Genomic DNA, 70,049 nt, shown 5'->3' on the forward strand with positions numbered 1-70,049 from the left:
CGTCCAATCATTTCTAAAGCAGTATGCATGGTCTTTTATGTATGATCAATTAGTTTATGTAAACAAGATGTATCAATCGCAGAAAAGTGTTCTGACTTTCTGACTTTTTTCGTGAAAAGACTATGTCGTCAGCTATGGCAAGCCCAGACAGAGGATGATGACAGGCAGACCAGCGGAGATGTCTCATCTGAAATTGGGCAAAGTGGATAGATGGCTTCTACATCTGACGTAGCAACGTTACTTACAACTAAACCACCATTTATATCCTGACATCGTTTCCTCTGACATGAAAGAAGACAGGATAAAAACGTGAATTTGTAATAGAGTGTGATCATTCATGGGCTTATATATACCCGTTACCATCTAGATACAAATAATAATTTTTCAATAAAAGAAGAGCCAATTCCCCCCATATTGCAATTTTTTTTTATCTATCCAAGAAGCAATTAAGGCCAATAACTAAAAATAATATCTAAAGAGAAATAAAAGCTTCAGAGCAAATGCAATGGGATTTCCATTATAATTTTTATTTCAAAGGGGCATAACCGGTTATAAATATTTGATCAGGACTTATTTTTGATAGTGTCAAAAACATTGCTGATGATATAAGTTTTTTAATAAAAATCTGGCAAGAACTATACACATGTATGAGAGTGCCAACAAGACCGAACAGACGGAGGGACGGACGTGTGATATTTCCATGTCCCCTGCAACGTGTTAAGCGAAAGAATAATTACTTCGGTTCCTATATTCCGAAGTTCCGACATATACAGAAGTGCCGCTGTAATGGGTCCGTTTTTAAGATGTCAAATATAAGATTTGGTGGAAACTTTTACATCAAATATTTATCATGTTTATGAATTGAATGATGGTAGTTTTGAGAAAACAATAAAATTATGTTGGAAATATATGAATGGGTGGGTATTTTGAAATTACATAAAAAATCTAACAAGCTTTGGATTCTGGGGGAGTACACGTGCAAATAGGAAATGTTCGAAAAAAATATATAATTTTCTGCATAAAAAGATCTCTAAAAGTTTTTCGCCTCGCTACGCTCGGCGACAGTTCAGCATCCACTTCGTTTCAACCCTGGCTACGCCGGTGTCCATGGTGTATGCCTGCATTCAAATTTTGCATAGGACTGATGCTATAACCTTAATTTCTTTTCTTTTTTTATTATTCACTCAGAATCAATCATAATAGCTTTTGATTTCTTAACATTTTCAATTATAACATCTGAATCGTCCCCTGATTCTGCTTCATTAGATTCACAAAGGTTCCCATTAAGAGATTCTGAATTTGAACAATTGTTACTGTGACTGCCACTAATACGTTCAGATTTTGAAGAACTTGTATCCCGAGAGGATTTCTTTTTCATAGCAGGTTTTCTTTTAAATTCTTCTCCAAAGTCCAAATCATCACTATCAGAGTCATCTATCACTGGCTTCTTCCTTTTTAATTTGCCTGACTTTTTTGTCTTTGTAAAGTCATTTTCATCTTGACTACTCTGATTAGTGGAAGTTCCAGTAAAGTTTGAGAACTTTGAATTTTCTGAGTTTATAACAACAAGTTTTGGTTTTGTATCATTCTGTTTGGCTAGAGGTTTATGATCACTCTGTGATGAGGGTGAATTGTCTGTGTTGGAATTCTGAGTTGGTAGTGATTTTCTTTTATTGAGAAACTCAACTGCTAATTTTGCTGATTCACTTTTTAACAAGTTCGCCTTTGCCCCTAAAAATATTCATAAAAGAATCAATTGTTATTATGCTTTAAACAGTAAACTGATCAATATTGCCTCTTTAAAACATATTGAACTTTGTGTTCATTTTTTGGCTTAGTATTGTTTTTGAGATATCAGTGTATGGCAAGTTTTATTTAAATATTATATTTAATAATTGTACAATCTAGTTATTTAAAAATATTAAATGTACAGTAATCACAGTTATCAATCTTTATGCACTGCCACAAGTCTAAGCTTAATAATAATGCATTTAAGGATGTACTTAGGTGAGGTTTTGGAATTTGTGTCAAATGTTCGGACTCCTTGGTGTTTTTCCATACAATACAATGTAAAATATTTTGCCCCATAACACCCATTTATTTTTTCATATAAGACTTAATAGCTCAAGAAAGGTCATTTACCAAAATTTTAAAAGATTCTTAATTTTCTTTCTTTTGTTTTGAGACATAATAAAACCAATGCAAATATAAAGTAAAAGTCCGAGTCAGCCTTTTCCCGCCATATTTTAAATCTCAAATATCTCGAAAAGGAGGTCCATGACCTATCAATATTTTTAGCTTATTTTATTCCTTAATTGATGCTCTACCAGCTTATAGTATCAATTTTAACTTCTTAATTTATTAATTTTCACCTAACCTCACCTAAGTACATCCTTAAAGAATCTATGATATAGTTCTGTAAATTTTTCGTGTTAGTGACAGAAATTGTAAAACCTATGCTTACTGACATGAAATATGTATAAATATTATAAAATTTACAACATATTTGCATACAAAGTTGATTTTTTATGGAAGGAATTTAGAATTGAAAGCATTGTTAGAAAAAGCATCAGTCAATATCATTTTTAATTAACTAATAAGTAAACAACCAAAATCTGAAAGTGAAAGGCATGTTGGAGTCTAAAGGAAAACATGTATGTCATCCAACTAGAGAAAATCAATATCCTTCCAAGAACTAGCTCTGTACACATTAAACTCATTTCAGGAAGGTGACTTTTAAAAGGGACATCTTTATTATAGCTGTCAAAATATATCTGACAAGATAAAAATTAACAAAGTTTTAAAATTTAAACTATTTTTCCAGTTGAAAACGAAATAGTTTGCTTGAGGTATTTTTTCTAAAATTTCGCAAAAAAACCCAACTTTCTTCATAATTTTTAAATAATTGTGCTTGTTTATATTTACCTGCAACAAGATAACTTATTGTGCTGTATGGTGTGAAATGAAAATCTTCTCTTATAAAACCTTGTAATAACATGTGACCAATAATTCTCTCAAGCTTGTCTCTGGACACCTTAGGAGGGTCCAATCCTCTGACTTTTAGTGAGCCTGCCCCTTTACCCTCCCAGGCATCTAACAGTTTCAATGCAGTTATCCTTTGATCTGTTGCAGATGCTTGGTCTAATATTGTTAAAACATTTAATCCTAATTTTGTAACATCTCTCTTTTCCCCTGTAAGAAAAGATAAGTTTTTTAGCTGTATTTGGCAAAATTTTAGTTGATGTTCAATGGACCGTGAAAATGGGTAAAAAATTGAATTTGGCATTAAAATTAGAAAGATCATATCATAGGGAACATGTGTACTAAGTATCAAGTTGATTGGACTTCAGCTTCATCAAAAACTACCTTGACCAAAATCTTATTGTATGTTGGGCATAAGTAGGTGGGGCATAAAAATGAATGTACTAATTTTCTTTGAGTTTCCCTTGAATGAAACATAAACAGATTGAAGATATAGGGAAGGGGAAGAAGCTTATTTATTCAACAACAATAGGTCAAGGTCACTATGACTAAAATATCTGCTGAAGCATTATAAGAAATTTATTTACCAATTAGGGATTACACTATCATGACTATTTATACCTTTCAAATCTAAAGTACATGAGAGAAATTATTTCTAATAACATTTGTAACTATTTCTTATTACATTTCAACTATGTTCCCTCAAATATCACAATTCTCCTTCCTAACCTATCTTTACCATTCTCACCTTCTGTGTCTTTATTACAATGGTCACACATCTTATTACACTGTGATTTATCCCACAACTCTCCGAAATGTCTAGCTATTGATGCTCTTCTACATCTAAAACAAAAAGTTATATTTTAATTGTCATTTCAATTTTTAATTAAAGAACCCTAGTGAGCGCGCTCACACACCCCACGTCCCAAAATTGGAGAAATAAAATAAGTGTTAGGGAAAAAAATGTATAAGAAAAAAAAATTGAATGATAATTTCTGTCAATATGCACATCTACATAGTATGTCCTTATTATCTACAAAGTTTCTTGAAATTCTGTTGTGTGGTTTAAGAGGAGTTGTGATGACAAACTGTTGCAGTAGTACATTAAAGAAAATAAGTTCAAAGGGCAGAACTCCTAGAAAAAAAAATTGAATTGTAATTTCCTGTCGATATGCACATCTAAATAGTATATCCTTATTATCTAAAAAGTTTTTTTTAAATTCTGTTGTGTGGTTTCAAAGGAGTTACGATGACAAACTGTTGCAGTAGTACATTGAAGCAAATAAGTTCAAAGGGGCGTAACTCCTAGAAAAAAATAAAATCGTCATTTCCTGTTGATATGCACATCTACATAGTATGTCCTTATTATCTTAAAAGGTTTCATGAAATTCTGTTGTGTGGTTTGAGAGGAGTTGCGATGACCAGAAACAGGATTGACGGACTGATGAATGGAACAGATGGGTCAAAAACATTATACCCTTCGCAACTTCATTGCGTGGGGTATAATAAATCTTTAAAAACAAAATCAATCTCTCTTCACATTTTTTCAACCATCTTCTTCATATAACAAACATTTGGCAGACTATGATGAAATAATAATAGACAATAAAGGCACTGATCCTGTATTAAAGTCTTTAATTATGACAAAGTTATTTTTTTAAATTCATAGGAACTGTCTGAGTGCATTTTAAAAAAATCAGTTCTTCTATTTTAAAAACAAAGTTATTCAAGAATGTAATCATTTCAGCTTAAATTTATCCTTTTTGTTCCATAACAATACAGAAAAGATTAATCAGAAAATACAATATATAGTGTATACAAGCATGTTTATGTACTTACTTAGATATGTCTAAACAGTATGACATAACACCATAGACATTGTCTAAACCAGTCTGTTCTGTGAATACCATAGTACTTTGTTTAAACACATCAGCAAATCTGTAGTATACGATACAATCTGATCTCTGTTCGTCTCGCCCTGCTCGTCCACTTTCTTGGTATAAATTCTCCATAGATTTACTGATAGAATGATGAATAACAAATCTGACATTTGGTTTGTCTATTCCCATGCCAAAGGCAACAGTTGCCACAATAACCTAAAATACAAGATGCAATTCTCATATATTCTTACTGACAATATACTGCTCCTAAGGTTTTACAATTAGTAACTTTAAGTATTAACCTCAATACTTTATTTTCTTTTTTTTAAATTGTCAGACTTATGCATTATGTAAGGATTTTTATAATGAAAATCATTAACACATTGGTTTCTGTTGCAAAGACAGTGATTAAAATCAAAACAAAAATGTATTGTATAATGTTGATAATGAAAATTATATATATCATGTATTTTCTGCATCAACTTTTTTAATTATAGATCAACATATGGTACATTGTACCAATAGAGAATTAATTGTTATATTAGTAAAATGCCATATACCACTAGAAATCTTAATTCATTACACACTATTAATACCACTATATTTAAATACCAGATTTTAATTTGTTTTGACAATCAGTTGTACCAGAGCAGAAGGCATGATGAGACCAATTATTAATATATATTATCCCCGGCTTAGTATATATCTAGGATTTTGATTGGTTAACGCACGTCGTTACAAAACCCATAGCCCCTGGGTGTTGCTAACCCATATCCCCGGACGTTGTTAACCATTATCCCGGGGAACTTCACGCAAATTTTCCTTAGTAAGTTCTATGATTGCTCCTTGTGAAATATTGAATTCTGTAGATTATCCATGATGTTTGTAATTAAATATTTAATTCATTAACGATTTTGTCCTATTATACCGACCATTTACACTCATTTCATTAAATGCATCACTTGACTGCCACATTTTCAAGGAATGGGACTACTGACCTAGCTATGCAAATTACCCACGTTGACGTCACACCATCTATGGCGTAACGCTCACAACATTGAGCGCCAAATTTGACTCAATCCAGTTTCTCCGTCTCCGTATTAAAAACGTCTTATATTTGACTACCTGTAGGGTTCTACCAAAGGTAATACCCTACACCCCGTAAAAAATATGTAAAATTTCCAAATTTCAATAAAACTTTTTTAGATAATGAAAAAAACCTTGTTTTCGCATTACACTTTGTACCCGATTTTCCATAAAACTCGCCCGATTCGGACTAAGACCGGGGATAAATTCATTATCTACGTTCATATCCGTAGATATGGATATTTTAACACCCTTCAGTACCCTGTACACCCTTCGGCTACACCTCATGGTGTACTGGGGTACTTCAGGGTGTTAAAATATCCATATCTACGGATATGAACGTAGATAACTTATAATATTACAATTAGATTTAATGAGTAAAAGAAGGTCAGAAAAAAATGTTCAAAATTTATGTACAGAAATATGTTGTAAAAATACAAAAGATAAACTAATAGCATAGAACTCATTGATACCAATGTATGGGCAATTTATCTGCTAGTTAGATCACTGATAAAAAGCAAAATAAATTATCTGTCAGATTGCCTATCATATGAAAATGCAAATTTAACAAGCCAATCTGATCAAATTATGAAGTAGGAGGTGTATAATTGTTGTTGTTTTATCAAGCATAGAGGTATATATTTAACTTTCAATTATTAGGTTATGAGGAATGGTGGATCTTTGTTAAATAACCAATTATCTTTTTACAAATGGAAAATGTTCAAATTTCCTTTTTCTGATTTTTACAAAAATAAGTCGTTGCCTAACACTGATCTACATTTTTACGGGTGGAACATAGTTGTGATAAGTACCTGGACAGAGGAACATTGTAAGCTCAAGAAGTTGGTTATGAGGTGTTATTAAAATGAAAATAAAACTCAACTCACCAAAATTTTATCTGCCAACCACATCTCATGAATCTGACTTTTTTGTTTAGCTGGTATGCTGGCATGGTAACACCCTGTCTTTATTCCTTGTTGTCTCAGCTCTCTTGTAACCTCTTCTGATTCTTTTTGTGTAAAACAGTACACAATACCTGGAAATTGATAGCAATGAAATACAATGATTTCCCATTAAAAAAAAGTAATTTCGCATGTGAGATAAAAGCTGATGATTTTACTCATGGGATGTAATAGAACAATGGGTGCTGTTAATAAACTAGATGTTGCATCAAAACAAATGTGCAGGCATAGATATATTTACTTACATTTTCTACTTTGTTTCCATTAAAAAGTCCATGAAAAATGTAATAAAAAGAGTACAGTAAATTCAGAAATTATTGTGTGCATTCATTATTAGAATTTTGAGCTGTTCCATTAAAACATACATGGAACCCAGGGAAGGCACTTTAAAAATACAGTGACCACCCATAGAAGCAAGTCCTGCATACATTTTAGACCCATTAAACACAATATTTCACACCCACCCATAGAGGCAAATTTAAGTTGCCTTCCCTTGGTCTCATGTATGTTTTTATGGAACAGCCCTTTGTAAGAAAGAAAAATGTGAAATTAATAATTTCGAGTTTAGGAAAATTTGCATTTAGATATATGAATTAAATATGAGATTGCAAGTACTAACTTATGGGATACTCATCCATTAGCGTTATTTATATTAAGAAAAACATCGCAAATTTCTGAATTTACAGAAACTAATAATAAAAAATCAAATTTCGAAAACTATTCAACATGTTACTGAACAACACTGATAATCAATACAATAGCTACACACAGTTGTGTTTAAATGTGTTGGTGTGTGTCACTTGTGAATGATTTTCTATATTAAGATTCTTGGATTAGTTTTTATTCTATAAATATCATCACTGACCTGATTGGTTTCTAAATCTTTTATCAATTAATTCAACCATCTCTGATATTGTTTCTTTAAATGCTGATGGTTTAGCTTTTACCTACAATACATGTTTAACAAAATATAATGATTAAATTATTTTGAATTGTGTGACAAAACGGTATATCCAATAACACATAAAATTTTACTTTCACAACAGTCATAAAATGCAGTGTTTAGCAATATTCACATAGCAATTTCACCCTATGACTATGTCAAAATAGAGTTTACATAAACAAAAGAAGAGTAAAATATTTGTAAGGGTTCCTCAGAACCCAGTGTCTCACCTACTTTATGAATCTCATAAATGTTTTACGAACTTTAACTGCAGACTGTATGTAATCATAATGTCAACTGGAAAAAACTAAGTTCATATATAAGTAATGGAAGGAACAGCAGGAAATATATTTTTACAAATTTTCCTTCTAGATACTAGCTTTTGGTCATAAACAAGCTTCTGTCCAAGTCTGGTACAAATCCAGGATAGTTTAAGAAAGTTAATAAAATTTCAAAAACTTTAACCACAGAATGATTGTAATGTAAACTGGCAGAAAAACTAAGTCCATTTATATTTATTTATCTATTTTTGGTGTTTTAATGCCACTTTTAAGCACCGCATTTAGGCTATTTCGTGGCAGCCAGTTTTTATTGGTGGAGGTAGCAGGAGTGCCCTGAGAAAACCACGACCTTGGATAGGAAAACTGACAAGTCCATTTATAAGAAAAGTACAGGGGAAAAAAGAATTTTTTTTCTGGATACCATCTTCTGTAAATAAACAAGCTTCTGTTCAAGTTTGGTAGAAATCCAGGATAGTTTAAGAAAGTTATTAAAATTTCAAAAACTTTAACCACAGAGTGAATATTTGTGGATGCCACCGCTGCCACCAACGACGACAGAGAATGGAATGTAGGATCGCTATGTCTAGTTTTTGCAACAAACGTTGCAGGCTTCACAAAAATGATTAAATACCAAACAATATTGCTTTATAGAGTAATATATCACCTTATCACTAAAAGTATGCAGTTTTTATTTTAGTCACATGAACCATGAAAATGAGGTCGTGAACCATAAATATACTCGAAATAGTAACTTTTAAAAATCTATATGCAATGTGTGGATTATTCAACAACATCAATCTATATTAATAACAAGAGGCTGTCACAACGACAGCAAACCGGATTTATTAACATTTATTTGTGTCCTGGTGAACCATAAATATACTCGAAATAGTAACTTTTAAAAATCTATATGCAATGTGTGGATTATTCAACAACATCAATCTATATTAATAACAAGAGGCTGTCACAACGACAGCAAACCGGATTTATTAACATTTATTTGTGTCCTGGTAATATCACAAAGAACCATAAGTGATGAACAGTGAAAGTGAAAATCATCAATATCAAATTTGACCTCCATTTTGCCATAAGTATCAACATATTAAAATTTGAAAAGCTTGGGTTAAATAGTTCATGAGTAAATGCAACAGCATGAATGGAAACACCATTTTTCAATCTTTCAAGGACCATAACTCCTGAACGGTAAAAGTCAAAATCGTCATTATTGAACTTGACCTCCATTTTGTCATCAGTAACAACATATTAAAATTTGGGAAGCTTTGGTTGAACAGTTCATGTGTAAATGCATGGACACGACTGGAAACACCATTTTTCAATCTCTCAAGAACCATAACTCTTGAGCGGTAAAAGTCAAAATCGTCATTATTGAACTTGACCTTCATTTTGTTGTCAGTAACAACATATTAAAATTTTAAAAGCTTTGGTTGAACGGTTCATGAGAAAATGCAAGGACAACATTTGATTGCTGCCCGCCCGCCCGCCCGACCGCCGTACATCCCCAAATCAATAACCGACATTTTTGTCACAAAAATTCGGTTAAAAAGCTTTAAACAACAATCATTGATTTGTACCTCATAAAATAGATTTGGTCTGTTGAATGAAGCTTTAAACAGATGACAGTTAGGAATATTTAATATTTTCTTGACATCCTCCAACACTTTAGTAGTAGCTGTTGCTGTTAAACCAAGAATGGGAACTTCTGGAAACTGTCGCTTCATTATACCTAAAAACTTGTAATCTGAAAAAAATTTAAAGCAACCTTAACAATCTTTAATTACTTGCGGTCATCTTTTGATTCAGAATTTCAAAGCATTGTTTTTCATAACTCTGTATCTTTTTTTATCCAAAATAACAATTAAGTTCTAATTTCAACCAATTTTCATTTTTCTTTTTATTCACTATACGTAATGATCAACTTAATGGGGAAGGACTGAGTACTCATATAACTAGATGAAGTTTCATTCTGACATTCAATAATGTTCCTGTCCAATTCAGCAAACCTCACCAATAAAAAAAATTTTCCCTTTATGTATTTTGTTCATTTTAAATTTGTAATTGTAACAGATATATGTTAGCTATATACTCTCTGTATGACGATAAAGTCTTGACCTAAACATGAAATTACATCTCGGTTTACCTAACATATCCTTTCATTTTCATAAATAAAACCTTATATAGACATTAGAAGATGTGGTATAAGTGCCAATGAGACAATTCTCCATCCAAGTCACAATTAGTAAAAAGTAAACCATTATACATGTTAAAGGTCAAAGTACGTCCTTATACATCTATCTGATATATTTACCTGGACGGAAATCATGTCCCCACTGTGAACAACAATGGACTTCATCGATCACTAGTCGAGAAAACCTCCCTGCCTGGTACATTTTCTCCAATTTTGCCATAAATCTTTTACTTTTTGCCAGTTTTTCTGGTGTGACATATAACAGTTTGAGACTAGCACTTTTGTCCAACATAGCCTCTTGAACAGCCTTGACCTTTTCTTTGCTAGCTGAGGCATCTAGTTTTGTAGCATCAATTCCAAATCTTTCCAATGCCATTATCTGATCCTCCATTAAAGAGACTAAAGGAGAGACAACTAAGGTAATACCTGTAATTCATCAATGAATAATATAAATTACCAATTATAATTATAAACCTACATGTAGAAAATTATCAACATCTAATGCAAGCAATAATCTTTCTGTGGCTACACCTATTACAAAGTCAAAGAAAAATTCATTCACATAGCACCTAAAAACTTCGGAATATACTACCAAATGAAATATGGTTTTCTTTGATTATAGCAGTGACCTATACACAAGGTTTGACTGTGCTTGAATCAACTGATTCAATGACCACTTTGATATCCTTTGTTTAATATTTCATTTATAATCAGGGTTCTTAACACCCAGTGGCAAATATTACAAGCATATTTGGAAAATAAAAATACATTGTTTTGTACTGGATATATAGTCAGAATTTGAATGCACAGACATAGATGGTAATAATCTTTAAGAAGAAAACACACCCTACTCATAAACAACATTATGACTCAAAGCCATTGAGTACTTGTTCATATTCTTTTAAATTTTGTGTATACATGTAATTGATGGAGAAAATAGGAATATAATGCTGTATGATGACCTATACCGGTAGTTGTTAATTTCTGTGTCATTTTGGTCTCTTGTGGAGAGTTGTGTCATTGGCAATCATACCACATCTGCTTTTTTTGTATATACTAATTCTCTTGTCTCAAGGTTGACCTAACAAGGTATAAAACAAATGACCTTTTCTTCATTACTTTGCATATACCATTTAACCGGTACTGCTACCCTAGAAATGCTGTATCAAATTAGTTTGAGTTAATTCAAGATTCAGGAAAACACTCAGTCAAAAAGCTGTTAATCTGCACACTTGGGAAAAAATTCTGTAGAGTTTTTAAGACGTAAATAGTAAATGTATGATCTCATTGATTTGAAAAGAAAGGCTATAAGGTTGTTTCTAATGATACAAACTTACAAAGGAGTAGGTTCAGTAAGACTCCTTTTTGGCCCCAAAATATAGCAGTTTTACAAAATTGTTAAAATGTAAACTTTTAGTCATTTAATGGACAGTAGAATGCTTCTGCTACATAAATGTGGGCTGTATTTGACAATACAATGCACATATATCAGGTACTAGCACCAATAAGTCATGCTAAATTACTGAAATCTTCATAATTCTAGCATTTTAGTTAAATTTTAGACGGTTTCCGTGTAAAACGAAAGTGGCCGCATTCGTGTTCATCCTAAATATTGAAATGTAAGTTGTATTTAATAATACATAACATATATACAGGTTGAGGATGAACACGGATGCGGCTACTTTCATTTTTGACGAAAACCATCTGAAAAGTGACATTTTTCGGCATATTTGGTAGATTTGTCATATTTAAGCTTGAATCGGAACGTTTTTAATGAATAAATTAGTTAAATCTTTCACATAAATCAATTGAATCAAATGAAATAGACACTTAAGTGTTTAAAAAGTGGTCAAAATCTTTTGTCAGATAAATCTGAAATTTGAGGCCAAAATCGGTCCTTACTGGACCTACTGTAACCAAGAAATCCACAGTCTAAAACTAGGAGACTGATATGAGGATTCGGTCACAACTAAATGTTAAACCTAAATAACCATGCACCATAAACTAGCAGTAATACACAGAAGATTAATTCCACTTAGTATATAATTTATTTCCAAGACTGGAACTTGTCACCAAGCCTGTGACTTCCAAACTTATATCTTTTACAAAATAGTACAATATATATATATATGAGAATTAAACAATAAGCTAAGATCAATTATTACATAATGTGTTGACAAATATAAACAAGTTATTATCCAGATAAAGAAAGATAAATAATTAATACAACTCTTTTAGCAATGTCTCTAATTTAAGAAGGATAAAGGATTAAGCCCTGAGGCATTATTGTCACTTTGATTGTAAAATGTCCATTATCAATTAGATATATATTAACTTATTGTCCAAGTAGAATATATAATATAAAACATAATTAATGATAAATTCTTTGAGTCTCAACATTAACATTAAAAACCTAAACACATTTGAAAGTCATTTTAACTCTGTCATACATTTCTCCCTGTCCAACTAAAACATTTCCACATGTTTTTGAATAACACCTTAAATCTTAAGATGTATTTTTGGAAACACGAGATTTGCGTTTTGAATTCTTTGAACTTCTTTTGGTTGAATGTTTTTTATTTTGGTTTTGAATCAATTTGTCAACAATATCCATTGGAGTCTAGTTTCTTGTTTCTCGATGGTTGAATTTGCACATTGAACTGATGTCAGATGTTCCATTTTACTTTTTAGAGTCCTATTTTCATCCTCAAGTTTTGAAACTAATTTTAGATGAGTGTCACTTTGTTCTTCCAGCATTTTGTCCACATCTTTGTTCGTAATAAAATATGTTTCCTCATCGTCAGAATCAAACATTGTATTTTCTTCTTCGAACTCTTTATATTCCTCTAGTTCCTCTGATAGTTCACTGTTCTTTTTTATAAGTTCTTCCAGTATTTGATTTGTTTCAGCTTCTGACTCTTTGTATTGGTCTACAGTTATTGAGAGTTTTTCATTTTCCTGCTTTAAATCGGATGTTTGGTCAATGAATGTGGTAATTATTCGCCGAGCTTGAATTATTTCATTTACTAATTTTTCTAATTGAGACTGTAGTTCATTCACACGATTTTGCTGGTCAATTTGATCAACCTTGAATTTCTGCTTAACATTTTTCAGTTCTGTTTTAATCACACCTGTTAAATCCAAATATTTACCAAAATTTGTATCCTTTAAGTTTGAAAATGGCAGTTCACGACATGTTTTCTTGTTCTGAATGTATGTGTCCATTCTCTTCTTGTCTCTTTGAATTTGCCTATTGCTTTTGTGCTTTGAATTCAATGCATTAAGTTCCAATTTTGGTTTATCACTAGTTTTGCACATCCTTGCATAATGTCCTCTTTTCTTACACTTATAGCAACTCCTAGCTAATGAATAACATACTTTATATAAATGTTTATTTCCACATCTTCCACATGTTGGCATTGTTGGTAGCTGGCAAGGGAAATAGTTCCATTGTCTCCACTGTGGTTGGAATGAGTACTTCATATTGTCATTAAACGAAGTTTCTCTTCTTGGGGGGTAACTCGCTGTGCTGCTGAGGTTGCCGGAAAAGGCGGTCCTCGACCATGTGTAACCAAGAAATCCACAGTCTAATATCTAGGAGACTGATATGAGGATCGGTCACAACTAAATGTTAAACCTAAATAACCATGCACCATAAACTAGCAGTAATACACAGAAGATGAATTTCACTTAGTATATAATTTATTTCCAAGACTGGAACTTGTCACCAAGCCTGTGACTTCCAAACTTATATCTTTTACAATATAGTACAATATATATATATATGAGAATTAAACAATAAGCTAAGATCAATTATTACATAATGTGTTGACAAATATAAACAAGTTATTATCCAGATAAAGAAAGATAAATAATTAATACAACTCTTTTAGCAATGTCTCTAATTTAAGAAGGATAAAGGATTAAGCCCTGAGGCATTATTGTCACTTTGATTGTAAAATGTCCATTATCAATTAGATATATATTAACTTATTGTCCAAGTAGAATATATAATATAAAACATAATTAATGATAAATTCTTTGAGTCTCAACATTAACATTAAAAACCTAAACACATTTGAAAGTCATTTTAACTCTGTCATACTACTCCTTTGAGGTGGATTCTTAATCATACTTACCCTTGGACAAGAGGGCTGGTAATTGGAAACATAAACTTTTCCCTCCCCCTGTCGGCATTATCAACATACAATCTTTACAAGACATTGTCACATTCATGGTCTGTAACTGCATGGGTCGTAAAGTCTGTATGTTAAAGACTGATCCCATCTTAGCCAATAGATTATTACTCCATTCAAAATCTAAAACAAATTTAACAAATATATTCTATGAATTTTACAGAAATTTTTACTATAAAATGTTTGTTCTGTTATCAAGTTTATCAGATTTATCTATTTATTTTTATTCATGTATTTAATGGTCATTTGCAAATAATGAATTTAAGAAGTGCCTTTGCTGAGTGCCATTAATCTTTATGGAATAGTGTACTTTAGCGGGTACAGAACATCAAAGAAAAAAGTTTTTAAAAATCAGTTAAATGTTTTAATCACGTACTACATTGTATATAAATATATCGGATTATAGCTGTTAGTAATGAGAAATCATACTTCTAAAGCATCAAAATATGTGTTTGTCAAACTGCTAGACGTCTAATTAAATCATTCCTATATAGTTTTATAAAAATTAAACAAGACAAATCTATTATAGACAAAGGGTTGGTACCCACTTAAATGGCTTCAAAGATCTCTATTCTTCATATTTTTCACTAGTTTACCTTGTTTATCCCATTTCTTATCATTATCATCTGATTTTGCACTACTTTGTCTTAGAATGGAGTCTAATTCAGTTTTACGTTGTTGTAAAGAAGCCTGACGTTGTAAAAGACTGTCGATCTCTATACTGATGGTATCTAGTTCTTGTTTTGTGTCTGCCAATTCCTTCCTGTAAACTAAAATCAAATCATAATTTAATAAATTATTATGCAATAATAAAGCGGTATAGATCTGTTTACCAAAAGAATGATGGCAATAAAAATATAAAACATAAAAAAGAGAATGTGTGCCATTAATTACCTTGTCAACTTTTTCTGTTAATATTACAAGGAATCTGAATTTTGTATTTTTGGTATGTGGATTAAGAAAAAGTTGTATTTTTGGTATGTGGATTAAGGAAAAGTTGTATTTTTGGTATGTGAAATACAAATATAAAATTTAAAATCCGGTATAATTTGACAGACCCGAATTTCTGGATAATGTAAATCGAACGTTCCAGAAATTCGGATCCATTAAAATTTATCGGATTTTAAATTTTATATTCACCAGAAGTGATGTTTCGTTGCTAATTGTCAAAATAAATATTTCCCAACTTCAAATGGAATCGTATCTTATCAAATCCTTTCTTTTGGATATTTCTGGAAATATTTTACATCAATAAGCACAGAAAAGGTAGGACTTTGTAACTACGTAAAAATTTCTTACCGGCAATCAAAATTTCTAGTCAAAATTAGGTGTCAAAGTTCCCCCCAAAATTTGCTCTCAAACTTCAGACGTAAAAAATTACTTCAGCGTTATGACGACGTAGGAAGGCTTCCCAGAAAAAAAATAGCCTTGCCAGACATCATAATTATTTAGACTAGATCCGCCCCTGCAGACACAGGGCTAACAGACTCTTCAGCTTAAAAATTCAGGGCCATCATGTTATTGAAGAAATTAGGGTGAAAGGAACCGTCATTGAATAATTTATTTGTAGAACCTGATTAAATATTGCCAATAAAATTGGCACTTCACAAATTTATCAAAGTGAGTTTTTGCATTGAATAGAAGCAGAGTTTTTTTTTTTAATGAAATCCATTGGAGGTGGTAAAAGTAAGAGAGTGTGGGAAAACATGTGCATGTCTCCAAGCACCTATTCTGTTTCAATAACTTGAGGGTTTTCGATGCATTTTCATTTCCATAAATTTATGAAAATTGTCCCCTTTTCTATGAATCCAGAGCCATGGGAACACCTGTCTCGAATAAAAAGACACTTGCGACATTATTTGACATTTCAGCTACATAAATTGACAATGAGTTATGACTACCATCCATGTATTTTGTCTTTTAGTGCCGTTATCTAAATTTTAAAATTTATCGTCTTCTAACTTCTATTTCGCCAAAGATAACTCTAAAGGAGTGCCGATACGAATGTTCCGAAAATCTGAAAAAATAGTTTTAGATAAGTACCGGAATGGTAACGAGCCCAGTCCGGCGGTCTGACTTTTACCGTATTACCTCCAAATAAACACCAAAATGCAATTCCATGGCACTAATCAAACATAATTTTCCATGTTATCTTATAAAAAGGAAAACAGAATTGAAAACAAGAAGACAAAGCTTAGTCCAAAATTCTTACACAATGTTTGATTTTTAAGATAATTCACGGCCAAATACTAAAAAGGGAAATGCAAAAAATAGCAGTTTACTATGATTGATTCTTTCAATGCAGTACAATTGAATTCAACAGCAAGTAATCTTCAGTATCCTAAAGTTTTGTTGTATAACTGAAGAAGAAGAAGACTTAACTATTTTATATTAACATGTTGTTCTTAAGATAATCTATATATGTCGACAATAACTTTGTTGTAGATAAAGGCAACAGTAGTATACCGCTGTTCGAAACTCATAAATCGATAGAAAACAACAAATCCGGGTTACAAACTAAAACTGAGGGAAACGCATTAAATATAAAAGGAGAACAACGACACAACATTAAAATGTAACACACACAGAAACGAACTAAGCATTGGACAAAATCCGACGAGAATAACAAATATAACATCAAAACTAGTAAATACATGAATTTGGGATAGAAAAGTACCTTGACCGGCACGGCACGTCTTATAGTAATGAGAATTTACACTCAAATATAAGAGAAAACAGACGACACAACAGAAACACAACGATAAAAATGTAACACACACAGAAACGAACTATAATATAACAATGGCCATATTCCTGACTTGGTACAGGACATTTTTTAAAGAAAAAATGGTGGGTTGAACCTGGTTTTGTGGCATGCCAAACTTCCCGCTTTAATGGCAATGTTAAATATAACATTAAAATGACAACATAACATTGCAGGACTACAATACAAATAAATAGGAGAACATATTGGACAAAGAATCACACAAATAATAGCTAACAAAGAGCACCTGGTTTAAGATTTAATACGCCAGAAGTACTAGTGCGTTTCATCCACACAAGACTTACTAGTGACGCCCAGATACAAACGTTCGAAAGCCAAACCAAGTACAAAGTTGAACAGCACTGAGGACCAAAAGTTCAAAAAAGTTGTGCCAAATACGGCTAGGGTTTTCTGCTTGGGATAAGAACAATTTATACGTTTGCAAACAGTAAATTTTATAAAATGACTATATAAAAGATATAAATGATAAAATTGAAGTCTTAGAGTCTGTTCTGTTTATCGTTTAATCTTATTTCAATAACTTTTTTGTCCCTTTGACAGCCACAGTAAAATGTTTTTTATCTTGCCGGCCTTGCTTTGATTTATGTTGCTTACTTGTCATGTATTTCTTTATATGTGTGATGTGTGTTCTTTCTAATGTGCTTATAATTGTTATTTGGTTTTCCGCAAACATCAAGTCGCAATAGTTCTACAGAGTTCATATTAATAAATTGAACTTGGTGTACATATACTGTCCGAAATAAATCAATAATAAAACATTATTTTCCTGTCCGATTTTTTACTGACGTCAGATGCTGGAATGTGGAGATGTCAATCATACTCCATGCACACTTACACAAACATACATATGTCAAACATACTCCATGCACACTAACACATTCATACATAAACTACCATCCAATCCACATCCACTTATAAGCAAAATATGGGTAAAATAAAATAAGTTGATAAATTAAAATGATTTATTAAAGAGGACATCGACTCTATCGCAGAAACATTTGTTTATGATTGCTTGTCATTTTCAGAAGATTTGTCCGTTATTCAGCCCACCCTACGCTAATATAAACGAGTATTTTGATCAATTTTGGTTGTACTATAGTCGTTATTATTACTTTTCTGCATTTCACTACAAATTAAAGTGTACAGGCAAAGAAATTTAAGGCGAAGTGTACATAATTAACTACTCCATAGATTTATTTTTTAATTTTACATGTGTATTCTGCTGGTTAAAAACATCAGAAAATAAAATAAAAAAGGGGGTAACCGTTTTCATTTTTCAGATACAAGCTGTTAAAATTAACAGCATGATACGCCAGAAATACAAAGGATATATATGTCTTGCCAAGTATCCAAGAAATCATAAAAAAAAATTAAAACGGCAGATATTTTTACCTTTTAAGAATTTTCTAATGCGTTGGTCCACAGATATTTTAAAAATGGAAATGCGATTCAAAAATGAACGACGAATACATCGGAACAAAGAAAGTCCTTAGCAGCCGTGCTTGTTTTCAAGCTATATCCTCTGGAAGTTGGACTTTTAGCGGAAAATTAAAAAAAAAAAAAATCGGCGACATTATTGATGTCTACAGTAACGTTTAAACACATTCTATTCTATAACGCTATTATATTGTACCAGCGAAAGATACCAGAGGGATAGTCAAACTCATATATCGAATATAAACTGACAACGCCATGGCTAAAAAAGAAAAAGACAAACAGACAAATAAAAGAACACAAACACACAACATATAAAATTAAAGACTGAGCAACACGAACCCCACCAAAACCTTGGGTTGTTCTCATTAACTCTGAAAAGGTATGCACGTGGCAGATCCGGCTCCAAATGTGGCACCCGTCGTGTTGCTTATGTTATTACAAACCCGGTAAATAGTCTAATTCGGTAGGTCAATGATATTCGTGAAAAGCTAGGGAATTGTAGTTACGACATATAGAACATATCCGTTATCATCTGTGAAACGGTTATTTCATAACGGTCAACCAACTCGTGATGGCGTCCGTAAAATTTACGAATGAATGATTGGTTTAATAGCTTCCTTGTGAGCAGCAACCCTCTATCAAGTAAATCATGATAGACCATACAAGCCCGGGAATATCGTATCAATTGGGAGATACATACTCCGTATGTAGGTGCTGCTGGAATGTTGCTAACTGGAAACGGAAAGTTCACAATTGGGAAGAATGTTACTATACATATAGACTTTAACTCCATCTTTTATATATTAGACAGGGTTCCGCATCTTTTTGAAAGGTTTGTATTGTTCTAATAATTATGAATTAAGCATACCAACTTGAATTGCCCAGATAAGCGGTGGCGGCGTTGACAGAATGATTCAGGCTATATATATTTAAAAATTCGGTTATGGTATATTGGGATCGCGTATACATTATTATTTTTTTTAATCTTGTTTTTGTGTGATTTTATTTGACTAAAAAGTAAATATAATTTTCTGCAAGGACGGACAAAAAGTGGTCAAAAGTAGGTTAGCCGGCATATTACTTGAGTGTACCTTAATGGCACCTATTTTGACATTTTTCTCCTACTTTTTTATGATCCACACAAAATTTCCCATTCTGTATATATGTTACAGGCATTTTCTAAATTAAGGCATTTTGTAAAATGGCTGAAATTTTGAAGCAAAATACTACAAATTGCCTGTTCAATTTTAGGCAATTTGTAGAAGAAGGTTATCATTGACAAAATGGACAAAATCACTACATCTTACAAAGAAAATAACTTATGGTTCATTAGAATTTTTTTTTTCTCCAAAAACCAGCTCAGAAGGGTTGTATATCATATGATGTGTACTTTTTTGTGAAACTGCATAAAGTACATACTCATTCTGTATTTCAGATACCAGTAGTGAATTTTTGATTATTTTGTCCAAATGGCAGAAGGACAAATTGTTCTGTCAATAGAACAAAATGTACAATGGAAATTTTAGAAATCTGGATTCAAAATAGTAAATTAAAATGAAACATGGGAAGCAGAGAAAAATATTTTTTTATTGACTGATTGTTTTTTGTTTGCTTTCAGTCGCAAATATGTCATGTATTTTTTTTTTAGACAAAAACAAATTGGTTATAATCCATATGGGTTGCTTCTGTATATATAGGGGATTGACCCGAATAAAGGACAGACGCTTGCAATTGAAATTAAGGTATTTTGAATAAGAACAGAAAATTCCACACACAGAACAGCCATAAAAAAAAATTAAAAAAATGTAGAGTTCTTAACGTGAAGAAAGCATTGCATTTTACTAATATATGACAATATTTAATATTCCCATTCAGAAATAATGAGAATTTTAATTTTATACACCCACATTGAAACAAATTCCCCTCTGCAATATCGGTTTTGCCATACAAGGCTGTGTTATGATGTGATGCAAAGATATGGTTTTAAATTTATTTGTGAAAAAGATTACAAAAATACAAAAAAAATGTATAATGGGCAATAACTCCATAACCTTGGGTCAATGGACAATTGCTTATTGCGAATGTTTGAAGATTCATGTTTCTCCAACTATGGTTGAAGAACATTTTCAACTTCCGCCCCTCTTTTATTTATCAAAAATCTATGTTTACTGTTCATTTTGCGATGTCCTTATTTAAGATTATTTAAATGAGTACTTTTTGTGGACGTCGTGTGGCGTGAACTATTTTATAGCACAACTAAATGTCACTATTAAGGCCCCGTGGTATTGGTGTCTTCCTCCATCTTGGATTGGAAAAAACAGAGAATCAAAGGTCCATATTTTCTATCAAGCTAGCAAAATTTGATGCAGGAATGCAGATATTTAATGTAAATTTTCATTTAAAAGAACCAATTTATAAGATAATAACTTATAAATATTAATATTTTTGCAAATGTTGATTGTTTTTGGTTGTTTTAAATTTTTTTTTAAATTGGCATTTAAAGGGGAGGTTATTCTAAAACATTGCATTTTCTGAAGGATTCTACATGAAATTTTCTTATTTTGTATTTTGACCGGAAAAAACGTACGGTGCACATATCTTTTCTTTTGATATTCTCAAAACATTGTCTGAAAGCCATCTTTTCCTTAAGTATTTAACAATTCTATCATTTTGTTTAGTTTCTAATCACAAAATGGTGTTTTTTCCTGTATAATCCATACAAAATGTGTCATTTTGTCACGTCCTGTAGCTTGAGAAAATGCGCGGTGACCTATCGTTTTTATTATATTTTTGAACATTTATCAATAGATACAACGTTTTGGCAAAATATGAACAAATTCTATCATTTTTATTTTAGACTCCCATACCCCCTTAAAATAAGCCGACTATTGTATTTTACTTCTTTGTTCTATTTAGATAAACTAGTGAGGCCTCTCGTGGGGGGTGTCAACGTAATCACATAATCACAAATTGTTTGCCAATATAATCACATAATCATCAATTATTTTTTAAGCAAGATAATCAAACAGTCACGGCCTAAATTATAAAATGATAAAATAATCATGAAATATTTTGTCTGGTAATCAAATAATCACTTTAAAAACGGCCAAGATATTACATAATATCAAACACGACTTGTCAGGAGATTCACAAGTCTATTTCCTTTAAAATTTAAGAAACTACGATCATTCAAAAGATGATGGAAGTTTTCGGAACATTATCTCTACCAACTTTTGTAAAACTGCTATAAAATTCGCTATCCAATCATATTCATCGTTATAACATGCAGAAAAATAAACCACACCCATTCAAGTCGGCCATATTGGATTTTCTAACTTTTCTTCACCTGCAAAATCTTGGTGAGTATGAGCATAGTTTACACACAACACCGTGAAATTATCCCTCTATAAAAGACAAATAAGTTTGATATAATATTATTACAGAGGTACAAAAATATTCCAAGTTTAAACGTAGCACACAAAACAAAATAAGTCTCCGGACGGTCTGTCAATCCTGACATTTTTTGGATTGTTGACATAATTTTGGATCAAATTATCATTTAATTTTACCCTTCGTTTGTTTTTCAATTGCCTGCTTTGGAAGTGTATTGGCAATATTTTTAACTTTAATTTACTTTCAAGTGTTGACACTCTGTCAGCTTGCATTGCAGACCACTTCCTTGAAGAAAAAGTTTTGACAGGTGTTTTTTATTTAGCACACCTGGCCGGGGGCAAAAATATAATCTGGCCATTGATAAAAAAAGAATTATTTTAAGTGTCTCAATCTCATGATAATTTTTTTTTCATGTTTCAAAGGCTAATTTGAGTGTGACCATATGATTTGGGCTGTCATGCCTGTAGATCAGCATGTTATAATGAAAGTTAATCATTTGTTCTAAGACAAATGTATGGTCATGAAACCTGTTGCATTACATTGAAGAGCTTAAATAATTATAGGTCAAAGAAAAATCATCTGTTTTCGTTGACTGACCAAAAGTATGAGCTCATTTCAAAATGTTATGAGGATTTATCATTTAGAAGAAAAAAAAATACCAATAATTGTGCATTAAAACATAAACATTTGTAGCTAACTTATTGCTTCAAAAAGCTGTATCTTTAGAACACGTTATTTCATAGGAGTTTGACCAAAGTTGTCCCATATATCATGTATATTTATCCTTAAAAGTTTTTTCGTTCAAAATCAACCGAAAACTATTTCATTTTGTTCATTGACAAATTGCAAATGACAATCACTGATATGAATACATGCAATACCAGAACTACATTCATATAAAACCATGATAGTCATGATTATATTGAAACGATTTTTTATTTAAAAAAATATTGTACAAACAAGTATACATTGTACATGTACCCTATAAATTTTTAACAGGGAAACCTAACAAACAAAAAAGATTTATTTCATTCATGAATGATTTTTCCTCTGTAATTGTTGAAATTTTCATTACAACTTTTATTTAAAAAATAATATGAATGAACAGCAAAAAGCTCTTTTCTGTCAATACTTCTTCTTGTATGCCTGACAGAAACAGTATTTTTGGAAATCTTTTTCCCAGGGTAAACATTATTAGTCTAATGATAACATGTCACCTATTTAAGTGGCTCATTGAATATAGAATTTAAATGACAACAAAACTTTTTCACCAAAACTATTTTGTGAATTTCTAGTTTGGGGATGGGGGTTGCAAAATTCACTGGATCAGTCTATGACAATGTATCTGTCATAAGACTTGAGATGATTCGTTAGTATTGTTAAATACTTTAGGGTGAATAATCATTGAACTCTCAGAATCATCCGCCATGACATTTATTCAAAAAGAAATAAAAATTTGTAGTACTTATTTGGCAGTAAAGTGCAGAATCTGGTATGGACAGACATGCATGTTGTCATCATTGTGTTATTCTGTTAGACATAAAATAAGAATTATAAAAGTATTAAAAGGAAACTGAAATGAATCAACAATACACACATGAAAGTGAAAAGGAAATATACTATGCTTATCACAACTCTCCATTGTGACTTGAATGTAGAGTTGTCTCATTGGCACTCATACCACATCATCTTATTTATCTATTAGGTATAAATACACAAAATGTATTTTATGATTATATGACATATTACACATGCAATGATGCAAGTAAGCCAAAATGTATTTTATGATTATATGACACATTACACATGCAAGTAAGCCAAAAATTTTCCCTAATCAGACATATTTTGATAAAATAGGCAATATCATGGATACAGGACCATAAACATGATAAATTCAAATACTAGTCAAATAAACCTTTCCCCCATTCCCCCATGGTTGGATTTAACAATTGGCATTAAAACAAACATCAATTGAGTAATCAATTTAACATGTATAAGATGCAGTTACATTTTTGTACAATTTGTATCAGCAAAATATTAAACATAAAAGGGTATGTTAATGCCTCAAAATCCTGAAGAAATGATATTGTCTAAAGGACAATAATGTAATATGATAATATGTTGGTTTTATATAACAGGTCAAATGTCATTTTGACAATGATTTACCAATTGTAAGGGTATAGTTATCCCATCTCCTTAACCATCATGACCATAGAGCAATTGATGTGTAACTATATGGAAAGGAATTTAAAGATTAGAGAAGGTCTTAAAGCTGATTAGTTATTGAAATATTTGATATTTACTATGTATCCTAAATATTGAAGTTCATTATGTCATGTATGTAATGAATTATTACATAAAATTTAAACTGAAAATATTATTTAAACCTTTGAACTTCCCTCTTTGAAAGGGAAATGAAAATAAAGCATTTTTGAATAAGAACTGTGAATAAATGTATCATCACCATTACTTTTACAAATAATTCAAAAATATGTGTTGATAAAAAAAAATGACATAGTTTTATACAGATATAATCTACCTGCATGACCTGTTTCTTGTGTTAATGATCTGACTAGAGTTGTCTTATTAAAGTGGAATCTCTATATTTTTCATCATACATGTACCATCCCACAAAAAAAAGATTAATACTAATCTGCAAATTAAGGCCATTTCCTGAGTCACAGCCTACAGTTTCCCAAAAAGTTCAGTTTAAACTTGTTAAATGGTGAATGTTTTACAGTGCAATAAATTTTATATATTGTAATGATGGAAATACAATTCATGTAAGTTTCAGAAACAAGCATTTTAATCAGGTGGCGTGCTGATTTAAGTAGGCATGTAGTCTTGCTTCATACAGACAAAAACCCTATGTATTAGCTTTAATTTGTACAAGAAAATTGATAACAAATTCAGAATGCATGTCATTGAAAAGAATACACCCCCTCCATTTCTTTTTCTGTCAGAAAAAAACCCAATAAACATGATAAAATACCAAACTGAAAATCTCATCTTCATTGTTTAGTATGTACTTAGTATGTAAAATGTAGAATGTAAATACATTGTAATTGCCAATACATTAAAAATAAAATACGTAATATAATGATCATGAAAATGTTGCACCATTGATGATCAACGATCATTATAAGTAATTAAAATAATTCATGTCACGTGTATCAATACGTTATTATACATGTATAATTACATTACATGTTTCCCCAAAACTCAAAAGTGGGTTTAAATTTATTATCGGAAATACAAATATACATATTTTGCACAGCTTGTACTTAAAACATCAAAGTTTGAGGAAATAATTTGTAAAGAATAGCAATTGTTAATTGTATCTAATAAAATTGAGAATGGACATGTGGAACGCTGTCTATTTCTGTTTCCTAGTTTTATCATATTTGTGTATTACAAATGTACTTATCCGAAGTTGTTTACCTTTTTTACAGGTGCAAACAAATATATGATTTTAATTTATATTTATACATGTAGGTGAAAGTTGCCTCTAGATAGTTATAACTATTGGTACAAGTACATGTATATCCAGACTATTTTGAAAAAAATACATGTAGTTTTGTTGACATGCGTTTTGTGCTTCCTGCTGGAATAAATTTTCATTTGATAACGTACTGGACCACTTTTTAGGTATAAGGAAATTTGATTTATAAAACGTAGTTGGATACACAAAAGAAAATCAATTTAGGACAAATTTGTTTACACTTGAAAGTTCAAATCATTGTAATTTTTATCTGGAAAGTAATTAATCTTAACAGGGAAATTAAAAAAGGCCACTAATTAGTCAAATTACATTTCATGTTCATGTAGCATTGCAGAGTTCTTGTAAGTCATCATATTTTTTTTGGATTAAATTTGTAAATACTTGAAATTTTAGAAAGGAATATATATGAATAAACCAGTTTTTGTGTAAATTATAAACCTGTACATCCAGGAGTGTCTAGGATGATGTATCACTACAAAGCCAAATATTGTAAATGTTTTCATCATACATTTTTACATGTACACAGTAGGAGATTAATTACCCTTGTTGCGATTAAACTGAAAACTGTATATTGTAGTTTCAAAATAAGTATTTTAAAATTAATTTCAGAGTCTGAGGTAAATCAGCAACATGTCGATTCATGATGAAATGACGGCCACTAGTGACAGTTTTTGGGAAATAGGAAAATATAGTCGGACTGTGAAACGCTGTGACAATGGATACAAACTTTGTGACAATTTACGTCAACTTATAGAACAGAGAGCAGAAATAGAAAAAGGATATTCAAAAAATTTACTAGGTTGGACTAAAAAATGGAATGATTTTCTTGATAAAGGTATGTATAGTCACTGGAAAATCTGTAAATAAATAAAATATGAATGTGGAATCAACAAAATACATATATTGTATCTACATGTTACCATACTTGTGTGCTCTCACCAAGTTCTGTATGTTACCTGTACAGTAAGAGTATATTTCTTACCATACACTCATGTACAATGTATCTAGTCTAAGTGAGGCTTCTTTCCAAAAGAAAATGGAGGAGACATACAATGATACATTTCTATAGTCATCATAAATGTATAAAATTGATAATGTTTTTCATTTTGATTTCTTTGTTTTATATTAATTGAAAGTAGTATTTCTGAAACAATAATCAAAATGAAATAGGTATGTTGTTTTCCCTTTATGCATGCTGTAAGTATTGTAATGTAAATGAATGAAGACTGAAAAAAAGCTTTGAATTGAAAACAAAAGGTTTATGTCATTTCTTGCGCTTTTATCCTTAAAAACTTAAACATTTGTGTGTATATAATTGAAGGTCCAGAATATGGAACAACACAAGCTATGTGGAGAGGACTACTAGAGGAGGCCAATAGTACAGCTGAATTACATACAGTTGTAGCAGAGAACCTGATGCAGAAAGTTTATCAAGGAATCAAATCATGGCAAAAAGAAAATTACCACAAATCTATGATGCACTATAAAGAAACAAAGGAATTTGATGATGGATTCAAAAAGGTGGGATTTGATTGGGCATAATTTTTTAGAACCTTAACTTAAAAACTAGTTAATCATGTTTATTAGAAGTTTTAATCTAAGAAAGTGATAGAGTTGTTACCTTTGAAGACCATTGTCATCTTTACCAGTAGCTTATTATTTAAATATTAAGCTGAGATGTTTTTTGCTTAAGCACAGTAGTATTACTTTATTCACTTTCTGTGTGGAATAGATAAACATTTCTAACAAATTGCTCATTCTTGCTCCACACAAAGTTGAATCTTTGTTCACCTCTGAATACAGTGATTACATTAACATGTCCATGTATTTTAATGTGATTTTCAGATGAATTAATTTATAAGAAGACAGTTCAAGACACTTATAAATGCTTTATTTATTTTTGGGATCAAAGCATTTCTTCAACTTAAAGTTCAACATGTTCAAGTGGACGTTATAAACATTAAGATTTATTAAGGGTGAAATTGTTCAGAGTATATATGTTAAGTGTAAATGTGAAATATCATTCCAGTTTCAAATATTTTTAGATATATATGATTAAGAATTCATTTTTTCGGCCGTTAAAACCTAATTCACAATGTAATTTAAACTAATTCAATGTACACAACTTGGACTAAGAAGGACCAATAACCTGTTTAGTTTACTAATGTAGCGACTGGGTCCTTAATTTTATCTTCAAAAGCCCACCATCATGGTCATGAGAGGTTTCAGATGAAAAAATGTTTTACTTGTGGTAGCAAAAGAACATATAGAAAACAGTTCAATGCCAATATACATACAAATAATTTTTCTTAAAAATGGATATTTATGCCGAGTTGTTAGTATACTAATGAGACTCATTCAATTCCTATTTGATCCTTTGATCCGAAGGTTAATAAGAATTTGTATGGCATCATAGCTAGTGTCAAAGGTTATCAATTTATCTTGGTTAGAAGTGGAAATGACACTTGTTTGTTCAGGTCTTCTTTTGTCACTATTCTAGTTTTTTATGTCCTTCTTTGCTATACTCCTACTAACATAGAGATTGTCTTATTGCGAACCCTATGATAGTTTTCCATAGATTCACCTCCAAGTTACCTGTCGATTTAAACTTTTGGCAGTTCTATTGTCCCATCTAACAAATACAACAGGTATTGTTCTCTGTATAGTACATTCACCAGGACCTTTAAATTTCTTCTAGGAGAAATATATCACTCATTGATTAATATACCTGAACAAAAAATTGAACTATCAATGATGATAAAATACTTATACCAATACTAAGAAAGGACTCACAAAACTGCATGTGGTGTTGTATTTATTCAATACCAAAAACTCGTTTTTAATGTGTTCAATATTAATAATGATTTAAAAATTAAAAGTTGATTTCTGATCAAATATTCAATAAATATTTTTGTGTGTTTGATAAATAAAAATTTGAATATTATTATTTTTAAATTAAGGTCTTCATAAACATAGTCTATAAATTAACAACAACAAAAAACATGCAAATTCATTGGAAAATACTAAAAAATGTGTCTAAAATAAACTTTTTATTATTAAATCAGATTTTATATTGAACAGATTGAAAATATATTAATGATATATTGAATAAATACAATATTGCATACAGTTTATGTGAGTTTATAGAAGTATTTCAATAAAAAAACAGATAATTTTTTGGTCAGGTAAATTAATCAATGAGTGATATATTTCTCCTAGAAGAAATTTAAAGGTCCTGGTGAATGAACTATACAGAGAACAATACCTGTTGTATTTGTTAGATGGGACAATAGAACTTACAAAAGTTTAAATGGACAGGTAACTTGCAGGTGAATCTATGGAAAACTATCATAGGGTTCGCAATAATAATACGTAAATAAAACAAAAAGCAATGTGGGATGAGAATTTGTACTGATCAGTTTAATATGAATAGATTGAGACAACCTTGGTCATGTAAATCATGGTCTCCGGATCTCTGTATAATGGTAGGAAATCTACAAATATAAAAAATGTTCAATCAGAAAAAGAGATAACTCTATTTAATAACAAATCATGAATGCAAAATATAAATGTCAATCTGATCAGTGAATTTTTACTCGACAAGAGAAAAGGGGTGAAATCTCGATATATATGTGTGTAAACGTTAACTGAATCACTGAGCCTTAAGTGTATGCCAATATTTATACGCCAAATTAAGAAATGAATGTCTCATCGTTATAGGAGTACACATATTCAAATGTAGCATCAATTTATTTAAGACAATTTACATGTTAAATGGCTAAGATATTTGGCTAGATCAAAATGTTTATTTTATTGAACATGTTGAACCCTTGATAAATTTGATAGACATTTTAAAATTGATGCCAAAAATGTGACCATTGGGTGGGTATTGAAAACTCACATTCTGATATCTGTAATTCTTAACAAACACAATAATTTATGACTTTACAGTAACTTTATTTAAAGTATGTACATGCCTTTCCTTTCCTTGTATGAAATAAAGATATATACAGTGTGCAATAGATATACACTGACTTAAGCTTGCTTACAGACACACGTAAGTGTTTAAAGTATCATCTACATGTGTATAATCTTGTCATACTTTAAGATCAACTGTTACAATCTGTACAAAGTACAAGATGTATGACAGATTTTCTTAATCATTTATCAATCTATTGATATTTAACAAAAGATAAACATCATAAGTACAAGAAAAATGTGATTACAAACAATGTACTAATCACTACTGAGTGGAGATAGAATTAAGGATGAATACCATGTCATCATATCATGTCCTGAGGCTGTTTATATTTATATAACTAATAGTTTATGGTGTTTTCACTACCTAGTTAGTCTGGTTATCATGTTGTGATTTATTGTTACATATTTATAGTTCAATCTAGGTCAGACTTTGAATAGACACACAAATTGAAAAATTATGTACATGTGTAAACATACTGCCCATTTCAAACCTATTTTATTATTTTTTTGAAAGGAATTTCACTTATTATACATGTACATGTATGCTATGAAATTTTGATTTACATACAGGTAATTAATATAAATAAATAGAGATGTTTGAAAGTGTTGAACATGTTCATTAATTTCAAACAAATGTAAAGAGCAGTCCAACAACACATCAAGAATATATGGTCTTGAATAACCCTTTGCAAGTAATGAATAAATTTAACGTAGGCAAACAAGGATTTCTATCATACCAAATTCCTAAATTGACAGAATGAGGACAGAAAAATAACCATAGAAAACATATAAACTTTTGATGTGCTATATATATCGTGACTTGCATGTTCATGTGGTCCTTACAAGAATTACATGGTACAAAGATGTAGAACCAGAGAGTAAAACTATACACCATGTGCTATACAGCTAGTAATGGGCTGGTAAAAACAGCACACTTTGTATGTAAACATGTCAATGTACATTTTACCTATATGTTTTATCATAGAAGGTGGGAATCAACTTGCTTGTAGTAATGATGACCCTTAGCTTTGATTTTATTTGTACAGCACATTCATTGATGATATAACTGATGCACTGATCTTTATAGCTTGTAATTTATATTCCTGAAAAAGAACATGATTTTTTTTTCTTTTGAATTTAAAATTTGCAAGAAGAAGTGTGACAAGGTTAGATGTTATGTTTTAATTGACCTGAAATTGTCAAGACCTGTCATAATAAAATTGTATCAGATTTAAGTGTCATTAAAATGCACAATGTTACAATACAACTTACAAGGCCATGAAAATCAGTTCATCAACGTAGAAAAAACATGTGAAGAATGTTGATGATTTGACTGTGAACAATGGGGGACATTGTTATCCTGTAAAAAGATAGTACCTGTATTATAAAAATATAGATTTAAATACTTGGTCCAGCCCTGCTCAGTTTTCATACATTATTGTATTACCGGAATACTACATGTATATAGTTTCAGGACTGGTCATTTCTTGGTTGTTATTGAATATACACTATTTGTATTGTTTTCGTTATTGTTAGGTTCCAGTGTTAGCATGAACTTAAATGTCACATTTGTCTTGTCCAATCATTCTCTTCTGTTCAGGCTGTAATTATATGTCTATGCAATTTGATCCTCCATTCAAAAGTCTGTTTAAACTAGTTATTAACAGTACAGAGGGTGACTTTTATATTCTGGTTCACTTTATATGCATTTTGTATTTTGACTCAGTATTTTGGAATGGTATTCAATAGTAAATGAGGAGACATGTCAAATTTACTTTTTTGAGCTCATTGAAAAAAATTGCCTTGTAAATTCTTGAGAAAACAGGATATTTCCAAATTGGCTCTGATATTATATAACAGCCCTCAGACTTTGATTATTTCTCAAAACTTTCTACATTTTCTTGATAACATATTCACATTTGTGCATTACATAATAGCTATTTGTATCTTGTGTCTCCCAGTCTCAGCATCATATACTGGGTTGGCTATACATGCTATTTATAGATTATCGTTGATCATCTCAACAAGATTGATTTTCTCGCTTGAGCCAGGAGGGCGAAAGCGAGAAAGGTGATCGAGTTGAGATGATCAATGACAATCTGTTTATCGCTATTTTACCTATGACGACGTTGTCAATATCATGTCAATTTCGTTAGCAACGCCACATGACTGCTTAGTTTCTAGCGATAATTTTCCATCTCAAGCGAGTAGCATGATATGAAAATTATCACAAAAAAAGATCAAAGGAAAAATGCACAAAATAGCGATAAAAGTACATCTAATGCGTCCTGCAATGATATTATGTCTCAGGCATATTGATTTACACTATGCCTGTCCAGATGTGGTTCCACTTTGTATTTTATTACATTTGATAGAAACCATTATTTAAACTGCTAGCTTACATGTAAATCGCTTAACTACAGTTCATGCTTTTGTGTGAGTAAATTTTTTATCAGGAAGCTAGATTTAGTATTACATTGTACAATGAACAGGTTCATAAATGATATTTAATCATAAAGATACCGGTTTCATTTTAGAAATTGCTGTTTTAGTACAGAAATTCTCTAGTTTCACTCTGTATATACATATAAAAAAATTATTCCTTTCTGTTATTTTTTGTTTTTTGCCTACCACAGTGGGGTAGTCTGTTCATAATGTGCAAGGCTAAAGTTTAAATAAGTGGTAAATTAAATCTATTTTCTTTTTCTGTCGCACTTTCATTGCTAGATTTAACAGAACATATATACTTTACAATATTATTTTGTATTTTTTCAGGCCCAGAAACCATGGGAAAAGAAATACACAAAAGTAATGTCCAATAGAAAAGATTACCACAATGCATGTAAAGCAGAGAAAAGTACAGCTAACCAAGTCAATAACATGAGAAGTGATGACTCAGTAGCTTTAGATACTGTAAGTACAAATGTAGGGGTGAATCAACTAAATCATTTCAAAGATGTTTTGGAATCTTTGGTTTTAATGGATAGGGAATTTGAAATCTCCCAGTAGAGATGCTGTTATCGAGGGACATAAACATTTTCATGATGCTAGTTATGTTAAAAAAAAAAATCCGTTTTTTATTTTTGGCTCTTTGAAAATTAAGGATTTTTTTATCAGACAACTTGAAGTATAGTAATCAACAAAAAAAAAACAAGCTACAGTACCCAAAGTTATTATCTCATAGATCAATTTAATTTGTTAAAAACAATTATATGATCATACATGTTACATAGGAAGAAAATAAATGATATGAGGCAGGTGTTATCATGAAAGATAATACAGTTCATTGTAGAAATACTGATTATTGCAAAATTGAAACTACAGTTATAATGATTTTGAATCTTATTACTAAGGCCATCAATTATTTTACATTTTAAAAATTATGATGTTTAATACATAAAAATCACTCTTTTAAAAACAATCATTTAATATAGCTAAAAATGAACTTTGTTTGTAAACAATAAATATCTCAATTAGAGAACTGCTAAGCCAAGAAATCCTTCCAAATCTAAAAAAAATAGCACTGACTTAGTTGTCTGTAGATGATTTTATGTACGGTAATGTCATAGTTAGTATGGTGTGAAAATGTTTGTGGTTTTCAAGAGTACTGGTACATACCACAAGTAGGTGAAGTGCACCATAAGTACAGGTGAGGAAGTGCAAATATTTGATGATTGGAAGTACAAAATTATAATTTATTGATATTATGTAATAAGTACCTTTGAGAATTATCAGGAAACATTTTCAGTCAAAATCTCTTCTAGTTAACAGATTCTGATATAATTTATTATGGATACCATGTGTCATATACTTTATGAATGCATTTAGAAATTGTAAATGCATATTTATATTCTTTTTTCTTTTTTTGTAAATTTTATGTCTGTTTACTGTGTATATGTATTACCTAATGGTTGCAGCAACTTGTTTGGTTCTTCAATGTTGATTGTCATGAAGTGAAGCTAATTGCGGAAAAGGGTTCCTTATATTGTTCCTAACCTTTCTTTATCATTGGCATTGTCTGAATGAATAACATCAGTCTGAGTGTTTACATTGTAAGTGTTAATCATTTGGTATATCATGTATATTGTCTACCATCTTTAAAAAGTGCTGAGTGTGAGGTTCTTCTTTTAGGAAAATAAAAGTCATAATTGCTTCGATGCTTACAAAATGTTTTAAAATATAGAAAAATCCTTTGGGTCTTGAGTGAACCAGAAATAAATATGTCCTGCATCCTTGATTTTTATACGCCCGTCTTTTAGACGGGATATAGTAGGTATACCGTTGTCCGTCCGTCTGTCCGTCCGTCGTCCACACTTCGGACAATAACTCAAAAACACTTTCACCAATTTCCATGAAACTTAAGTGAATTGTTTATATCTATTGACGTAAGCTCCCTTTCGGTTTTTTTAATTTCATATTTTAAGTTTTGGATTTATGGGGCTTTATTCATAAAAAGGGGGGATTTTCAACACTTCGGACAATAACTCAAAAAGGCTTTCACCAATGTCCATGAATCTTTGGTGAATTGTTTATATCTATTGTTGTAAGCTCCCTTTCAATTTTTATAAATTTCAGATTTTTGGTTTTGGATTAATGGGGCTTTATTCATAAAAAAGGGGGATTTTTAACACTTCGGACAATAACTCAAAAAGGCTTTCACCAATGTCCATGAAACTTTGGTGAATTGTTTATATCTATTGATGTAAGCTCCCTTTCAATTTTATAAATTTCAGATTTTCAGTTTTGGATTTATGGGGCTTTATTCATAAAAAAAAAAGGGTGATTTTTAACACTTCGGACAATAACTCAAAAAGGCTTTCACCAATGTCCATGAAACTTTGGTGAATTGTTTATATCTATTGATGTAACAAATAATACTTAATAAAATCTGATGAAAACATAAAATTTGTAAAATCTTTAGTTCAATTTAAAACATTAAATTTCTTGTAAAAAATAGGTTCCATGAATGTCATACGTTTGTACTATTATTGAATGGTTGCAAGGATGAAAGCACGTTATCAGTCCCTGAGATACTAACTGTTCCCTGAGGCATATATCATTTAATGATAACATTTTTACTATCTAAGCTATGGATAAAAATCAAATACTGTTTTTGCATATAGGATGTTTTACTCTTGTTAAAATTGGTTGCAATTGAAATCACAAATGATACCTTAGCATTGCAGCTTTTTTATAGAGTTCAGTTTCGGTGGAAGGGTTGAGCGCAATAAAAAATGTTATAAAACATAAATAGTCTACAATAGCACATAATAAGTGAACAAGTGACAACATGAAAATCCTAACATGTGACTAAATATTCCTTAAATGTTAAAGGGTGTCATTTTATGAAAAAAATAAGGAAATCAAGTCTCCTAAACATTTTTCAATTCATATGAGTAAAAAATTACAATTAAAGTAACATTTGAAACTTAAGGTTCTTGTGAGAAACTACCAACTAGATATCTAGCACTAAAAAAAAAAAATATTTTAAAAAATGTAAAGAAATTATAATATATCAAGTACATGATTACAATTACATTAAAAATTATCTTGTGTATGAAATTCAGTGTTTCTCATAAAAAAATATAAAAGTTATTAAGCTGGGCCATAATATATTGATATTAGTATAATAGTCTCAGAGTTAAGCAACTTTAATCAATAGTTTGAAACAATCCGTAAAAAATATAGGGAATTATATACACCAATCAATTAGATGTAACCAAAAGTCTCTTAATGCGTGTGGAATGCGTAATTTTCCCCTTTGGGATCAATATTCTTCTGTCAGCTGTTCCATCCGTGCGTCCGTAGTAAATATTGTAAAAGTACGGATTTCGGTCATAGCTGGTCCGGTTCAGATCCGTATTTTAGAAATCGGTCAATGGCGGACGAATGCAAGAAAATTTACAAAAATAAACGATGTTTGACAAGTTATTTGGAAAGGAACATGACGGTTTTAATGCAATAAATGGATTAAACATTTACTGGAGTCAACTTTTGTCACGTTTAAATGAAGTAACAAACTTATTTTGCCGCCGAAATTTAGGTTGATGTACGTTTTCGAGTAACAAGCACCGAAACTTGGGGGAATGCAGGAAGTGATAAAAAGTTGTATTTTTATCAAATAACCTGCTACACACTGAGAAGACAATGCTTCAACCTCTTTTCTAAAGATAATGAATCGTTTATGTCTGAATTTCTTTAATTATCAGTAAAAAATTGATGTTTCATCAACTTGGTAAATATTGAAAATGTCCGATGACGGAAGCGACTGAAAGCGACTATCGTCAAGAACAGGGCGACTTGATTTCGCTTTTGGGGGTCGGAGAAAGCGAAGTGACGGTCGGGAAGGCGACTTCTTCGCCCAAGTCGCCTGGTAGCGTGAGCCCTGTTAAACTAAATCTTTCAAACTACTATAAAATTTGGAAATCAGCCATAGAATTACTAAAACCCATAATCATATATAACTTTCCTTATATTGCATTGAAGACTTGTATGTTATATGCCAATGTTAATGATATTTTTTTTTTATGCTAAATATTGAAAAGCTGAACTAGGTTTAATCATCAGTGTCTTCTTCACTGTAATCACTGTAATCATCATCAGAAAAATCCTCATTTTCATTCTCAGAAGAGGCCTCCTCATCATCAATGAAATCTTTATCTTCATCATCAATGAAATCCTTACTTTCATCACCTACTTCCTCATTTAGATCATAACTTTCAGTAGAGTCACTTTCACCATCTTCACTTTCCCTGTCATCTTCTTGCTGCTCCTCATTGTCATTGTAGTCTTTTTTGCCATTTTTATACGCCCGTCGTCTTTCAAACAACGGGCGTATCATGCGCTAAAGCGCAGCCCTTTATTTATCATGTATTTATATGGTCTGGCCTGAAACCATCTGTACATGATGGGTATTCTCAACCAGAGATGGCCTTGATTGATGATATATACATGTAGCTTAATATTTCAGAAGGTATAGAAGCTAAGACATCCATATTTTGTATTCAGATCTGTTATATGTAGTTTTATCGTAACCTCATTTTCATGCTCTTATGACTTAATTCAATGTTTACTAGATATTCTAAATAGGTCTAGATCTGTTTCTTAAATACAAAGAGTGATACGTTATGTAGAATCTTTGTATGGTGAACATGTCCATCTAAGAGGAGTCAACTGACCTTCACCTTTCGGTTTGTAGAATTGTGCTAGGTTTTCATTGCCATTAGACAGTACTCACCTGTTCTTGACCTTATTTTCATGGTTGATTGATTCCCAGTTCTAATAGCCTTATCTTTTGGAAAAGTATCTATTTGGAATTTAGCCTGATGAAAGTTTTAGATATGTGCCGAACATTTGTTGTTAAAAAATCCTGCATGTTTTTGCACAGCTAACAAATGGTGAAGAAATTTTCGTGTTTTCACTTTCCATTCTCTTATTGATTATCTCAGAGCATGGACTCTATTTTATTTCAAGCTTAGTTATGACATCCTCAAGTAATTAGTGTGAATAATTAGGTAAATTCCTTTAGTAATTAGTTTGAATAATGAGGTAATTTGCATTTTCATTAGGGCGACAGTGAATTGTGTTGTAGCCAGCAGGTAATACATATAAACAAGTAGATGTGACAAGCCTTAACAATGTTTGGTTTTTGTTTTTGTTGGAAATTAACATTTTTTTCTGAATTTTCAGTAGACCTGGTCAAGTTTTTAAATAGGAAGGCTAACATTAGCAATTGGACCTGATACTTCTCGTCTATTTTAAATGGGAAATTATCTTCATGAATGGATGTTTAAATTTTCTCCCTTCGGCTGGTAGATAATAGATCTAACAATAGAATTGGAATTTATAGGTTTGGGATAAAGTGAAATTATACAAGATTAAAGGCTATGATTAAATGTGAAGATATATTATTAGCAGTCAGTCTTAGATAATGTAGTAAATAAGTTATTATTTTGATTCTAATTTGTGGTAGACTTCTTGCACCCATGCATACCACAAATATTCAAACAATAAAACAGCTTTCTAGAAATTTCTGTGAAAATACTCAACTAAAAATAGAAATAACACATATTTGTTACTACAAATTTAAATAAAATGTTTCAGTTATAATCTTAAGTGGAAAATGTACATCAGTGATACAAATCACATCTGAATTTATAAAAGTAACTTAATATGAAATTGCATTTTGTAGTTTCTTAATCTTTTGGGGCTTCTCATCTTGTGCTATTTTTATGGGTGTGGGTATACTATTAAAAAGAAGTAAGTTGATAGTATAACAACTAAAAGGACAGCATGATGATCTGTTGATTTATATGTCTTACCTTCAATGAAAGATTGTTGCCTGGGTGATGCTTTTTCATTGCATCTCAGTTGTTGTCCATTTGGATGTCCTGCCTCAGATTCATGGTCCAGGAACTTTGAAATAATTGGCACTTTTTCCAATGTTATAAAAAAAAATGATTATTATAAAGTTGCTGATAAAAGTTTTATGTCTTAATAAAGGGATGCAGAGTTATGAACAGAGTAAGTAAGAAAGTTTATTGTTGGTTGATTTATTGTTTACTTTCAGTTTTTGTATCACTGCAACTTTCATCTCAAAAGGTGAGTCATAGGTGTTGCTTTTCTGAAATAAACTAGCCATGTTACTGTACATTAGATTGTTTTGTTCTGAATTTTCTGCCAACAGGCAAGACATATCTCTGTGTCAACAGTTTATTTAAGTTTTGGTGAAACTTTAAAAATTATGGTCATTGGTTAATAATTGGATTACAATCAGATTCTATATTGAAGTATAATGTTTGTGCTGATGGCTTTATGTTGGTTGCTGGCATGGCACAGCATGATTTATTCTGAACGACAGTCATTGTCAAGAGAAATCTTTGATATTCACTATGGAATTTGTTGAAAGTTGAAAAAATTATTTGTTTATGAGTAGCAAGAGTTCATGAACCACTAACGGCCAATATTCTTTAAGTCATATTATATGAATATTCACAGAATGAGATAAAACCTTATTAGACATATATAAGGTGTGGTCATATCATAGACAAATGCCATAACTTGGTGGACAGATAAAGTATCTCAACTATGTGTATTATATCTATCACAATAGATATTGAACTACCTTTAAAATTTTACCTGTAGTAAATAACTTAGGCTTTATATTTTCTGCTTCACCTAGTTTAAACATCTATTGTAAAATTTTATAGCCGTTAAAAAGAAACTACAGTATAGGTCTTCAATCTTTCCTGTTGGTATTGAGATGTATCTCTTACTATTATGGTAGATACTCATTTGCATAAGACAATAAAATACAGAATAATAAGTAATATGCATATAATAAAGGAAGATAGGCACTTGTTTAAGACACACTCTTTAAAGTTTCTAATATTAAAATTTTGATTACTGTTTAAAAATTTATAGGTTTTTATGCCACTGCCATAGCAGAGGGGGGCATCAAGTTTCAACTTTGTCTGTCCAGAAATTGGTTTCAGTTCTCTAACTTTAGTTTGCCTCAACTAAATGTTATGAAACTAATACACAATGCTTATTACAACAAAACACATATCAAGATAAGTGTTTAGGTGGCATCACTTTCACCTTTGTAGACTTATGCCTCTTTACAAATGAAAAGAATTGCAGAATTTTTCGTTTCTGTTCTGTTTCTTTAGTTTGCCTTAACCAAATGTTATGAATCTTATACACAATGCTGATTACCACAAAACTCCGATCAAGTACATGTTATTTATAATGGAAAACATTATAGTTATAACACATTCTGATAAAAAAAAAACTTTCTTTTATAATTATATGTTTCTGCTGAAAATCACAGAAAATTAATGGACCAATGTTTGTGCTCTCTATTTAACGAATTTCTTTGTTAACCAGGTTTGTGTTATGTTGACCCAAATGGTACTATCTATCCACTCTTTAGTAATCTACTAGTTAGACATGGGGGTTTAACATCTTCTCAATACTTATTTGAAATGGTAATTAACTCCTGATAGAAATCCAAATATGGAAGATAAACATCTACATTGTATTACAGTGTGAATTGACCTCAGTACAGCCATTTAAGTTTGAACTGGTCTGCTTTAAAGTTTTATGTCAGGTGACTGATCACACATTCTTAAGTTATTCAGTTTGGGGGTCTACAATTGAAAATTGATATGATATCTAATTGTCTATTTTGTCAAATAAGAATTTTTATGGGTGGCTAGAGTCTAAAGTGTCCTAAGGCTTTTTTTAAATTATTTTTTTTGGTTTGAAGAATGAAAATCTAATTTAAATAGTTAATCAGGTACAGAGTGTCACCCTGCCTGACAAATATCTCATGTTACATTCATTTTACATTAGTGATGGTCAGAAAATTACTGTATATATTATATAATTACTATTTGACTAAATGACCATTAGAAAACGTGTTTGCCAGTACACACTTGAATGGACAGGTATACTATTTACCTGTAAGATAGACAGGTAGAATACTCAGGAAGATAGATATGAAATATCAACAATCCATATCATATTCCTATGTTATTGAGCATATGTATTCATTTACTGAAACTTGACACCAAAAAAAATGTTGAGCTGATCCTGCTGATAATGTCTTAAATTTTAATGGATTTTTGTTGTTGTGCCTGTATGAAAATGTTGAATTTGTACATGTCCAAATATATATATACAAACCACTACAATATACCTTTTAAGTGTAAGAGGCAGACAAAAGATGTCAACCTTATTTTACGAGGTTGACGATATTTGATTGGTGAGATTTCATAGCAGATATATAAGTTTATTAGATATGAAAATTTTATAGATATCTCTTAGTATCAAATTTTAAATTGCACTGAAATAAAAACTTCACCTTCTTAAGTTTGAGAGATAGGTATAGGTATTCTTTACAGTAACTTTTTAATGTACTTTATGTTTATGAATACAAATTGAAATTGTATCTTATGCTTTAGTTAGAATGTCTAAATAACAGTTTTTAACCTGTGAGAACAACAGATTTTCTCACATTCGTTCACATTGACTAGAGTTGAATTATAATTTGCTTGTCCTTGCTACCCTACCTTTAATTATGTATATAAAAGGATAACATTTTTCACATCATTTGGTAAACACAGTGTTACCACTTTCTAAACTTACTTGGCGATTGACAGTTTTGATCAACTTTGTGCATATGCCATGTACACAGAGTAATCCATTGACAAATTTATTTTATCCTGAAAACTAGATAGCAAGATACTTTGACACATTGATCGTCAAAAAAGGGCGTAACAGAACACACACACCCCCCCCCACCCCCACCCCCCGAGAAACCCGGGATGTGTAACTGCACATTATAGTCAAGAGTGGTGAAAGTGGTGTTAAAACACTAAAAATCAATCCCTCTTATGTTGAATTTCAGTCATAACTTTTTTTTACACTACCCATAAATAAGAGGCTGTTTGAAAACAAATTAAATGAATGAATCTCTCTTGAATCTGCTCTTCAACTTTTTACTTGTTTGGCTTTATAAATATTTTGATATGAGCGTCACTGATGTGTCTTATGTAGACGAAAAGCTTGTCTGGCGTATTAAATTATAATCCTGGTACCTTTGATAACCATTGAGTCTTGGTATTGATTTTACATAAGTAAGAATCTGGGAGTTTGTTTGGCATTATAACATAGTATTGATAAAGTATCTTTCAAGTATGTTGACAACTAAGGGTCTATCTTACAATTTATCTTGTAAATTGTTATCTGTTTGGTATGTCTATACCTAATTGATCTTTCATATAGAAAGGTGTCATCCCTGAGATTGATGAAACAATTCTCATTATCGACAGACAGTTGAATGGAGATTTTAAGGAAATACTCTATCTTATGTAAATAGGATTAAAGTTTGTTTTACGTAGGTGTATCAATGTTTGCTTTTGCTATAATTTTTTTCCAAGAGAAATTTGCCTCACAGTGATTTGATTTGAAAAAAAACTCTATTAGCCATTAATGCCAATGTGCACTGTTATCATCATTCAAACATTTTTTTTTAATATGAAAATAAGAGGATGTGGAATGAATGCCACAAAGTCAACTCTCCTAAAGAGACCAGACAACAAAGTAATTTTAAAACATCAATAGGTCACTGTACAGCCTTCAACAATGAGCAATATAGTCATAAATCCTCTCCACATCTGAACATGCTAAACCTATTGCAGCCAAACTTGAAAAGACACTATTATTTGAAAAAGTCTCATTAAGTGTTGTATCACATGTACAGTTCACAATTGTTTTACAGTTAGTTTTTTTTACAAATTCCCTTGTAACAGAAAACCTATAATCTTTCCCAAAAAGCTAGAATTTTATTTAGCATGCTTATAGTAATAAAATCTTGACTGCTTAAACTCTTTTGGCAGACCTTTTATTAGTAATGTCCATCTTTATTTTACAGAAAAAGAAAATGGAGGAAAGATTATCGAAATGTCAACAGGAAGTAGCAGGACTAAAAGACAAGTACGAGGCCTCTCTGAATGATATAAACAACTATAATGCCAAGTATATAGAAGATATGACAGAGGTAGGAAACAGGATCATTTAATTCCTAGCTGTTTTTATTGCCATCTACCCTACGATAAGACTGATAGTACTATCTACATTACATACATACAAAAAAAATTAAGATTGCTTCCTATGATCACTGGGCATTGGACAATGCTGTAAACTTTTTATACGACCGCAAAATTTGAAAAAATTTTCGTCGTATATTGCTATCACGTTGGCGTCGTCGTCGTCGTCGTCCGAATACTTTTAGTTTTCGCACTCTAACTTTAGTAAAAGTGAATAGAAATCAATGAAATTTTAACACAAGGTTTATGACCACAAAAGAAAGGTTGGGATTGATTTTGGAAGTTTTGGTCCCAACATTTTAGGAATTAGGGGCCAAAAAGGGCCCAAATATGCATTTTCTTGGTTTTCGCACTATAACTTTAGTTTAAGTGAATAGAAATCTATGAAATTTTGACACAAGGTTTATGACCACAAAAGGAAGGTTGGGATTGATTTTGGGAGTTTTGGTTCCAACAGTTTAGGAATTAAGGGCCAAAAAAGGGCCCAAATAAGAATTATTCTTGGTTTTCGCACAATAACTTTAGTATAAGTAAATAGAAATCAATGAAATTTTAACACAAGGTTTATGACCACAAAAGGAAGGTTGGGATTGATTTTTGGAGTTGAGGTCACAACAGTTTATGAATTAGGGGCCAAAAAGGGGCCCAAATAAGCATTATTTTTGGTTTTTGCACCATAACTTTAGTATAAGTAAATAGAAATCTATGAAATTTAAATACAAGGTTTATGACCATAAAAGGAAGGTTGGGTTTGATTTTGGGAGTTTTGGTCCTAACAGTTTAGGAATAAGGGGCCCAAAGGGTCCAAAATTGAACTTTGTGATTTCATCAAAAATTGAATAATTGGGGTTCTTTGATATGCCGAATCTAACTATGTATGTAGATTCTTAATTTTTGGTCCCGTTTTCAAATTGGTCTACATTAAGGTCCAAAGGGTCCAAAATTAAACTTAGTTTGATTTTAACAAAAATTGAATCCTTGGGGTTCTTTGATATGCTGAATTTAAAAATGTACTTAGATTTTTAATTATTGGCCTAGTTTTCGAGTTGGTCCAAATGGGGGTCCAAAATTAAACTTTGTTTGATTTCATCAAAAATTGAATAAATGGGTTCTTTGATATGCCAAATCTAACTGTGTATGTAGATTCTTAATTTTTGGTCCAGTTTTCAAATTGGTCTACATTAAGGTCCAAAGGGTCCAAAATTAAACTAAGTTTGATTTTAACAAAAATTAAATTCTTGGGCTTATTTGATATGCTTTATCTAAATATGTACTTTGATTTTTGATTATGGGCCCAGTTTTCAAGTTGGTCCAAATCAGGATTCCATATCAAGTATTGTGCAATAGCAAGAAATTTTCAATTGCACAGTATTGCACAATAGCAAGAAATATCTAATTGCACAATATTGTGCAATAGCAATTAATTTTCAATTGGAGTTATCTTTCTTTGTATAGAATAGTAGTTGATAATATATGTTGGAAATTTGCCAGACATGACTATGATGTCATTTTCTATTTTTATTTGCCAATAACTTTATGTAAATAACTTCATTGGAAATTTGCCAATATAAAATGTTGCTGATGAAGCTTTTTTTCCTAAAATGTTTTTAGATAATGTATGTTGGACATTTGCCAGACATGACTATGATGTCATTTTCTATTTTTATTTGCCAATAACTTTATGTAAATAACTTCATTGGAAATTTGCCAATATAAAATGTTGCTGATGAAGTTTTTTTTATTGTTTTATACAATAAACAATGTATATTCACTTTTACTACCAACCAATCTTTACCATTCAGTGATAACAAGCACTTTATTTTACATTTTAATATTTTATGATGTATTTAAAAGAGTAGTTATTGTTGCAAACTCCATTAGAAATTTGAATTGATATCAGTTTTGGAGAAAGGGAAACGGGGATGTGAAAAAAAAAGGGGGGGGGGGGTTTAAATTTTTCTCATTTCAGATTTCATAAATAAAAAGAAAATTTCTTCAAACATTTTTTTGAGAGGATTAATATTCAACAGCATAGTGAATTGCTCAAAGGCAAAAAAAAACAAAAAAAAAAAAAAAAAATTAAGTTCATTAGACCACATTCATTCTGTGTCAGAAACCTATGCTGTGTCAACTATTTAATTTTAGATTTAAAAAGTTTGAAGAAGAAATCTTTAATTGATTTGTAAAATCTTGACATTTGTTTTGTGTAAAAAAAAACCATGTAATGTCAAAAATTTGATCACAATCCAAATTCAGAGCTGTATCACGCTTGAATGTTTTGTCCATACTTGCCCCAACTGTTCAGGGTTCGACCTCTGCGGTCGTATAAAGCTGCGCCCTGCGGAGCACCTGGTTTGTTTTTATATAAGAAAAAGTCATTTCTGATATGAAAGTTGGTCAGGTGGGTTTGATAACAATTTGAAGGTTGCATATTGAATTTACTACAAACCCATTAGGAGATCAAATAAATCAATATTTTCCACCATCAAATAATAAAAAGTGATGCCTTCAACAATAATCCTTTTATCTGTATTCTAATGCAACTGAAGAAAATAAAGCTAAATTACATGTTTTAAACCATTTGCATGACTCTTGGAGTTGATTTCATGAAATTTGTCACATTATCCAACCAAATTGAATAATACAGTATTGATTCTGACAAAATAATATGCAACCCATCAACCCTTTAAAAGCACATATATATATGTCTTTAAAAAAAATTAAACTTTTGTTTATCTAATTATCAAATTTCAAACATAATATTTCATTACAAATTAAAAAATGAAGACTACCAAATCTTTTGTACAACCTACAATAGGTTTCACTCTGACAGTCCTGTGTCTTAAAGATAAAATGAAGTTTCATGAACTCTGCCACATTCTCTGTTATGCTTTCTTTACAGATTTTCCAAAAAAGTCAAGAATTTGAGAAGAAGAGAATAGAATTTTTTAAATCAACATTTTATGATCTTCATCAATGTTTGGACCTTTCTGTTGACCCACGGTAAGTAAAAAAGTAGACTAGTAAAGTACACATGTGGTGGTTATAGCTTCTTATTTGTCATTCTTCACCATACAAACACATTGTTTGAAAAGTTTAAAACATAACCTGGAATAGAATACTGTTATTATTTCCTTGGTTTTAGGAATTTTGTATAAATCTGTAAACTAGTTGATTTACACATGACCATGCATAAATTGAATTCGCAATGGTTTTACAATAGAAAAAAATGTAGAAACTGATTAAATTTTGATTTAATAAATTAAGGACAACAGTTAAATTGATGAGAATTTAGTATGGATTTGTTTATATGAAAATCTAGAACTATCATTTTAAAAGATATTTAGACAAGTGCAGTTCCACATTATAAAAGGGTAATTCTAACATGACGTCCTTCAAACGCTTTGAGTACACACCCGTGGTAAAATATGAATATATTGCCAGTGCTGTTCCGATTGTACTCCCACGTCATATGCTTTTTTATGAATGAGATACCCGACGTCATAGAACAATGACGTTAGAATGTAAGCATTTTACGGGAAAATACACGCTTGTGAATCCGAAAATCATCACAAGGAAACATACACAAATGACGCTAAAATGTGGCAAAAGCCCTTTATTGTACATCATATAAGACATATAAATAAATTATCATTCAAATTCATCCAAAACTGTCTAAATACATTATTTTAAATAGTTTAAGCATGTCACTAATGCAGTTTGCTCCGTTCTTTTACGCTAGTTTATTAGTGCGTTTATTTATGGGAACGGCAAATATTTGCCTACACCTAGAGCGCTTCGATCCAAAAGAATTGCCGTATGTGTCCTATCAGAATCGAAATAATTCATGGGGGCTTGAATATATCTAGATTTTACCACGGGTTGTCCCTTTATGCCGATATTTTACCCCTCGCTATCGCTCAGGGGTAAAATATTTGTCATAAAGGGCCAACCCGTGGTAAAATCACGATATATTCAAGCCCCCATGAATTATTTCTTAAATCACAAAAATACTGAACTCCGAGGAAAATTCAAAATGGAAAGTCCCTAATCAAATGGCACATCAAATGAATGGACAACAACTGTCATATTCCTGACTTGGTACAGGCATTTTTAAATGTAGAAAATGGTGGATTGAACCTGGTTTTAAAAGCAAGAGCCAAGAAGCAGTTTGCTAAAACCACCATTACCTTCATATTTCTAAATAAAACCACCATTACCTGCATATTTCTAAATAATTATACCCCACGCAACGAAGTTGCAGAGGGTATAATGTTTTTGACCTGTCCATCTGTCAGTCCTTCCGTCAATCCTGTTTCTTGTCATCGCAAATCATCTCAAACAACTCAACAGAATTTCACAAAACCTTTTTAGATAATAAGAACATACTATGTAGATGTGAATATCGACAGGAAATACATTTCAATTTTTTTTCTAGGAGTAACTCCCCTTTGAACTTATTTGCTTCAATATTCTCACGAACAGTTTGTCATTGCAACTCTTCTGAAACCACACAACAGAATTTCATGAAACTTTGTAGATAATAAAGACTACCTATGCAGATGTGCATATTGACAGGAAATTATGATTCAATTTTTTTTTCTTGTACAATTTTTTTTCTTAGTTATTTTATTTCTTCAGTGACAATGTAGGGACGTGGGGTATGTGAGCACGCTCACTAAGGTTCTTTAATTGTAAGAAAGTTGAAAAGCTTTGAACCTGTGTTAACTTATGCAAAATAAAACTACTTGTTTGCTGGTAAACATTTAGTTCTGTTTACAAAAATATTACAAATATTTCAAATATGCCCCTTTTGTTATATGAGTAAGAGTGTATTAAAAGCAGTGGTTTATTCATTCTTAGCTTATCTGTCTACATGTACTTGCATATGACAAAGATACAGTATTTCAAGCACATACAGTTGCATTTAAAAATGATACTGTTGTACTATCTTAGCATGTAACAGTATACAATATATATTGTACCATTATATTTTATGGAAAACAAATTAATGTAGTGTTTATTATTTGTGTTTTTTCAGGTTTCCCCAAATTTATACAGATCTCCACAATGTTATAGGTAAAACTAATTCTGATCAAGATTTACGATGGTGGTCTAACAATAATGGTTCAGATATGGCAATGAACTGGCCACAGTTTGAGGTAAAAATCATTTATATGCTAGCTTGAATTAGAAGTAAAAACTTATCACCATTAGACACACTTAAGAAGTTAATAAACAATATCATTTATGAAAAAAATGTAGTAGATATGTTTATTTTTAACATTAAACTTCATACCTTTGCCTAAGGTAAAACCTTAAAGACCTGACTTATAAATGTATACTATTGATCAGTCTTCTGAGAGAAGAGAATCAATCTAATCATATATGTATACCCCTTTTCTAAGCGGCAGTGTACAATGTATAGTGATTGGTGTTATCCATTAATCCTTCGTTCCATTTTTCATCTGCATTTACTCTTGATGTGACACAATTACTTTAAATGTTCATTTAAATCACATATCTATTGCATCTCCTGTTTCATTTCTGCATAGGAATATTTATAGGCCCCTGCAGTAGCAAAGTGGACATTAAGTGTAATTCTTGCCCGTCTGTCCATTCTGTCCATACATCCTCAAAATTGGTTTCCATTCTCTAAATTTAGTTTCCCTCAACCAAATATTATGAAACTTATACACAATGCTTATATATCGTCAAGTTATTGGAATTCCAATGGGGACTAACTGTGCACCACTTATTGCGGACCTGTTTTTGTATTGTTATGAGTTACAATTTATGACTAAAATTAGCAAAGACCCATCAAAACAACATTTGATACAAAAATTTAACAATACTTTTAGATATTTGGATGATATATTGGCTCTAAATAATGACGACTTCAGTATGTATACTAAAGAAATTTATCCTGTAGAACTTACTTTAAATAAAGCTAATGATAACAATGACCACTGCCCTTTCCTCGATCTTGATATCTATATCATAAACGGGAAGCTTAATACAAAAATTTATGATAAAAGAGATGATTTTTCATTTCCTATTGTTAATTATCCATTTTTAGATGGTGACGTTCCCTTGTCACCATCTTATGGTGTTTATATATCTCAACTTGTACGATTCGCTCGTGTATGTAACAATGTATTAGATTTTAGCGAGAGAAATTTATGTATTACTGAAAAATTATTACACCAGGGTTTTCGATATCACAAACTGGTCAAAACATTTACTAAATTTTATCACCGGTATAAGGAAATAATTCGTAAATATAACTCAACATGCAGACATCTTATACGTTCAGGTATTTCACATCCAAAATTTTATGGAAATATTCTTTATAAAGCACAAAAATGTCAGTATTCTCCTCAGAAACTAACAAAACCTTTAAATAGACTTATTAAAAGGGGATATAGTTACGATACTGTTGTCAGGTCATTAAAGATTGCATATTTTGGCTTTAACATTGATTCACTGATAGGGTCTTTGCATCGGAACTAAACACATTTATTTTTAAAAAAACAGTTGTTGGCATGACACGGGTTATGTTCTTCTCATATATTTTATGATAGTATGATACTAAACCCCTAACGGGAGGGATTGTACCTGATATTCATATGATGAAGACATAATCTTTCAATCAGTTTAATTGAGGTCTGGAGCTGGCATGTCAGTTAACTGCCAGTAGTCTGTTGTTATTTATGTATTATTGTCATTTTATTTATTTTCTTTTGTTACATCTTTTGACATCAGACTCGGACTTCTCTTGAACTGAATTTTAATGTGCGTATTGTTATTCTTTTACTTTTCTACATTGGCTAGAGGTATAGGGGGAGGGTTGAGATCTCATAAACATGTTTAACCCCGCCGCAATTTTGCGCCTGTCCCAAGTCAGGAGCCTCTGGCCTTTGTTAGTCTTGTATGATTTTAAATTTTAGTTTCTTGTGTATAATTCGGAGTTTAGTATGACGTCCATTATCACTGTACTATTATGCATATTTTAGGGGCCAGCTGAAGGACACCTACGGGTGCGGGAATTCTCGCTACATTGAAGACCCATTGGTTGCCTTCGTCTGTTGTTTGCTCTATGGTCGGGTGGTTGTCGCTTTGACATATTCACCATTTCCTTTCTCAATTTTATTATAATCTCAAAACAAATATTAAGTTTGAAATTGGGGTCACTTTTCTTGAGTGATGCCCCTATGTAAATGGAAAAAGTTGCAAAATATGTCATTTCCATTCTCTAACTTTAAACCAAATGTCAGAAAACTTATACATATGCTTGTTACCACAATAAATAGATCAAGTTCCAAATTGGGTGGAGTCACTTTTACTGTTCATGAGTTATGCCCTTTTATAAACATAAAAAAATGCTGAATTTTTCATAACTATCCTCTAACTTTGGTTTGCCATAACCAAATATTATAAAACTTCCACATTGCTTATTACATTGTATTACCACAAAACACAGATCAAGTTTGAAATTGGGTTGTTTTACTTTTACCATCTATACCCTTTTTAAACATAAAAATTGCTGAATTTTTGGTTTCCATTCTCTAACTTTAGTTCGCCTAAACCAAATGTTATGAAACTTATACACAATGCTTATAATCACAATATGTTATTAACTACATGAATTCTGCATCTGTATGTGAAAGTTCACTTATGCATATTTGCAAGCAGGGGCATCTGTGGCCCATAGACACAATCTCTTTTCAGTTTGTTTTTCATTTTTAGCACCTATGGGTATAAAAACATTAATGAATATTACTGTCTTGTATTTGCAGAATTACCTGAATCCAGCCAGTATATTATTAGATTTTTTTATTATCTAAGGGTCATCTTTGTTTATTTTTAGGAATATTCACCAGATCTGCAATCCATTTCAAAGAAAGAAAGGAAGTCCCAATTACATTCTAACGATGGTATAACGATAACAAGCATTAGACACAAGGGAGACTTTCCTGCACCAGCTTCACCACACACTGGAGATACCCTCAATCGTCAATCGTCTAACAAAACAAATGATAGTGATAATGGCAGGTCAGTTCATTTTTATGATATATGTATTTTAGGCAATTTATTGCAATCAAATGGATCTTCAATAAGAAATATTTGTCTGTACGGAATTCTCTTCTTATCATGGTCTTTTATCATGATGATGTTCCATTAGAGGAATTGGCTATGTAGCATTTCCGAAAACAACCCTGTCAGTTGTCTAAAAAAAGTAGGTAAAACTTTTAGTCTCCAATAAGAAGAGTTGTAGTGTAATACATTGATTAGAAATAATAATGTTTAATTTGTAAATTATCGTGTACTGTTTAGTATACTTAAGTATCTCTTCATAAACTAAATTTTTTATCAGGAAAAATTCCATAGGTATTATCTTACCTAGAAACCCCTCTGTGGGACCTCTTAAACCACAACGAAGTCCATCACTCCATAAACAGTCAGAAAATAGAACAATACCAGAGGGAGCACCTAGTTCATCGGTTGATAAAAACGAAACCAGACCAATACCTGAAGGACAGAACCGGTCTCCACCAACCCCTGCAAAGAGAACACTTATAAGGAATCAATCTGGCAGTAGTATACAATCTGGCAGTAGTATACAACAGAAAGTGGAATACGATGAATCGTTAAATCCATTTGGAGATGACGACGAAGATGAAAACGACAAAGTGGATGATGAAAAGTAATCCAACTGACGTATGCCTACTACTGTTCTAACAGCTTTTGAATGTTCGTTTTCCTGATTTCCATTGCCTGGCATGTTGTTATCTATGGTTTCCAGACTTGCCATGTTTCAGAGCATGAAATACTAGTTGATTTTGCCAATTGTTTATATTTTAGTACAGAATGTTGCTTGTTGATTTTCAGCAATGTTTGTACAGTGTTTATCTTTGAATATATTATGCATTTTTATGTCTGTCTAAACCATTGGCTAATATAGATATTGAACTACAAATTCAGTTTTGGTGTCTCACTATTTTAAAAATTTCACTAATAAAAATGTATTTTACAAAACAAAAGTAATATGATTAAAAATAATTTTCAAAACTCATTCATTGTCATGACTGTTATGTATGAGTTTAATACAGTGTAGTTTTTGATAACATTATTAGCTAATGGTTTAGAAGATGTACTTTTATTGACTGATAATTATATTTTCAGGAATAGATCTCAATACCAGCACATTCAATATATTCAAAATCTGTGGCAGCCTATTCCCCTAATATAAGCTTTTCTTTCAAGTCTTTCCTTGATACTAATTTGAATAGCCTTGTACACATAACTAATAAATAAAATGAATGTGTAGATTAATAACAGGTAGTTTGATACATTAATTCAGTAATACATTATAATGAGAAATACAAAAATGTCTGGATTCACCAAAAATAATTTGTTTCAGGTGATATAGTTCATGCTTCAAGTTCATAGATTCAATTGTTATTTGTTTGATACCTAATTAAACAAATATTAATTTGACAAAATTGACTGGTGATGAAGTGTTAAATGCTGTAACTAATATAAATTCATTGCATGAATCTTATAAATATCTCCTGTTCTCTTTAGAAAAATCTTTGATCTGTCAAGCATGTATCTGGTCAAGCTGTAAAGGCTATCATGTATACATATTAAAGACATATTAGTACAGTATATCTTGTACCTGAATGTTAACAAGCAACATTCAAGCAATCATAATACAGTAAAGTATTAACTTAAGAAATACAGAGGTAGATTTTGAAAATGTTATGATGTATAACAAATGATGTTTTGTTTTTACTAACTCCACGGAAAAGGATCAGCTAATATGTTTCATCATTTTCATTTTGTATGTTTGAAATTTATTTAGTTGTTGATTTATAGATAATTTCAAATTTGTAATGCAGAAGTCTTTTAATCCCATATAACAATGCAATTTGCACTTATTTGATACAAGGTTAACAGTTAATTTTATCTTATACAACCATTTATAATTATGTACTTCCAGAAACAACCAGAGATCCTCCTACCAACCAACAGGCTATGAACAAGAACTAGAAGAACCCAGTGAACAAGCATACAATGGTCGGACATACCAGGAGCAGGATTCAAATCCATTTGGCAACGAGGACACAGGTTCAGAAGATTCACCGAAGGAATCCCCTCGACTAGCTGACCCTGTCCTTGTTAGAGCAGTGTTTGATTATGAAGCGGTTGAGCAAGATGAGTTCAGTTTCAAATGTGGTAAGTATACTCAGTGTGTACAATGTATATTGAATTCTGTCATTGAGTTATTACAATTTGTGTATGCATACACCAACATAAAAACATCATGTTCACATAGATAAGGACCGCCATAGTTGTTTCAATCTTGAAACTTTCCCCACCTTTTGCTTAATCATCACTTGAGACGTCCATCTGAAATTTGCACCTAGATACTAAATGAATAGGTGTTTCACATATCAACAATTAAAAGTCCTGCATTTACAACAACTTCTTGCTTAACAATTATTGCAAAATCTGCATATCTTCATGTGACGATTTGCCATTTTGAAAACAGTGCAATACACAAATATGTATACGCCAAACAAGTACATTGTACAACAAAAAGACATTAAAAAATATACAGTTAATACTGCTTACCTTAGTATGATGGAAAAGAGTTTTGATATTATTGATAAGTTATTGCTTAACACCACATCAGCACTTTTGATATAATGATAAGTACAACTAATGGCTATATTAAAAAAGGCTATATGGCTATATTTTAATATAAAATATAAGAACACTTGTGACTAAATGCAGCTAAACTGTACTAATATTAATATTACAGGTGAAGAATTTTACAAATTAAGTGAAGAAGATGAGTTAGGATGGTGTAAAGGACGGAAGGCAGATGGTGAAGAAAAACTTTATCCGGCTAATTATGTCAAACCTGTTAGTGAACTTTGATCAAAGGGAGATAACTCCTGGGTGTTATATTCTACAATGAATATATTAGATATATAGATAAATATGTGTATTCAGAAACAAGGATTGTAATGGTTGGCAACATGGTTGTGAAAAAAATGTATGAAGCTATCTGTTGTTAAGAGATTAGAATATAATGAAATTAAGATATAAATTTTATTTGTATTTAATCTGTCGAGAATTGTGTATAGCGGTTTGCTAGTCCATTATATTGATCATTGTGCTTCCTATAGAGACAGATAGATATATTATTTGTAAAATTTATTGTTCCATATTATTATGTTTTGTAACTTTGTTAACATTTTGTTAGGGGAAAACACAGATTGCCAATTTCACTTAAGCTTTTTATATTATAGCGAAAACCAGGTTAATAGACAGTTATTTTAAATAACAACTTGTAAAATGCTTAACCACAGTTTATCATTAGATTGATATATGTATGTTATTCTAAAGATATATTATTGAAAGCTAATTTAAAGTTAATTTCATGATTAAGGGAGTTCGCTTCTCAGTTTGAAAATAATTAATTTTTCAAAACACTAGTTTATATTGGTATGGGATTCATAAAGGAATCAAAAGAGCAAAAAAATATATAAAGGTCAATGTGCTTGTTTTCGAGATATATGCCATTGAAATTGCGGCGGGAAACTTTTCTTCTTTGGCAATTCATAGCTTTACCACTTACAAGTTTGTTCTCAAAAACTATTTGAAAAATAATTATAAAATTTTATAAGACTTTTACAAATTGCCTATCATTATACATGTAAAAGCGAAATTCCTTAACATAAGATTCACATGAATTTAATGTATACAGAAAAACAGACAGGAACCAAAAAAAATGATATTTAGACCTCATCCGCAGGTTTTGCATTTTAGAAATTGTAAATTTAATCGCTGCAAAAATAAGCGCTTACAGTATATAGTTCTACTAAAATGTCCTTAATACAAAATATATTTTTTCTGAAGATGTAGCAAAGTGCAATTGATTTGATAAAACATTGTAAATTTTAGATAAAGTATCATTTATATGTATGTCATTAATACTCATATATCACTGTATTATATATCATTTAATTTAATCATTCCTTCTAAACACCTTTCAGATGTAATCGTTCAAAAAAAGATTCATATGTAAATGAATAAGTCATTTTGTCGGTTTTTCTTAATTTTTTTTATGCAAATATCCTATATTTTGCTATGCATGCTCTCTTATCTTTTATAACGGGGAAATTTTATAAAGGTGTCATTTTTTTTGAATTTTTAAGCTTTGATTTATTTCTGGCTACAAAGTACTTTTGTGCACATTAAACATGTGATAATTTTGTGTTCTTCATGACACAAGTAGAGAATGGCTTCTAGTTATTCATACCTCTGATTTTGAACAAATTTTACCAAACTTAAATCACAACAGAAATTAAAACAAAATATTTCGATTAAGACTCTTGAATGTGATTTGTTATTATGCTACTTAAAAAACACACACTGCTTCAGTTCAATGTGAAACAATATATATTTGTACTAGATGAAAATGTATATTAATGAAAATAATAAAAACTTAAAAAGCGCAGATTTTTAACATGATATTTTTGTTCAATTTTCTGGGTATTCTGTCAACAGCTCTACCTCTAAGTAGATCTTGAATATATATTTTATTTTGACCCTGCTTATATTATCAAAGGGCAGGCCCCTTAAATCGCTATACCATTTGTAAATCATGATCATTCTAACATATCATAGTTATAAAAAAAATCATTAGACAATAGAAATTATAAAGTTGATTATTATGTGTTCTTCATGACAAAAATATAGAATGGCTACCACGCTCCTAATTATTCATACCTCTACATTTTGTCAGGTGTATTTTCTTAAATAATAAATGTTTTATAAAGGATTATTGTCTGCAAGTTAATATTGTAGAAATCCATCAAGTATATTGATTGAAAATAGTAACATTCCATATATATTAACATAGATATAAAAATAATATATTTATAAACAAGCATCACTTTCGTATATATAGTTTTCTTTTATTGTATGTTTCTCTATTAAAGTGATGGTCAACAAATTTGAGTGTTTATATGGTAAATTGGGATTTTTCAACACCTCGCAGTATCAATTGATTTACATTCATTTTTTTATGGGCTTTGTTGATTTCTTCAATTTGTTTTTACAATAAAACCTTTAAGTATAGGATAATTTTTACATACAAGAAATAAGATAGAAATAAGTGTTTGAATAATTTTCTATTTTTGAATAACCAGAACTGAAGGAGATCAATGACAATAGGAAACCACTGGACAGTAGATAAATATATTACTAATAATAAGGCTTTACTAGAAATTATCTTGAGTAGATGAAGATATAGTGCAACATGTCTTTTAAACTTCTTTTTATGTCTTAAATTTCCCCAGATTGTCATTAAAACAGCCTTATTTGCATTTAATTCTTTCTTTGTAAAATATTTATGAAAAACTAATGCAAAATACTTTAAATTTTCAACAATTTCTTTAAATGTGAAAACCCTTTTGATAATTTAAAGGCATGTTATTCTAAAAAGTCTGATTACTCAAGAAATTTTAGTCAAAGCCTTTTATTGGTTAGTGAATATATGCAAATATTAGTGTTATTGTATTCATGGTTTGTTAATAGTATATTGTTGAGAGTTGACACTTACTGTCTTACATTTGATACTCTGTAGAACATAAAAAAAAAAGTTTTATAACTTGCCACTATTTGTTGTGATTATGACAAGTTGAGGCTTATGCCAAAATATTCATGTTATTGCTTTTTATTTGGCAATTTAGTGTAGAAAAGTCTTTCTAGCATTGTTAATCAAAGATGTTGTAAAATGTAGGAGAAAATATTGTTTTCTTTAATTCTTAGGGTAACACTGGTTTTACATCTGAATGAATGAGTCTGTGATAGTTAGATAACTCATTTGCTGGAAATATATACAAATTATTGTGAAAATTACAATAACAATGACTGATTTTTACATCCTGCATGCTACATTCTAATATGTAGAATTTCGATGGTTAGGTAAGCTATACATGTCTTGCTACAAGTAGATCTGTTTATAAATAAGGGGAAAATGAACTACAAAGATGAAATTCAAGTCCTGAGTTATAAAGTGCTAGTTTCTTGGCTGTGTGTTTTGATGAGTTTTACATTATTTTGACTACAAAACAATCATCTTATACCAGGAGCCATTTTGAGATAATAAATTATTGCAACAATCCTGAAAGTGCTTCAGAAGTAAATTATAAATCTGACACAGACCATTTAAATAACAAATATATATTTTTCTACATGTAGATTGACAGAATTGTACAGTTCTTTAAATTAACATATGTGATAAATAAATTCCACTTAATGCTTAGCTAATATGCTCTGTCCAATGTTAGGAAGCTTGTAAATGCTTTGTGTGCTGTAAGGAGCTTGTAAATGCTCTATGTATTCTAGGGAGCTTGTTAATGCTCTGTGTATTGTAAGAAGCTTGTATATGCTCTGTTCATTGTTAAGAGCTTGCAAACTGCTAAACAAAAGCGTTAGTAGGTGCTTCTATGTTGTAGACACCACTTGTTATGTATAAACACATTAGGCCATGTTGGCTTGTTTGCAAAATGTTTGTGTATATAGGCATAGGTAATACTTTAGATTTCTTTTTCAGTTATAATTATTGTGTATTAAGGATGTCGCAACAAATATTAAGTTTGTAAATTTTAAACTGCAAGCTATTTTGTAAGATACCATTCAAATTTTAGAGAGATTAAGCAACAAATTTTGATATATTTCTGTGGAATAGATAATGTATTGAAATTAATTGACAGAAGAGGGGAATGATTAACTTTCAAAACATTTATTAAGTTTCATATGGACTTCAAACCCATTGATAGCCTTGGGTCGTTATCTGCTCTTTGGTTGTTGTCTCTATTCTGAAATAATTTTGATTTACAGAATAGGTAGAAATAATAGAGAAAAGAGAACATTTATAAATAAAAAGACTGCAGAATCCTTCTTATGTGTTAATAATTACAACTGAAAATAGATATTGTTTTTGTTATTGAAATGTACTATAGGAATGTAGACATTATTTTGTTAATAATCTATATATATATTGTTATTTGTTATATAAATAAGAACTAATTTTGAACATGTATAATTTCATGTATTGTCTGACCACTCTATTTATTTCATACAAAATTATAATTGCAATAAACATATTAAACGTGACTGTGTATTTTGACCAATTGAAACACCCTGCAAATATTTGTGAAAAAATTCACTCACTTGATATGCTAACAGACTTCCGCCAAAATGAAATTCTTGATTGACACTTCATTATAGCTACCATACATACAAATATCATCAAAAGAGAATTTGATTCATAAACCTTAACGATCAAAATACATATTCATAAGTTTGAAGTATTTCTATCATTGTACAAAACCAAACTCCTACATTGGAAAACACTATAGGGATATAATTGCACCAACATTTACTGTCCTTAAGTAATTTTTCAATTACTATATCACAACATTATATTTCCTGGATAGGGGGAGGTAGTCAGTTCTTAGCTCACCAAATGTCAAGTGAGCTATTCTCATCATTTGGCATCTGTTTTCTGTCGTCTTGAAACTTTTACCAATCTCTTTTGTGATGAAACTGCTGGGTCATTTGGAACAAAACTATGCCACAATCATCATTGGGTTACATGTATCTGGTCTAATTGTTGATTCCATTTCCGTTACAGATTTAGAAAGTGTTGATTGTAGAAAAAGAAATCACATTAAATGAATAGATTTGTTCTTATCAACAGTTTTCAAGATTGTTTCATCGCTGACTTACTTTTATTATTAGTGAATTTTGCGTCAATTGGAAATCCAAGAAAGGCAATATGGCTTTGATTGTTGGAACATAGTTTTGTATACATGAATTCTATTTGGAAACATACTAATAGCAATTGTCCTCTGAGCTTTCATCATAGATCCTTCCATCAACTAAAAGTCAAGAAATAATGTATAAGAATATATCACTGAGTTATGCTTTGCTTTACAGTCACTATTATTCATTTGGATGGATAGTCAGCCTACCAAATGGATAGAAACCAGCACCTGTGCCATGTTCATAATTATAAATTAACTGTAAACAAAACTGAATTTTTGAAAAACTACCTCAGGAATACATTACCGTAGCTGTATTAGGAAAACTTTTAGGAATTTTTGGTCCTCAATGCTCTTCAACTTCATACTTTATTTGGCCTTTAAAAAAAATGATTCAAGCGTCACTGATGAGTCTTGTGTAGACAAAACGAACGTCTGGCGCAAATTTAAAATTTTAATCCTGGTATCTATGATGTGTTTATTGGCGACCACTGGGTATATGCCACTGCTGGTAGAGATTTATTTCCCCGAGGGTATCACCAGGCCAGTAGTCCGCACTTCTGTGTTGACTTGAGTTATCATTGATATGTTCATAATTATAAATTAACTGTAAACAAAACTTTGAATTTTTGAAAAACTAAGGCTTTTCTACTTCAGGAATAGATTACATTAGCTGTATTAGGCAAAACTTTTAGGAATTTTTGGTCCTCAATGCTCTTCAACTTCAAACTTTATTTGGCCTTTACAAACATTTTTGATTCGAGCGTCACTGATGAGTCTTTTGTAGACAAAACGAACGTCTGGCGTTAATATAAAATTTTAATCTTGGTATCTATGATAAGTTTATGTGTATATAAATTGAAATAGCATGCATGGATATACCTTTGACTTGGGACAGGAATAAAGGTGCTAAATTGGATTTGTTATTCCCCCCGCAACTGAAAGTTTGGGGTCATATTGTTTTTCCCCTGTCTGTCCGTCTATCCCATTATCGGTAAATAGCTATTAGGAAGTTTTCACTTTGCTGGCTGTTAGTACATATATTGAAGGTTTGCATGTCCTCAGGGTTTTGATTTTTGCTGAGCCTCCGAAATTTGTGGCAGAAAGCTTTAGGGACAGTGATCTGGCGGCTGCGGTGTTGGCTAACTTCTTAAAAGCTTTATAATTTAGAAGGTGGTGGAAGACCTGGATACTTCACAGTTTGTTTATAGATTCCTTTATGTATGAAGTTTCCATCTATCATATGTCCATTGTCCTTGTTCTCATTTTCATGGTTTAGTGACTACTTGGAAAAAAAGTTAATATTCTTTGTATTGTTAAATCTCTTTTTTTATTATGAGTTAAAGAATAACTAATTAGTATGTGCCTACCTTGCAAAGTCCTCATGCCTGTCAGACAATTTTCATTGACCTCGACCTCATTTCATGGATCTGTGTAAAAGGTTAAGGTTTTCGTGGTTAATTCCATATATCACACACTATAAAGAATATGTCTACTATATTTGGTGTATGGAATGACTGTTAGGTGTACATTCCAACTGGCAGGTGTCAACTGACCTTTACCTCAATTTCATGGTTCAGTGGTCAAAGTTAAGTTTTTGTGTTTTGGTCTTTTTTTAAACTACTTGTAATAGGTCAACTACATTAGAATTATCTTATGATGTACATGTAAGTCTGGCAGATTTTATTTGACCTTGACCTCATTTATTGTTCATTGCTCAGTGTTAGGTTTTTGTCGAGCCTGCAACTTTTGTTGTAGAAAGCTCGACATAGGGATAGTGATCCGGCAGTGGCGGCGGCTACGGCGGTGGTGTTAGCTCACTTCTTAATAGCTATATATTTTAGAAGGTGGAAGACCTGGATGCTTCATATTTTGTATATAGATGCCTCATGTTACGAAGTTTCCGTCAGTCACATGTCCAATGTCCTTGACCTCATTTTCATGGTTCAGTGACCACTTGAAAAAAAAGTTCAGAATTTTTGTAACGTTGAATTCTCTCTTATTATAAGTAATAGGATAACTATATTTGGTATGTGCGTACCTTGCAAGGTCCTCATGCCCGTCAGACAGTTTTCACTTGACCTCGACCTCATTTCATGGATCAGTGAACAAGGTTAAGTTTTGGTGGTCAAGTCCATATCTCAGATACTATAAGCAATAGGGCTAGTATATTTGGTGTATGGAAGGTGTACATGTCCAACTGGCAGGTGTCATCTGACCTTGACCTCATTTTCATGGTTCAGCGGTTATAGTTAAGTTTTTGTGTTTTGGTCTGTTTTTCTCATACTTTATGCAATAGGTCTACTATATTTGTTGTATGGAATGATTGTAAGGTGTACATATCTAGCGGGCAGATGTCATCTGACCTTGACCTCATTTTCATGGTTCAGTGGTCAAAGTTAAGTTTTTAAGTTTTGATCTTTTTATCTAATATTATATGCCAAAGGTCAACTATATTTGGTGTATGGAAATATATTATGATCTATATGTCAGTCCCGCAGGTTTTATTTGACCATGACCTCAATTGCACGGTTCATTGGACAGTGTTAAGTTTTTGTGTTTTGGTCTATTTTTCTTAAACTATAAGTAATAGGTCAACTATATTTGTTGTATGAAAGCATGGTTAGCTGTACATGTCTGCCTGGCATGGTTCATCTGACCTTGACCTCATTAACAATTCAAATGAGAAAACTAACGGTCTAATTAAAGAAAAAAACTGGTTTTTTTTTCTTAGATACTATATAAGCAATGGATCAAATATATGTAATGCATAGATTGATTGTACGGTGTGTCTGACCTTGACCTCATTATCATGGTCCATTGGTCAATGACCTAGACCTCATTTTCTTGGATCATGCTTTTTTATTTAGGACTATCAACATAAAACCAATAGTTAACAAAGAAGGCGATACATTTCGGCGTGTATTATATGTTATTGATATTTGCTATTTTGGGAGTAGTTGACGTGAATTTTCGTCATTAAGTCATTTTGCAGTATATACTTGCATAAGGGTTGCATAGCCATTTCCGATAACTTACTCCTACAGTTTGAATGCTACGAAGTTTTCACTTCGCTGGCTGTTTGTAAATATATTGAAGTTTTGCATAATAAATATCAAGGTTTTGATTTTTATTATTATTTGCTCTTATGGGAGATAGTTGAAATTTGTCCTTTTTATAGTACCACGTATATACTTGCGTAAAGATTCATATCGTTTCCGTATCACTCCTACCACAGTACTATGTTTTTCCATGCTTATCTTTGTGTTTTCAAAAAATAACATTTTGCACCTTCTGAAATTGATATCAATAGCTAGCTCCTGTATATACAGCCACTATGTTCCGTCAGTTACTTTGTTCCGGCGGAACTTTTCAACTAGTTATTTCGTTCCGATGGAACTTTCCAACTAGTTGTTTTATTCCGAGTGCAGTCGAAAAGTTCTGGACAAAAGTAGCTAGTTGAAAAGTCCCGGAACAATGTAGCTAGTTGAATAGTTCTGGTGGAACAGAACAACTAGTTACATCGTTCCGAGTATACCATATTTCGTCCTTTTGATAGAAAGAGGGAGGAAGAATGAGTATCAGTATATAATAGAGCAAATCATTAATTTACAAGAATACCCAACGCACTGAAAGGGGTTTCTTTGGGGACAAATATGAAAAAAAGGGCATGGAACTTTATTTAAGGGGAAATCATGAAAATTTATTTAAATTTTGATGTACTGAGGGGGAAGAACAGACTTCCCCCAGCAAAATTTAAGTTGTATTTCATAGCTCACATAAAACGGAAAAAGGTTCAAATATAATATGTTGTGCTTTTATTTTGCATCAATTCTCCAAATGGAACTTTCTGCCTGGTTGATAAGTTCCGTTGGAACTTTTGTGCTAGTTTGTTAGTTATTTGGCAAAAAGGAACTTTCTAACTAGTTGATATGTTCCGTTGGAACTTTTCAACTAGTCACTTTGTTCCGGTGGAACTTTTAAACCAGACTGAGAGGAAGAACAAAGTAACTTGTTAATAAGTTCCAGGAACTTTTCGGCTAGTTAGTTCTTTCCGCCCGGAATTTTCCAACGTCGGAACAAAAGATGTAATATACACTACGGATTGTATCGTAACGTTTCAATATTAAATATTGACGAAGAGCAATTTGAGTTGACTCCCTTTATAGCTTCGTCGGATAATAGTCAATCAACTTAAATCTTAACTTGAATTCCACCCATTTCACTGACATAGAAGAAAAGGGGGACGTTTTATTTTCCATTAAATGAGCACCAAAAGAGCATAATACATTTAAAAAAAATGTGTTTGCCATCTGGATTGAGTGAAAAAATATGATAGTTGAGAAGCCTACAAATTGAACCATCCCGTTGAACTGTGAACTACCGAACAATAAAATCTAATGTTAATCCCTTTGTAATCCACTCACAGTTTGATATAGAATTAAATGTCACCTTTGTTTTTGTCAGTCATTCAACCTGACAGAATGGCCTATTCTGTTGGTAGGGGAATATACCGATTTAACCAGTTAAAAAATAATAATTATTGAAAAAAGTAGATTTTTTTAGTTGTCTAAGATTTTGGCGATACTTAAAGTCCATCCAAAAATATTCCCAGACATATATTTGTATAAATCAATGTCATCGGGTGTCAAATCATTACCGTAATATAATTTATGAATATTTTATGAACCCTATTTCGGGTAACTTGAACCAGTCGGATTTGTTTGATTACAATAGTAGATTTAGGATATTATCTTTTTGGTATCAATTACTTTTAGTGTATTTTAATCTTTTGATATCGAACATTACTATTGAAGATGGCACTATCTCCGGAACCCGGAACACAAGGATTTAGTAGTGATTCTATACTGGACAGATATAGGCCAATGAGTAATACAAAGTAAGTCATTAATTTTAATGTAATACACACAGGCACTTGTCTCAGAATCCCCCCTATATACTTTAATGTTATATTAACGTATATAGGGGGAACATTTTTTGAGACAAGTGCCTGTGGTAATACAGCCTAAATAAATGGAAGATTTACCCTCATCCTCAAACTTGATTAATAGAGAGGACCAGAAAGTATAGAAGCCAATTCGAGGTCGCATTAAACAAATAAGAGACAAAAAGAAAGACACACGTGTAGAGTTAAAATACGGGTAGCTTGCGATTTGTATATTTCTGTTTATGGAGTTGAGTAAATAAGGTCTGACGAAGTGAAAATGATTTCTGGTTTACTAAATGATTATATTCTGATTGATGTGCATGTATCTTTTCTTACATTTCATTTTAGAAAGTGCATAGTTTGATGAAATAATTTCACCTTCTATGACAAGGGTCTTGGGTGTCCATAGCCATAGTGTAAACACATTTTATTATCAAAAAGGAGAAATGGATTAGACACATTTGTCCTTTTTGAACAATGAATAAAATTGAGAATGGAAATGAGGAAGGTGTCAAAGAGACAACAACCCGACCATAGAACAGACAACAGCAGAAGGTCGCCAATAGGTCTTCAATGCAGCGAGGAATTTCCGCACCCGGAGGTGTCCTTCAGCTGACCCCTAAATAAATATATATACCATTTCAGTGATAATGAACGCCATACTAACACAAGAAACTAAAGTTAAAAATAATACAAGACTAACAAAGGCCAGAGGCTCCTGACTTGGGACAGGCGCAAAAATGCGGCGGAAAAAATATGTTTAAACTATGGCTATGGACACCCAAAACCCTTGTCATAGAAGGTTAATCGTATAGCCTGGGATTAGATAGTATTAGATTGGGTCAGGATACCCGGCTACGATAGCCAGAGATCGGCGAAATATTCGCTGTCTAAACTAACGATTTGTATATTAATGTCTTTATGGTGCAAAACAACAGTATGTATTCCTTAACGATAAACGAACAGATTAAACAAAAATTATAGAATTATAAAATATCGAAAATGCCTCATAAAATGAACAGTGTCTGTACAGCTTGACCGGTGGTATTTAACTGACCATGCCTACACATAGAAACGATACAAGAATTGTACAATCTTATCTAATCTTAACTTACTATACTATGACGACTTCTTCACGAATAGACAAATGAATGAAATATGTATAAACGAGAGAGGAATAATAGTATTGAAAACAGATGATTTCAAACACACGTTATAACAAAAAAGTGTTTAACTTATAAGATCAAATCATCTTTTCTTTATGAGTTAAGTTTTGAAATCTTCAATCTTAAATCGACTAGCAAATTGTCGCTATATCCTTTGGCTAATACATAAAGACAGATATTGGTCCCATCTATTACAGTTTTCATTACCACATAAATATATTGGTGTGGGTGTTTTTTACGATAGGTAGACTTTTTCATTTATATACCTCACATAAAAGATTACATATAGATAATCGTATATTATATCATTTAAATAACTGTGATTTTAGGGGTCTCGAATTTCAAAACAATTTGACTAATATCCCGCGACCTTTTTAGGACATATGGCCAAAGGAAATGTGAACTTTTGCCATCACTTGGCGTCCGTCGTCGTCCGTCCGCTGTAAAGTATTTCAAACATCTTCTCTTCCGAAACTAATAAACCAATTCCAACCGAACTTAAGCTGGATGATCCTTAGGGTATCTAGAATAAAGTATTTTCTGTTTAGTAAAAAAAACAAACCCATAAAAACATGGCTCCAATGGCTAAAAGTAAAACAGGGATTAAATGCATTTTTAGGCTTACATCTCAAAAACTAAAGCATTTAGAGCAAATCTGACATGGTATATACTATTCATTAGGTCAAATCAGTCTATCAGCCCTGAAATTTTCAGATGAATCTAATAACCCTTTGTTTTGTTGCCGCCACTAAATTGACAATGTTAAGGAAATTTTGCAGTTTTTTGGTTATTATCTTGAATATTGTTATATAGACAAAGATAAGCAAAACAAAATTTATAAATAAGTTAATTTGACAAAACTTGGCAATTGACCCGTTTAGGAATTATTGCCCTTTAAAGATGATTTTTCACAATTTTTGTATACAGTTTGCTTACTTTAAAAAAAAATCTTCTCTTTTGAGATTGCTGAATCATTTTCTGCCAAACTTAGGCTGAATGCGTTTCAGAGTATCTATTATAAATTTTGTATTGTATGTAAAGAAACATAGCCACTATGACTAAAATGGAACACAGGCGTAACATGCACTTGTTTGCTTTTGGATACAAAGAAAATTTGAACGGCATTTTTTAAGCCACTGATTAAAACGAAAAGCAAAAATAATCATCAATAAAAGATTTAAGCAAAATTGTTACAGGTGAGCGATTCAAGCTCTTGAAATCATCTTGTTTATATTGATAACCTTATTACATGTATCATGATAACGTATTTTGTTAACTTATGAATTGTGTTTATTTTTTTATGTTTTTGGATTAAGTAACTTTCGATATCGATATTTTGGATTAGTTACTTTCGATATCGATCCTACATGTATGGATTATGACACTCTCGAATGACACATTCTCCGTTTAAGTGAATAGGTCAGCATGATACCAAACCAGAACTTAGACCTTACATTAAGGATCGATAGTTTCTGTTTAAATTCGGCCGATCTACAACTAGACATGTTGTATAAATAGACATTTAATTGACATCTAGGTGGCATCTGTTATTTGGTCGTTTGGTTGCTGTCTCATAAACATATAGCGAACATCTTCTTGTATCTCAAATTGAATCGAAAAGTTAATCAAGGAAGTCCCATCATGTAACAAATGATGCATAAACTGTTCCCCAACTAGCATACAAGGACAGTCCCTTTACTCGTCTCTTAGCTTCTCTGATCAATAATTGGGTTTATTGATAAATACCACATGTAATCGGTTGTAATAATAAGCAACAAACAAACTCTCAAAAAAGAGCTCAGCAATACTAACCTTGTTTATCTGTGAAAAACTTGTTTCCAAACCAACATGCATGAAGTATTTGCCACTGGACGTAAAGCAACAAGTAACCCGTGAAATGTGCATCCATCTGACCCCCCCCCCCCTAACTAAAAACTTGTTAATTTTATTTAAGTTTGGAGATTTCTACTTCATGTCTGACTTTTAGTTTTACCTTCTCGAACCTCAGATTATCCACATGCAATTCTGTGCATCAACACAAATGAAATAGGTTTATTTGAAAAGCTCGTTTGTTTGTTTTTGGAATTTAAATCTTGAAATTTGATATGATTTATTAATTTTTAAACAATCAGTCTGTCTGAATTGGCTTGTAAAGTGTTATATATATCGATCTAATATGATATACAAACAGGTGAACAGTTTCTAGATCGATCAAAAACCTACCCGTCACGGTTATACGTATCTAGGCATTATAATGCAATATGTAGATATTCTTTTTATTAATAAGGGTTTTGCTAAAGTTCACTCTAACAGCTTATCTCTTTCAAAAAGTATGTTTAGAAGTCTATGTGAACACGTCTTGCACCATACAATTTAAATCTCAGAAGTTTACGAAAGGTTAAATTAAGTTGCCAAATTGGCACCAAATCTGAAATTATAAAAAAGTCCCCCGTATGGTCCTCTCATATATTCAAATTAATGTGAACCGTTAACTTTCAATTAATCACAAGCAATTTAAAGGTTCATTTTTAGGTTAGTTGCTTGTGTGGTTGGAGTTTAAGTTTGTTATGGTGTAAATTTAGATTTTTTTCGGATTAAATGAATAGTTACGATTTCCCAAGGAGAATGTACTGTGAAGACCCAACTCCGTCTGTTTATTTCAATAGACCACTAACAGCTTCTAGAGTTATTCCACCATGTTTTTCACAGGATTTTGCGCCCCCAGAAATGCATAGAGAAAGGTATGTAGCGCGAAAAGTGTTTTTTTATATCAAGATAGTTTTTAAATCACTATTTAACTACAACATTTAACTACAGCTTTTAAATTTGAACTTTAAATTATACTTCGACAAACTTTTTTATTTATTCAGTTGTGTATACGTCTATTCTTTATTATAGTATTTATAAAGTGAAATAGTTTGGCATATAAAGGAAGAATTAAATATCGTTTAGTATTAATGAATATTAATTTCTTGTGCTTCGTAAAATAGAATTTCCTACACTTATATGAAAACAATTTCCCATTAGCGATTTATTCCGTTGAGTCACACAAACTCATCAAACTGACATAAATTTTCCTGGATTTGATTGAAATGTTTGCCGTTGAACGTTACACATCCTACTATAATAACTATGAAACAAGCAAATATAACCTAAATACAGTCAAATTAAAAAGTTCGTGTTGGCATTTCGGATTCAAAATGCGAATTTCGTGGACAATTCGTGGTAGAAACAGCCATACGATTCCAAGACTTATGTCATGGTTTTAAGTTGCGTCTACAACAATAAATCATTCAACAGAAGGCGCATTTATCATACTAAGCTTTTTAACAAATGTTCAACAAGAATTGAATTTTATTAAATAATGATGATTCAGAATACAATATTAAAACTACAGTCATCATTTGTCTTTCCCACGTCGGTGTTTTGCAGAGACATATAATTATATATGTCTTCAAATGGTATAAATGATTAATGGACCAATATAGTCTATGTCTATCATATTGGATGGCACGAACTGTATCGGTTGTTCTCTGGATAATAGTAAGGTATTTGTGTGTGAGCGGAGGCTTGCAACCATTGCATTACCATGTTGTCACGCACAAAACTAATTAATCACTTTATGAAGTTGGTGCGTCTGCGGCGCTTCTTGATTTACCTTTATCAGGAACGCTAAAACCCCTAGAAGGTCACAGATTTTTAAATGCGGATTTTTAAATGAGACAGAAGCCCAACACATCTTCGAAATACATATAGATGCAAGCATATGGCTTCCTACAATATTTGAGTGTCTATAAAATATAAATAAGAAGGTCCGGTATACATGCCAATGAGACAACCCTCCATCTAACGACTGTTTTTACTTTCTTTATACCAACACAGTAAAATAATCATCGATTTACGAAAAATAATCTGTCAAACAAGTGAATTCAGATATTTATTCGATGGCTCAAGCTTGTCTACTGATCCTTGATGTTCTTCTTCAGCTCATTTAGATAACATTAACGCATATTAGAAAATTAACAGAACATATTCATCGCAAACTAATTTTTATTTTCAATGTATTGTAGGACCACCTATGGATATATGAACAGTTGGACAAATTTGAGAGACGCGCCATCTGGTGTTCCACAAACCATTGGAGACACTAACTATAAAAATGCACAGAAAGTACGTTAAACGTTTATCTTGTAGTCGGGGAAAACAAACGCACGCATATAAGATCATAAAGGTTTAAATGTAAATCACCTTAAAAGGTTTTTAATTATTTAAGTTTGTCATCTTGATATCCGATGAAGGAGTACAGTGATACGTATGCTGAAAAGACTGGTAATTATAAATGGCACTTTTAAAATCAATGAAGTTAGCTCGGCGTATAATTTTACTGTGCTATCTATAGACTGTATTTTTGCCAAGGAGGAGTTAAAGGCAAATTCAGGAGTTAATTTTCAAACTTTTATAGACCAACATGCAAAAATTAATAATTTTAAAAAAGTATCCTCCTTTTTTCAGGACGAACACGACGTATTGTACAATAAAACATATGCAGATTTGACCTCCAAAATAGCCTACAGACATCCGAACCCTGGAGTACCAAGGTAAATTTAATAACGTTTATAACTGTCGAACTTCAAGTGTTACTGAAGAGCTACCAAGACGATACAACTGGTGTTTATTCCAATTGAAGTCCCTCAGTGGGCACCGACTAGAAAACTGACCTAATTCAGTCATACATTGTCTCTACATATACCCAACAATATATTACAAGAATATAATGTTATAATAGCAAAAACAATAGAAGATGTTATCTTTTCCGTAGGAAGGTATTTCTCGCTGCGTTAAGGACCCGATTGTGACTTTTGGCTGTTTTCATCTCTTTTGTCTGGTTGTTGTTTCTTTGACACACTCCCCGTTTCTATTCTCAATGCTACCAGGTCAAACAAAGCATAAACCTTTACAACATTTTCTAAGATCGGCAAACAGTTGTTTTAATGATTCAATATTGAAATTGACCAAACCATAAGTGTTTCAAATAAATGTATTCTATTCATCGCCGAAAAAGAAAAGAAAGCAATGAAAACGAAATGCAAGATTATCTGTAAATGTATGAGATGGATTCTAAAAGTTCAAAGATTATCTTTGATCATTCAAGTAGAAGGAAATGCATAACAACGTCGAGCACTTAAGTGCATTATTTGCACCTGGAGTATTAAGTGAATGTTTAAAACACTTAAATTTATTTAAATTTACTTAATACTTTATTTCATATTGAATATGAATACATAAATATTTAATTGAAAATACAAAGAAAATTTCCTAATTCAAGCAATTAAACTGGGTAATAAAGATTAGTGATTGTAACCTTATCATGCAAAATTTAATGCCTAAAACAAAACTTGAAATCGGATATAAAAATTTAGCTTAATAGATTTATGAAAAAAATGCAATCTAAAATAATATATCAATGTATAAAGTATAGCTGCCAGCTATAGTTTCATTGTATTTTACTGATGATTTCAAAACCATTTCAAGATGGTTTCATTAAAATGAACTGGTTTTAATAGAAACAACATCGCTTGCTTTTACTTTGATTAATTAGTTTTTTTTCTAAAAAATAGATAAATCATAATTGAATATTTATTTTTAGGCAAAGACAAGGAAGAATTGGAGGTAGTTGGAGACATATTAAAGAAGTTTTAGGACATGGTGGTAGTAGAGTGGTTTATGTTGATGGTAGGTGTGACATAAGATGTGGATCCAGGTTTTTAAAATAGGGGGCCCGTAACTAGGCACGTTTGGAATGGGATAGGTAAAAGTTCTATACATTAACTATAAA

At 31.3% G+C, this 70,049-nt stretch overlaps 3 protein-coding genes across 7 annotated transcripts in view; 2 read left to right on the forward strand and 1 right to left on the reverse strand.

Annotated features, from left to right (window-relative positions):
- Positions 1-1,155: 1,155 nt before the first annotated feature.
- Positions 1,156-16,562, reverse strand: LOC139481258 (ATP-dependent DNA helicase Q1-like). Its single transcript, XM_071264436.1, has 11 exons — positions 16,438-16,562; positions 15,133-15,306; positions 14,480-14,659; positions 10,461-10,766; positions 9,727-9,893; positions 7,776-7,857; positions 6,836-6,984; positions 4,822-5,078; positions 3,731-3,825; positions 2,926-3,192; positions 1,156-1,731 (listed from the first exon to the last, which is right to left on the reverse strand). Exons 1-11 carry the CDS (start codon positions 16,442-16,444, stop codon positions 1,181-1,183), a joined length of 2,235 nt encoding a protein of 744 aa, XP_071120537.1. The 5' UTR covers positions 16,445-16,562; the 3' UTR covers positions 1,156-1,180.
- Positions 16,563-22,030: 5,468 nt separating this feature from the next.
- Positions 22,031-57,449, forward strand: LOC139482618 (protein kinase C and casein kinase substrate in neurons protein 1-like). 4 transcript variants are annotated; one of them, XM_071266534.1, is made up of 12 exons: positions 22,059-22,117; positions 26,263-26,488; positions 26,975-27,174; positions 32,410-32,547; positions 38,137-38,157; positions 42,074-42,199; positions 45,151-45,251; positions 47,290-47,410; positions 50,119-50,303; positions 50,626-50,955; positions 52,255-52,490; positions 53,080-57,449. In XM_071266534.1, the coding sequence occupies exons 2-12, from the start codon at positions 26,284-26,286 to the stop codon at positions 53,196-53,198; spliced, it is 1,782 nt and encodes a 593-aa protein (XP_071122635.1). In that variant the 5' UTR covers positions 22,059-22,117; positions 26,263-26,283; the 3' UTR covers positions 53,199-57,449. The 4 variants fall into 4 exon arrangements, with proteins under 4 accessions (XP_071122637.1, XP_071122638.1, XP_071122635.1 ...); XM_071266536.1 differs by lacking the exon at positions 38,137-38,157 and having other exon boundaries at positions 22,031-22,117; XM_071266535.1 differs by lacking the exon at positions 22,059-22,117 and having other exon boundaries at positions 26,254-26,488.
- A 5,367-nt stretch (positions 57,450-62,816) lies between these two features.
- The window catches only part of LOC139481259 (uncharacterized), a 10,955-nt gene continuing 3,722 nt past the window's right edge, over positions 62,817-70,049 (forward strand). Inside the window, exons 1-4 of one of the 2 annotated variants that reach the window (XM_071264438.1) lie at positions 62,817-62,999; positions 68,284-68,383; positions 68,726-68,811; positions 69,861-69,946. In XM_071264438.1, coding sequence (XP_071120539.1) covers positions 62,917-62,999; positions 68,284-68,383; positions 68,726-68,811; positions 69,861-69,946 — 355 coding nt within the window. In that variant the 5' untranslated portion in view covers positions 62,817-62,916. Of the gene's footprint in view, positions 63,000-66,708; positions 66,955-68,283; positions 68,384-68,725; positions 68,812-69,860; positions 69,947-70,049 lie in introns of those variants that run through there. The other variant, XM_071264437.1, reaches the window with a different exon arrangement.

The sequence above is a fragment of the Mytilus edulis genome, chromosome 7, assembly GCF_963676685.1.
Source record: "Mytilus edulis chromosome 7, xbMytEdul2.2, whole genome shotgun sequence".
NCBI lineage: Eukaryota > Metazoa > Mollusca > Bivalvia > Mytilida > Mytilidae > Mytilus > Mytilus edulis.

What these genes read in the sequence shown, in the direction of transcription:
- LOC139481258 (XM_071264436.1), bottom strand. An exon ending in AAGATTTAGAAACCAATCAG is followed by an intron (nt 6,985 to 7,775) that starts GTCAGTGATGAT and finishes ATCAATTTCCAG; the next exon opens with GTATTGTGTACTGTTTTACA. An exon ending in AATAAGTTATCTTGTTGCAG is followed by an intron (nt 1,732 to 2,925) that starts GTAAATATAAAC and finishes GAATATTTTTAG; the next exon opens with GGGCAAAGGCGAACTTGTTA.
- LOC139482618 (XM_071266534.1), top strand. Translation starts at nt 26,284, where the DNA reads ATGTCGATTCATGATGAAATGACGGCCACTAGTGACAGTTTTTGGGAA. An exon ending in GATGCAGAGTTATGAACAGA is followed by an intron (nt 38,158 to 42,073) that starts GTAAGTAAGAAA and finishes TTTATTTTACAG; the next exon opens with AAAAAGAAAATGGAGGAAAG. An exon ending in ATATAGAAGATATGACAGAG is followed by an intron (nt 42,200 to 45,150) that starts GTAGGAAACAGG and finishes CTTTCTTTACAG; the next exon opens with ATTTTCCAAAAAAGTCAAGA.